We start from the raw sequence: 71,246 nt of genomic DNA, 5'->3' as shown, positions 1-71,246 counted from the left end.
AGGTGGTGGCATATCTGGTTAAGCACATATGTTATAATGTGCAAGGAACCAGGTTCAATTCCCCAGTCCCCACCTGCAGCAGGGGGAAAGCTTCACAAGTGGTAAAGCAGGGCTGCAGGTGTCTGTCTCTCTCTCTCTCTCTCTATCCCACCCTTCTCTCTCAATTTCTGGATGTCTCGATCCAATAAATAAAATATAATACAAATTTAAAAACAGCTAAGTGATGGAGTGAAAGTTTAGAAATGTTAAAAGAAATACTAACATAATTGGAATCCTAAATGTGACCACACACATTCTAGATAGCCATTAAGGTGAGACAAATTGATTGGAAGAGCTGAAGTCAAACGGAAAGTTTTCGTGTACTGGTTCCTTTACACTCAACCATCTGTTTCTGCCACGCTCAGTGATAGCTCAGTGTATACATGAAGTGTAATAGAATCTTCCGACTTATCTCAGATCATGGAGTATGTAATCAAAGACTTGGGTTGAATTCAGCTCTGCTGTCTCCTTTCCCTCTGGAAAGGAAACACTTGGGGGGGGGGGCTCCTTATTTGAGCTATAGCAGCAGCTGTGTGGTGGTTGATAGGGTTGGGCATGAAATGTCAGCTCTGCTGGAAATGTTATAAATGCACAACCGTTTAAACTTGGGAAGAAGTGTTTCAGCTCTCATGGTCTGGGAAAATGAGGATCAGAAAGGTTAGAAGCTTTAGAGATATTTTGAAAAATTCCTTGAATTCTGGTTTGTTCTTATAAAGTCTTATATAAAGTAAGTGGGCTTGTTTTAAATCACTTCTGGGAATGTCAACACTTTTTTCATCTGAAAAATGGGGATAATTCCTGTCTTTACAATGTGATGTGAGAATTGGATTTGTAATTGTCAATAGCTAGTGCTCTGTGTACGTTGACCATTTCCTAGGTCTTGAGCTAATTAATCTTGGAGGATAAACCATTTCTATAAATGCCAGGACTTCTGCTATATTTTGTAGTCCGTTTTTATGAATGACTCTAAAAGTATTAGGCTCAGCGAAGACTTAAGAAGGGCTCCTGTCGGGTGGAGAATGGGGATCCTTAGCTTCAGGTCACTTGGTGGAAGCTGGACTGCAGTGAAAATAAACTCAGGGTTAGAGATGAAATTTAGTTATGTATCACTTCCTTCCATTAAGCTATTTTAAAGATTTTATTTACTAATAAAGATAGGAGAGAAAAAGAACCAGACATCACTCTGGCACATGTGCTGCCGGGGAGCAAACTCAAAACCTCATGCTTGAGTCCAAAGCCTTATCACTGCGCCACCTCCCAGACCACAGAGCTGGGTTGTGTTCTTTTTTTTCCTCCAGGGTTATCAATGGGGCTTGGTGTCTGCACAGCGTATCCAGTGCTCCTGGAAGCCATTTTTCCCACTTTTTGTTGCCCTTGTTATTACTGTTATTGCTGTTGGATACGAGAGAAAATGAGAGAGGAGGGAAAGACGGGGGGGGGAGAGAAAAACATCTGCAAACCTGCTTCATTTGTGAAGCGACCCCCCTCCCCCTGCAGGTGGGGAGCTGGGGGCTTGAAACAGGATCTTTAAGCCAGTTCTTAATGCTTCACACCATATGTGCTTAACCCACTGCACTGCCACCCAGCCCCGAGATGTTTTTTCAGTCCACATGCTTTGAGTATTTCTCATGCCTGCTGAGCATACAGGTGAGTTTTTTTCCTAGAGCAATGAGTATTTCGGTATAAGCAAGTCAGCAGCATCTCTACTGTTAAGAAACACACTGTAAAAACACTTGCTGGATTTGGTCACTTGAAGACAACCCAATATCATTAGGATTTACTTGTTATACTTGTTACACAGAAAGCAGACTGAAAACAGACTGAGCAGAAATTATTACTGGGAGACAGGTCACCCTGTAGAGTGCATGGCTTACCATGCAGGGACATTGGACAGTTGGAGTGTCAGCACCACATGAGAGCACTGGGGAAGCTCCACAGATCCTGTGGTGTCTCCTTCTCTCTGTTCTCTATAATTTGAAGTGCAAAAGAATGAAAACATTCTGAGAGCAGTAGAATTACATGTGAAGTCTGGCCTCCAGTATTAAGCAATACTAAAAAAATTTCTACAGGGAGTAGGGTGGCAGCACAGCAGGTTAAGGGCACGTGGCACAAAGCACCAAGGACTGGCATAAGGATCCCAGTTCAAGTCCCCGGGCTCCCCACCTGCAGGGGAGTCATTTCACAAGCAGTGAAGCAGGTCTTTAGGTGTCTATCTTTCTCCTATCTTCCCCTCCTATTTCTCTGTGCTATCCAACAATAACAGTAACAATAACTACAACAATAAAACGGGCAACAAATGGGAATAAATCAAATATATTTTCTACAACCAAAACATTAGATCTAGAAAGCTTGTTTTGTATTTAGTTTTTAAAAGTCAGGTTATTTTGTTCTATCTTGTGTAAAATAGGATATAAATACAACCTAACTCATAAGATGTCTGGATACTTGTAAGAATGGCATAGTTGCAAAATAAGCATCAAATAATTCATAACTGGTGTAATTGTTTTTACTTCCTTTCCAGCTCAAATTTCCCTTAACCCATGAAAAAAAAAAAAAACTTCACCGTTAGAATTTAATTGTACATTCTTACCATTCCTTTGGAATTACAGAAGTTGGAAACCAGTGTCTTAACACTTCAGACTGCTTGCAATTCAGTTGGGTCCAGATGTCCGCCATATTTACATGCCTCAATGAATTCATGAGAGAATATAACTTGTCATCTGATCTTGGTTTCTGTCTTCAGGATTTGGAGAAGCCTTTCTCGGATCTGCTTAGTGCGAACAGCATAGACAATGGGATTGAGGATTGGAGGAATGAGGAGATAGAAATTGGCCAGCAAGGTATGAATTGGAGGAGGGACATGGTGACCAAATCGGTGAATAAGGGAAGAGACAGCAATAGGAACATAAAAGATCAAGATGGCACAGATGTGAGAACCACAGGTCCCCAGTGTCTTAAGCCTGGCCTCAGGGGTGGCCAAGCCCATCACTGCCTTGAAAATCATCACATAGGAGGCAGCTATACCCACTGAGTCAAGTATCAGCACCAGGAAGCCAATAGTCAGCCCGTACACATTGTTGACCCTGCTGTCACCGCACGCCAAGGTTACCACTGCCATGTGTTCACAGTAGGAGTGGGAAATGACCCTGGCTTTGTAAAGGGGTAGCCGCAGACGGATCATCAGGGGCAGGGGTCCAATGTAGACCGCACCCCGGAGGAGGGCAACCAGTCCCAGACGGCCCACCACAGCATTGGAGAGCACAGTCATATGACGGAGCGGGTCACAGATGGCCACGTAGCGGTCAAAGGCCATGGCAAGGAAGATGCCTGACTCAACAGTGGCAAAGCAGTGTACGAAGAACATTTGAACCAAGCAGGCATCCATGCCAATGTCACCAGCACCAAACCAGAAGATTCCCAGGAGCTTTGGCATAGTGGAAGTGGACAGAACTAGGTCAATGATAGCCAGCATGCACAGGAAGAAGTACATGGGTTGATGCAGGCTACGCTCCACCCTGACCACAGCCAGGATGGTGGCATTTCCCACCACAGCCACCAGGTACATGGAGCCAAAGGGGATTGAGAACCACATGTGCAGGGACTCCAGCCCAGGGATGCCAATGAGCCGGAAGGAGCTGGGTAATGTGCAGGCATTATGAAACTTGAGCATAATGATTCACCAACGAACCCAGGATATGGTAGAATCTTTCTCTAGGAATGAGATTCCTAGGTCCTATAATAAAAGGTTTCATTGATTAGCTAAAATGCTAGAAACCTAAAAGCTCCTGAGTGTCACAATTTCACGTCCTTGTTAATTGTATGGCTACAAGTATATGTACCAAACACAAACCAACTATTTCTGTATTAGCAATTTGACCTCAGTGAGTAATGTCATTCCCTAAATAAATGAAATCACTTATGGAAGAGATATCTCTGAGGGTGTGAGGATGGTGATATAGATTTTTTCCTTTTTATTTATAAAAGGAACTGATAAAACCATAAGAGGGGTACAACTTCACACAATTCCCACCACCAGAACTCTGTATCCCATCCCCTTCCCTGATAGCTTTTCCTATTCTTTGTCCCTCTAGGAGTATGGACCCAGGGTCATTATGGGGTACAGAACATATCTAAAATACTGTCTCACTTGTTTCCATCCTAAGATCTCTATTCTCACCTTTATTCCTACTCTTTGGTTCCTGTTTATTAATCATTTTGTCCTGCTTTATCTTACTGCCTTTCAGCCACCAAGTGGCAGATGCTATCATGACTCCATCCTGACTTCCCTGGGCAGATGAGATCTCACCAATGTATCTTGAAACCACAACCTCTCCAGAGCCCTGCCCCACTAGGGAAAGATAGAAACAAGCTGGGGGTAGGGTATGAATCAACCTGCCAATGCCTATGTCTAGTGAAGCAATTACAGAAGCCAGAACTCCCATCTTCTGCACCCCACAAAGAATTTTGATCCATACTTCCAGTGGGGGAGCAGGATGAGAGGGGAAAGATAACCAGAGGGCTCTGAACTCCAACTCCCCCATCAGGACACAGAAAAAAAATGACATTTAAAAGTAATATATATAGGTGTGATAGAGACATGGGACCATGGGGGAAAAAAGGGCAAATATATATTGAGTTATAGAAATAAGTCAACCCCTATCTGTGACCTTGGGAGCACTACTGTAGTTTCCAGTGGAGTGGAGATGCAGAACTGGTGGGACAGTGCGGATTTATACCTCTGTTAGCTTATAATTTTGTGGATCACTATTAAGAAGTCAAATTTCTAAAAATTAAGAGTGGTGAGGGGGTCAGGCAGTAGCACAGTGGATTAAGCGCACATGGCGCCAAGCACAAGGACCAGTGTAAGATCCCATTTTGAGCCCCCAGCTCCCCATCTGCGGGTGGAGTCGCTTTTCAAGCAGTGAAGCAGGTCTGCAGGTGTCCTTCTCTCCCCCTCTCTGTCCTAGCCAACATCAATGGCAACAAAATGGGAGAAAAATGGCCTCCAGGAATAGTGGATTCATAGTGTAGGCACCAAGCCCCAGCAATAACCCTGGAGGCAAAATATATATATATATGGTGAGAAGCATTCAATATAACATTGAGACTAATATGTACAATAAAAAATGCATTTAATATTCCACAATTCTTTTTGAAGTACGTCTCAAAGTCATGGAATGGGACAGATAAGCCATGTCAGCCTGGTATCTCTATCACTGCCACTGTAAACACGTTCCATTTGTAGAAAGGAAAGGAGTGTCCTTTTCAAGGGAATCCAGTCCATACTCTGAAACATCCAAATGTTCTGAGTTGCTTCATCATCGTTACCTTGGAGGTAAATAACCCATTAATTTTTTTGGGGGGGTAGGGGGGCTGTCTCCATAGTTGAAGTTCTGTTCAGGAGAAACAGATAAATTTGGTTCCTGATTATTAAACTATCTTTTCTGCTTTATATCTTAATGCTTTTCAGCAACCAAGTTGCAGATGCTTCCATGATGCCAGCCTGAATTCCCTGGGCAGACAACCTCACCCAATGTGTCCTGGAACCCTACCTCTCCAGAGCCCCACTTAGGGAAAGATACAAACAGGCTGAGTATGGATCGACCTGCCGATGTCCATGTACAGCAGAGAAGCAATTACAGAAGCCAGGCCTCCCACCTCCTGCACCCCACAAAGATCTTCGGTCCATAGTCCCAGAGGGAAAAGAATAGGGAACCTTTCAATGGAGGGAATGGAATATGGAACTCTGATGGGGAGGGAATTGTGTGGAAATGTACAGAATTATACCCCTCATATCCCCACAATCTTGATTTGTTAAATCACTAAAAAAAAAAAAAATGCACAGAAATCAGCCTGTGGTTGATGGGAACCAGGTGGGGTGAAGTCAGGGCATAGGTGAGGGACTGTCTTCACTTTCATATTCTGTCTGGGTTGTCATCTTTATACACAGGCTCTTGATTTGTTTCCTCCGTTCTGTCTCCCCAGATAGGAGTCTCTATGGGCTGCATCATTCACATTACCTCTTCTGGCTGAGTGGGCTCAGACAAGGTACTGATAGGAAACAAGAGGATAAGACTCGAGGATAAGACTACAGAGAAGGGATTGACTGACTCCTCAGTGTCTTCTATCAAGCTCACTTGGCCAGTGTTGGTTTTTCTCCTGAAGGTTACCACTCCAGAAAGGAAGCACTATTGTATTCTGGCAAATGCCCCCTTCCCTCATCTGACCAAGCCTGGGTTAGATAGCATTGTTCACTGCTGATCCCTCTGAATTCCTTAGCCCTTAACCCCTTGCAGATAGTTTCAAATTCCCCTTTGCCTGCGTCACTCATTTTCCATGCACGTGTCAGACGAGGTCCCTATAATATTATACAGTCCTCTGAGTTAGTCCTTTGAAAAAGCCACTTCAGTAGGACACATCTGAAAGATGGCAGCTCTCCCTGTGCTATATCTGAGGCATGAACACCACAGTCATAACAGTCAAAGGCTGGCCTTGCTGTGGTGTCCAGATTTATAGCAATGGGGGACTTGGCTATTTCATCACTCAACCTCTAACCACCTGGATTTCTCAACTTAATGTTAAGCAGAGATAGAAGAGAATAATCTTACTATGCTCTAGGAAGGAGTCCTTGAATGAAGAAAACAGGTAGGGGAGACAGCATAAGTCTGTGGATGAGAGTGTAATACCTGGTCTAAATGAATGAGAATAAAGCACTGTGCCTACCTAAAGCCACCCGGAGGTGTTTTGTGGACTCTTTATCAGATCGCAGGTGTATTGGCATTAGTGAATGCAGATCCTCCAGTCTTTGTCTCTCTGGATTCCTTCCCAGATCTCCTGCCAAGAGAATGTCTTCTCCTTGGCTTGTCTTGGAGTTCTATACAGAAACAGTATAAAGTGGGATGTTGAATGTCCTGATTCAAGTCATCTTTAAGGCTGGAAATCTTCTGATGGCTGTTCCTGTTCTATGTAGAACACCTCTTATAAGTCGCTCTTACCTGGGCTGGATAATGTCTGAGTGAGAGCCTGGGGCTCTGCAAATGCCTCTGAGGCTTGGTGCTTATAAGCATTCTGCTCAGGGATGGAAGGAGCCTCATGTGAACATTGTAACTTCCCACTTCCCTCTGTGGAAAAATTAATAGCTGGTTTTGTCCCAGAAGGATGGACACACTCTAAAAACAAGCAAATTTTATTCGAGGCATTTCAACCTTAGACCAGAAGGGTATATGGAGAAAACGCATCCTTCACAGATTGAATCCCTTGAGTTCAAGTCCTTCTTGGTGATTTGTTGCCTCCCAGTCATCGGAAGCTATTCTGAGGATACCAAGTAGAAATTAGACCTATTGTTAGAGGTGGGGTGAATTTTCCTCAGAGCAAGAACTCAAATATTAATTGTAAATCTTAAAGTTTGATATCCTTCAAGCACTGAGGCAATGAGAGAATGCTGAATGTTAAAGCAAATCAACTAAGACTGGACAATGTAAACTTCCCCACACATCCCCCACCCTGCCTCACCTGTGAGAAAGGACCCAGTGAACCTCCTGTACCTCCTCTGCCTTAGCTAACTCAATTCCAAAGAGAGAAGCCAAGCCAGAGAGAGGTCTGTTGTTGTGTATTCTAATGGAATGTTCATTTGGTTCGTAAAGCATCACAATTTAGGTTAATGTGAAAAGACATGATCTCTAAAACTCCTGAGACCTGAACTCACAAACTAGTGTGGTTGCATACCAGTTCCCGGAAGTTGTTACAATTGAGATGCCATACTGTCCAGGAATGGGGACTAGTAAGAAGACAAATGTCACTAGTCTGGGAGAAACATCCTTAATTAACTCCTTCAGGCTGAAACCAATAATCAAGGGCAAAGCAGTAGAATTATCACCAAAAATCTTTAGTTTTTGGAGGACACTACTTCTCTGGCACTTCAGGAGAAATAGAGATCTTCTAGAAATTTACTATTTCCAACATCAAACCATACCCTCTTCTAATCTTTTCAAATCTGATTTATTATTGGATAGAGACTGAGAAATTGAGAGGGGAGAGGAGAGATGGAGAGAAGAGACACCTACAGCCCTATTTCACACATAGATCTGCATAGTGACATTAGTCTTTACCTGATATATCCTTAACTAGCTTTTGAAACTTAGTCTCTATATAAGGATATTTCGAATTTATGTATCCATAAGTGAATTTTATAATGCCTTCTTTTCAGAAACACTTTTCTAGGTGATGGGAGACAGGGGGAGGGTGAAAGGCAAATGTTATGTGACATTTAAGTTTTCCCTTAGGATAGCATGATTATCCTGAAAATCCTCAAAAGCAGAAATGCTTGAGGACAAACTGTCCCTACTTATCCCAATACTGTCCAGGAGGGGGCATCTTCGCCCAAAGATGAGCCAATACCAATGACAGCCTGAGTCCATAGCCCACAGGGAAAAACATTTAGTGGGTGTCACTAAAACATCTTAACCTTTCATCCAATCAGATGTGTTTTTACTGATTCCGGTTTTAAAATTTCACAACTTTGTTTCCCCTATAGACCAAAGGTGCAAAACGTTGCTGGTCAGGGCAGCCTATAGTGCTAGAGACCCCAAACTTCTGTTGAAGTATCCTGAGATACTTGACATCTGCCGCTACAGATTACTGTATTCTAGTATTTTTAAACGTTGCCTATTCTGTGTGAAGGGAAAGTGAGAGATCCGTAGTTTTCTCAAAGAAATCAGGAGCCTACCAAGTGTCTAGTAGATCCTTAACTGGCAAGGAATTTGAAAGTTTCTCAGGACTTCCTCTAAAGTGGAACTTCAAGGCCTGCAACAAAAACCTCACCTGAATAGTGCACCTGCTTTTCCATGATGTGTGTGTGTCCTAGCGCAGCTCCGTCTGCAATGAAGGAAACATTGCTGCTGTGCTACACTGCCCTTTCTTTGGGTGTATGTTTCAAAAAGTGTGCCACAAAGTAAAGCCTCAATAAGAAATACAATTAAAAAATAGAGGAACGTGATGGCCAGGCGGTGGTGCACCTAGTTAAGTGCACATAGTACTAAGCGCAAGGACCCAGGGTCAAGCTCCTGCTCCCCACCTGTGGGAGGAGGGGATGCTTCACAAGCAGTGAAGCAGGTCTGCAAGTGTCTCTCTTTCTCTCTGTGACAGGCAGTAATAAGCTGTTACATTGAAACCCCCTTCTGAATTAGATTTTAAATTTCTTAAGTTTCTCCCTTTCAGTTTTAGGGTTTAAGTGTTAAGTTCTTTTTCTTTTCTAGAAGTTAAGTTGTTTGCTGAGTGGAGTGGGAAATTCCTTGCCCTTTCCCCCTTGAATAAACAGGCCCTAATCAGTGAAGGCCACCCATTGTTTTGTAAGTTGTTCGAAGGACCCTGCATGGGGACAAGCCTTATCAGGACCTTTGCACAGACTTTGTGATGTGCTGTCTACCGGATGGGTGGTCATAGCCGATGGCGGGAGGATGTGGCGACCCTGCCTGGTTGAATTCTATTGGTTGTGTGATCTTACTATATTTGAAACTAGCCCGCGCTTTGCTTTGAATGGATCATGCTTTTGCTAAGTTTGAAATGATTGGATTTTGTGTTTGCTATAGCCTGTTGTTGGATGTAGGTTGATAAGGTGATGTGTTCCCCCTCCCTGAGTGTAGTCTGAATTCCTATAAATTGTGTGGTTTGAGCCCTGTTCGGGGTCGAGCTTGGTAGACTAACACCAGTCACCATCTCGGCCCAGATTGCAATTCGTCAATAAACATCTTTGCTTCCTTTCAGTGGATGGTGGTTTGGTTTATGCTCGCTAACACTCTCCCCCTCTTTCAATATGTCTTATCCAATTAAACCAAAAAATGGCCTCCAGGAGAAGTGGATTCATAGTGCTGTCACTAAGCTCCAGCGATAGCCTTGAAGGCAAAATAAGGGGAAAGCAAATACTTAGTCAATACTTATTGACAACATGTAAAACTGGTTTTTTTTTGGTTTGAAACCAAACTCCACGTTCTTGGTGGAAGTGCCCAGAATTATGGGGTGTGTGTATTTTCAGCTGAAAACTGTACAGTGGCAATGAAATACAAGAATGGGGGATTAGTTGACTTTTTGACCTTTTGCTGTTGTGTGATCTCGGACAAGTTGGTTCTGTCCAAGACTTAAGGAAAAAAACAAAATACACACAGAAAGGTCTTATTTGGTCGTTGGGCAGTAATGCAGTGGGTTAAGCACAGGTGGCACGAAGCGTAAGGACCGGCAGAAGGATCCTGGTTCGAGCCCCCGGCTCCCCACCTTCAAGGGAAGTCACTTCACAAGCGGTGAAGTAGGTCTGCATGTGTCTTATCTTTATCTCCTCTTTGTTTTCCCCTCCTCTCTCTGCTTCTCTGTCCTATTTAACAACAATGATATCAATAGCAATAAAAAGCCAAGGCAACAAAAGGGAAAATAAATAAAATTTAAAAAGAAATCTTAACTCTACATCATTCTGTTAAGACATCTCAAACACAGCTCAAATTAACCTAACAATCTTCGGTAGATGCTGTTACTGATCTTCAGCAAATTAGAGTTGCCTTGCCTGCTGTCCCAGCTGCCACCACTTACTGGTTAGCTGACGGAGAAGCAAGTCAAGTTGGTTGCTACAGCTGAAGCTCCCAGCAGCCCCTAGCATCTGCCAGATGTGGCTGCTATGACGGCCTTGTTCAGTGCCCTGATGGGGATACATTAACGCGGTCGGTGCATCATGTCTGGCAGATTACAGAAACTGACTCTTGTTCCCACCACTGTGTTCGTGCATTGGAGGGCTGGTGTAGGAAATCCTGATAGAAAGATCTTTTGAGTTTTTGAGTCTGTGGTCCAGGGAGGTGGTGCAATGAATAAAGGCACTGGACTGTCAAGCATGAGGTCTTGAGTTCAATCCCTGGCAGCACATATACCAGAGTGATGTCTGGTTCTTTCTCTCTCCTTTCTCAATAAGTAAATAGAATCTTTAAAACAAAGATTTTTGAGTCTTTTGAATGGTTCAAATGGCTTGAGGGAAGGAGGAGAAGGTAAAGGCAGGTAAAAGGAGCGTGTCCCCAAAGTAACAGTCAAATTTAACTCCACTCCCCACTCCCACAACGTTCAGAGCTGCGACTTCCTGGCCTCCAGGAGCTCAGCTTGTCACTCAGTTCCAGAACCTCCGTCCTTGCTGCAGACTCCCCTCCAGATCCACCACCTAGGGTCTGCACCCAGCACTCTCCTCTCTAGCTCTTCAGTTTTACAGGGATCCTGGGTTTGACAAAGGCATCTACCTCTGTCTTTTGTAAGTCTCTGTTCTGTCTGCATAGTTGACTTGGTGGCCTAGGGAGGTGGGCCTAAACTATTTATCTGTACTTAGTTTACTAAGCTACTACAGGGATCTAGGGATAGTCAGGATTTTCCAAAAGCTTTGTTTATTGTGTCCTGGTGTTTGTTTTTACCCAGGTGGTCCCACTGGTTAGTGGGAATGGTTAACTCTAATGCCTTCTCATACTGAATCCATACACAGAAAAATCCTTCGCTGTCAAACTGAAGACACTAAGTTCTCTGACTGCCTATCATTGACATCCTATCACTCACTACTTGAAAGCTGGAGAGCACACGTGTAAAGTAGCCCATGTGACTCCACACCTGGCAGGGACTCACTGCACCAGCTGCTGGTGGGCTGTGGCCCATGAAATGTCTCTGGCAGAGACCTAATCTGAAAAGTTGCCAGTGACCTTAACTAGTAAGTGGAGTCTGTCTGCAGGGACTGTCTGGGGGGAGGGGTGGAGAATTGGATAGTGGAACTTTGGAGTTAAACTCCTTGGGTTAAATCCCAACCCCAACTTGGTGATTGTCAATTTTGTGTGGCTGCCATTGTCCCCAGTGAGTCAAATGCAGATTTTGTTGTCGTGTGGCTGTTTGGTAGCTGTGATTGAAGTTCAAAATCAGTTGACCTTTAGGGTGATTATTGCACATAATCTGGATGAGTTTTTCTTTAGCTGAAAGTCTTGAGAATGGACTGGAAGCACCTCCCTGATACTGAACCTGTGAGGAATAGCTCCTGTCCAAGAGTTCATACCTCTTAGTGGCTTACACTACAGATTTCCAACTCACCTTGTTAGTACCCACAATTGTTTATTACAAACTCCTTGCTTTAAATCTACTGGCTCTGGTTCTGGCTGAACACTGACTGGCATGCTGTGTGGTCTTGGACAAGTGCATAAATGTTCTTACAGGACTGTGGGAAACTGGTGTGTGTGAAAGTCACTTAGAATATGGCATGTCTTCGGCCTAAATAGCTCACCATACAGAGCGCACACTTTAACCAGGAAGTGGGAACTGGGCTTGAGTCTCTGGCACCACATGGGGACATGATCCATGGCACCAAGGGGAGTTTTCGGAAATGGAGTGGTGTTTTCTGAGTGAAGAAGGGATAGTCTGCTGGGAGCATGAGATTGCACTGGCACTAAGCCCCAACACTGAAGGAATATTTTAAAAATTATGGCCTACTGATAGACTGTTAAGAACTAAGTGTACGCGGTAAGTGTACCCACATATCATGGCAGGAATCATGGCAGGAAAGCCAAAATCTGCTCAAGAAAACCCTTACAAAGCTTTACCCCAGAGCATCCAGCTATACTGTAAGAATATATCTGGAAGACCAAATACCTAAATTTTGTCACCACCAGGCAGCTGCGAGAAAGGAAAACCAGTGTGCTTGCTTGTCCCTTGTTCTCTGGCATCTGTGTCTTGCCATGCTGGAAGTGAAAACCAAAGCCAGCCTGCCGCTCTGGGAGCGAAAAGACTAGGGCCATTTTGACCTGCAAATCTTTCTCAAAAGCCTGGGAGGTGAAGCTCAGGCAGATGTGATAAGCCAGAGGTGGAATTTTAGCTTATTTTCCTCTGGAAGTCATTCAGCACTCTTGAAGCCTGCAAGTAACTGGGAGAGACACCCAATTTCCTTTCCCATCTGGGATAGAGAAGAGAGGCCACTTTTAGTATTTTTGGTGTGAGCAGTGAAGGCAAAGTCTGAGAAGGCAGAATCTTTGGACTCCAGGTGACTCAGAACTGGGGACTGAAGGGGGAGGTTAGAGGCCTTACAGCCCTCAGCTAATAGGACTGGGGTGGGAGCAGAGAGAGACCACCAACTTTCATCCTTTCCCTCTTGGGCTTTGCTGTCCTCTGCGAACTCCTGACTTCCCCTGCCTGCCTTTGTATTCATGGGTTGACCAGAAGAACATGGACAAATGTCTTTGTATTACACTGAAAATTGAATCTTGGCTTCTTTACCCTAGAAAGTGTAGGTTAAAGTGGACAAGGAAATAGGTACACAGCTTGTGTTGATATTTGCCTGCAAATGTTTGTTTTAAGCAAGCATGAATGAAAAGTAACAGGAATAGGATAAAAATTAGGATGTTATAGTTAATACTTAGTTTTTGAAGCCAAATAGTGTTTTTAATATAAGCTATGGATTAATAAAAACCAAGTATTCATATTGACTGTACCAATACCTGATGGCTTTTTTCCCTTTTTATTCTCTGAACTCCTTTGGAGAGTTCACATACTTCTCACCCGGAGGGGAAGGATGTTGAGCACCTGGAAATACCCAAGGGCCCCAGCAGGAGAGTAGGAAGTAGTTCGTTCTAATCCTGGAAGGGTGTAGATTGGGCTGAGGAATGAAGAGTTTCTCCCAAGAGGGGAGTAATGAAGGCCACTGAGGAAATGCTGCAGGTTTCTCTGTGCCACCCTGAGGACATAGCTGGCTATTTTCAGTACCTGGATAAAGAGAGGACACAGGAGAAAACGGCTGAGAGACTCATGATTGAACAAAATCATTAGACTTTAGAAGAGGTAGCCACTACAAAGAATAGTCTAGAACTCTGAACAGCATGCCCCCCATGGTTGAGTACATTCCAGAGATATGGGGCGGGGGCGGGGGGGGGGGGGGAAGGCTCAGTCATAAGAAACAGACACCAAATTCTGGACGCTTTTTGTCTTTTGATCCAACCAGGATTTGTCTCTTCCAGGTGTTAAGTGAAAAGTAGAGTAAGTTGAGCTTAAACTGGGCTGGATCATGGTCCTGGATCATGAGCCAAAGAGGGGAAACTGGAGAGAATGCTGCCATGTATTGCCTGTTAGAACCTGAGGGGAAATACTGACTTCAGCCTGGTTAGGTTTTGCCTCTCCTCTGGCAAACTTTTCTCCTGACTTAATGATCCTGGCTCCTTCAGCAGGTCTCTTTGGATATTTGCAGGTGAATCCGTATAGTTGGGAGACACCGAGGTCATATGTAAGTAACCCTAGTGCTTGTGTTCCCTGGAAGAAGCCAAAGAACTGAGGGAAGGCTGGGCAGCGAAGAGACATATGGTGTCCATTGCAGAGGCCAGGCACATGGCTGTTTGACCATCTGTGGGCAGCGCACTTAACAGACAGTTCATTTAATCCATGAACATCAAAGTAGCTATTGCTCCCTTCATTCCATGACTGGGAAACAGAATAGAAAAAAATACTGCAATCCTTAAATCAGAGCTGGAAACGAGTTAGTATTTGAATCTGTCTGGCTTGGATCTAATCCATGTTTACCTCAACATAACAACCATTTTTCAGGAGCCTCAGCCCCATCACAATGCCTCTTTGAGGACTTGCAGGCTTGTCACCAATGTCTAGGTAAGGATGCCCTTAAGGGGGATGATACAATATTGCTCTGGAATGCTTTGGACATGGCAATAATTGAGAATACCACAATTTAGTGTGCAATTTACTTCAGATAGCAATTGTCACCTTGGTAGGTATATTACTTAGCCCACAGTCTTTGTCCCATCTTAAAATTTTACTAGTCTGATTGACTAAAGTAGGTGTGGTATAAATCAGAATTAGAAATCTGGGTTTCAGTCCACTGTATAGACAATGATGATTTTTGCGCTGACTGCTCATGCCTAAACTTAATCTGATGGTGCATAATTGAACTATATCCTGCTGTAGAATGGTCTATCAGTTTTTTAGAGAATTCTTGAGACATCCTAAAAGGATGTCAGATAAAGGAAACTAACAGCAAAAGGAAGAATTTTGGGGAAAGGAAGTTGCCATCCTGTACTGAATGCCTCACACTTTCCCCGTGTTTTTTTTCTCTACTTTTACCTATGCTCAATGATTTCCTCATTATCCATTAAAAAAAAAATGGAAGTGAAGAGGTTATTAACAACTTATCCAAACTAAGATGCAACTCGGGAAGGGAAATCTAGTTTGTTATGGCAAAGACTGTGCCCCGAGCTGATCATTGGAGTGTACTGACTCCCAGACCTTTCCATCTCTTCTATAGACCCACAGAAGCTTCCCCTCTATTCAACCCCTGAAGAAATTTCACATGCGCGTTATCGCTTATCAGCCTATTAACTCAATTAACAGAATTTTCCAAAGTGAGAATTTTTTTTTCATATAAAGCAACACTTGTAAGCCATTTTAAAGTTCACAAGACTCAATTTTTCCCAGCGCTCAATGACTGAGAAATAAGCAAGTATGTAAAAATAGCTGTGTGGACATGGATTAGGAATTATGACAGTTAGGGTAATTTCCTATGCTTGTTTTTGCTATTGAAACACTATTGAAACACAACTTTTTTTTTCTCCAGAGCTACTCAGCTCAGGTGGTGCTGGGGATTAAACCTGGGGCCACTAGTACCTGTTATGAAAGTGTTTTTGCATAACCATATGCTATCTCCCCAGTCCTTGTAATTTCTCTCTATATTTTAGGCAAGAATATTTGAACTGTCATTGCAGTTGGGGGGAGACCGTTTAAGCAGCTTAGTGACTGCTTTACTCTAGTAAGATGAAAGACTAAAAAAAAAAAACTTTGTAGAAGAGGGGTGATAGGGATAAGCTTTGAAGGATAGGGAAATTTCTCTGGGTAAAAACCAAGAATGGGGGTGGCTGGTTGGTGGCACACCCAGTTAAGTACACATATCACCATGCTCAGGGACCCGGGTTCAAGCCCCCACATCCCACTTGGTTCACTACTCATGAAATGTTCCCTCTGCAGATCTGCAGGTGTCTTTCTCTCTCCTTTATCTTCCCTCCCCTCAATTTCTGTCAAATAAAAATAGAAAGAAAAGAAGAAAAAATGACCACCAGGAGCAGTGGATTTGTAGTGCAGGCACTGAGCTCCAGCGATACCTCTGGAGGCAATAGGGGCGGAGGAAAGAGTGGGGATCTCAGTAAAACCATGACTGAAGTGTGAGTGTGGGGACTCTGAAATGTGCTGATTTCTACTGAGGATCTGATGGGGAAGATGAGGGCATGTCCAAGGCAAGACTTTATTTGCAGTTTCTGAACTCTAATTGGGAAGCAATAGAAACCATTGATAAGATTCTGAAAGTGTCTGAGGGACAGACGGGCAAGAAGTAGACAAGGTTATTACAAGCAGTGGCCAGTCTTCAGTGTGCTCATCTTTTCTCCTCAAAGAATAGACAAAGAAGGATGTGGTCCTTAAAAGGTGTTAGTAGGGCTGGGTGGCACACACATTACCATATGCAAGGACCTGGGCTCAAATCCCACCCGCCCCCCGCTTCCCTGGTTCCTACCTACAGGAGTTCAATCCCCATCTTTGAGTGATGAAGCAGGGCTTTTAAGTATCTTCCTCTCTTGTCTTCCCCTTCCCTCTCAGTTTGTTTCCATAAAAAGTCTGCGTAATCAATCTTTATGTGCAACCATTAAATGTTATTGAGATCTTCCAAGATTTCGTTTCCATATCCCATGTCAAATAATAGGCACCATCTAGAATCACCAAAAGTTTAATAGTCTATTCTTAGAATAAGCCTTACTCAAGGAACTTTGTCCATCTGATCTAAACCATGAATTCTGGGTAACCTTAAATAAGGATGAGTTTTCTTTGAAACTTATACTATGCCAGACATCTTTGAAGTCCATACGATTTGACAGTATCAGCAAGTTAATAATAGTAAACTGTACCCTTAATAGATTGGACTGTATCTAGATAACTAAGATTTTAAAATTTCTGGCCTTTTTTAAGACAATCTTTCTCATATATGAAAGGAAGAAACTGTAAATGATGTGCTTTTACATTGCAGGATTTCTATGTAGCACACATATGTTAGTAAAATTGCATTGGATAATTTATTTTCTGCTACCCCTTCACTGTAAAATGATATAAAGATGCCAAAGCCCAACTTGAGCTCATTAGATTACTAGAATTTAAAGAATGCTTTATCTTTTATATGCATACTGAGTTAGCTCTTCACTAGAATTTACAGTCAGCAGTTGTAAACTGTTAACTGTTAATGTTACTGTCAGGGGAAAAAGCAGATGCTGGCACAGATGTAGAACACACTATGTGACTTTACACTTAACTGCAGTACAGAAAACATTTAACTGCAGCACAGAAAACATTTGTTTTCCACTGGGAAATTTCTTCTCAAAGCAATATTATTGGGTCAACAAGGATGAACAATTGGGGTGGGGTGACTTCAACAGAGTGGGGCAAATTAGCAGTAGAAATAACAAGCATTCCTATTACTGCTTTTACCCCTATGTAATTTAATGTGTTGTTTTCTTTCATACAAGAAATATCAAGTAGAGTTGAAATTTTTCTCTATAGGTTACACCTCTTGCTTAAGATGGAAATAAGAATCCAATGGTTCTATTGATATAAACCGTGGACTAACAGCACTTAGAGGAGTCATCAACGACAAAAACCAGGAGTTCCTGTTTCCTGGACAACCCCCAGACTCTTGAACATAGTCATGTCTAACAATGCCTGCTTGGTTCCTACTTCCTTCTGGCTCACTGGCATCCCAGGCCTGGAACCCCTGCACGTCTGGCTCTCCATCCCCTTCAGCTCTATGTATCTAGTGGCTGTGGTGGGGAACGTGACCATCCTGGCTGTGGTAAAGATAGAGCGCAGCCTGCACCAGCCCATGTACTACTTCCTGTGCATGCTGGCTATCATTGACTTGATCCTGTCTACATCTACCATGCCCAAGCTGCTAGCCATCTTCTGGTTTGGGGCCCACAGCATAGGCTGGGAGGCCTGCTTGGCCCAGATGTTCTTCATCCACTGTTTCGCCACTGTTGAGTCAGGTATCTTTCTAGCCATGGCCTTTGATCGCTATGTGGCCATCTGTGACCCGCTGCACCATACCACAGTGCTGACCAATGGTGTGGTGAGTCATTTGGGCATGGCTGCCCTCCTGCGTGGAGTACTCTACATTGGGCCCCTGCCCCTCATGATTCGTCTGAGACTGCCCCTTTACCGGACCCAGATCATTTCGCACTCGTACTGTGAACACATGGCCGTGGTCACATTAGCATGTGGCGACACGGCTGTCAACAACTTGTATGGAATGGGGATTGGCTTCTTGGTTCTCATCCTTGATTCATTAGCCATCACTGCTTCCTATGTGATGATTCTCAGAGCTGTGATGGGCTTGGCTACCCCGGAGGCAAGGCTTAAAACCCTAGGGACGTGTGGGTCTCACATCTGCGCCATCCTTGTCTTCTACATTCCCATCGCTGTCTCCTCTCTCACGCACCGCTTTGGTCATCATGTGCCTCCCCATATCCATATCCTTCTGGCCAACTTTTACCTCCTCATTCCACCCATCCTCAACCCAGTCGTTTATGCTGTCCGCACCAAACAGATTAGAGAGAGGCTTCTTCACATTCTTAAGCCAGGGATCCAACCCAAGTGACTGTTCTGCATCTGTAAAACGTACAGACTTTCAGTAGTAGGAGAAAAAGGGCTGCGACTGGGGAAGCCAGTGTAAGACAATTGCATGGGTCCTGCTTGAGTTGTAGAGATAGTCTATAGAAAATGCTGAAGAATATTCTGACCATGAATATTCTGAAAACGGAAGCCAGGGTTGACTTCCATACAACCGAGATCTTTCTATTGGTCCCCATAAAACTTAAGCATACAGATCATAAATGGTTCCTGGCTTTTTGATAAAGGGTTTCTAGTTTTGCTTTAGAGTGTTGAGTTTCAAGAAGGTAAAATTATATTCTAACTTTTTGAAAAATGTTGACAAATTCCATATCTAAGTTTCTAAAAGATTTGTTTTTCCAGTCATTTAACTGCCCTATAAAAGTCTTTTGAGGATAGAGGAATTATAAATGAGAACTCTTAACCTAATGGGACTTGGAATGAAACCCCATCAGTCCTCAAATATGTCATTCCATGTTTAAATAGATAAAATCTGGTGTGAAATATCCTGTTTCTTTTCCTGATGGTAGTTAACTGAATGAGGTGGATGATTCAGAGAAAGATGTTAAGATAATCTGTAAAGAACAGCAGTCATATTAGAAAAATGATAGGAGGAAGACAATGAGATTCTTGACATTAAGTCCAGGTAAAGTTAAGGAGAATGTATAGAGGCCTCATGGTAGATTCAAACTTCCAAATTACTTTCTTAGTGCCATAATTCGATCCTGTTATAGTCAAGTCCTACTTACAGTTCTTATGGACCAGTTTCATAAGGGTGTAACTACTTCAGGTTAGAAATCTACAGACATTTTTTGGTAACGCATAAAGATAGAGTGAAGCAATCCCTCACAATCCTTCCCAGTATTCAAGTCCTGGTGTATGTACACATTAGTCCTAAAATCTTTTAGACTGTACAATCTCAATCTGCTATAAAAATCAAGATTAACATGGCTGACCTATGGTTAAAAATGGATCAGCATTTTGAAAGTATGATCTAAGGAAGCCAGTGACTAAGCCAGAGGTATAATTCAAATCTCTCACACACAGGAAGGGAAAAATCAGAATATCATCACAAACTGATTCCTGGAAGTTAGCTTAAACCTTGAGCTAGTTCCAAAATTCCTGTCTACTCAAGAATCCTGAGCCTAACCTTACAGATAGAGGAAAAACGGAAACTTTTCTCAGGTTTTAGGTAAAGCAACTCACTACCCTGTGTAATTTGAGTACATTGCCAAACCCAGAGGTCCTAGTGCCTAGAGACCAGTGCCAAACAGAAAACAGTTCATTGGGGAAAAGTTATGTTCTAGGAACATAGCTTCCTTGGCATGTGTGGGCTACCTACTTGTTCCTACTTAAGGGAAAAGAAACTACAGACCTTAAGACTATAAGTTTACTTACTGATCTATGTCCAGACCAGGTGTTCAACCACCCACTTTAAGAACACAGCCTTGTCCTTAGAAAACCCCTCACTGTGTTTGCTTTGCAGTGAGAAGTCCTACCAACAACCCAGTTTTCCTGTACATCCTTTTCACTTAGTCTTATGGTAGTAAACTATAAACACCTTTATAAAGATTTTCTTTTATTACATTTTACCTAAGTAAAATAGTCTGATGTAGCTATGCAAAGACAGGATTTACTTTAGATTTCCTTCATCAATCCTCTAGAATGTCACTTAGAGTAAAAACACAGAAACTGAATCACAGAAGATAGCACTTCCAGCTAAATGCCATTGACTTTAATAACATTTTCTTCACAATTTTTAATTCAGTCTGCTGCAGGTTAACAACCCTGCAGGAATTTCTCTTGCCTTCTTCCTTGTTCGTTGTAGTGGGTGTGGGTGGATTCTCCCAAGATGGGGGAAGATTCATGGGAGGAGCCACATGAGGGGGAGGCTCTCCCTGCTTCCTTGCTCTTAGGCTAAGCTTCTGAGCTCAGGTATATTCTGTGCATCCTCTTCACAGCCTGGCTTCCTAGAGAAACAGGTTTCACCCCGATGACTCTTGAGATGTAACCAGGGGGCAGATGTTATGGACTAAATCCAGTTCTTCCCTTTGCCATCCAAGCATTCTCTCTAGACAGATATACGGATCTCATTTTCTTGAATTTAAAAACCTGTGTGAGTCAAAGGAGTCATTTCTGCTTCATTTGGACGCACATGACCTTGGGCAAAGGTGAGAAGTGACGAGAAACAAGTTTATAGAGCTGCCATGTTCTTGGAAGAAGTAAATAATCAAGTATATCACTCCTGGGAATTAGAGCTGAAAAGGCTCCCGTTCAGTGTTCTTTTATAGTCAGAGTTAGAGAAAGAGTCCAGGCATCCTACAACAAATACAATCATTTGACTGGCTTATATAGGTATTTTTTTTTATATATAGAAGCAAGCCCAAAAAAATGAAAAAGCAGGAGGGTAAACTCAAGTTAACATGGTATGTAACAATAGGATTCTTTACATCTTTGAGGAATAACGACAAATAGAAATTGTATATATTTAAATCATGAGTGTTATTTTGACATGTATACATTTTGCAGTAACTGCCACAATCAAAATATTTAACATATGTATCACCTCGGGTTTTTTTTAAAAAATGGCATTTCTAAAATGTAATACTCCAGAGTTCAAGCCACTAAAATAAGCAAGGGGCTACTTCTAAATTAGAAAGGGCTTCCTCAAATAAAACTCAACCCTTACTGGCAATTCTACACACACCTGAATTCTTTGGGGGCTTCTCACAGCTGACTCCTATACCAGCTAAAACAGTTGACATGCAAAATAAAGAAGCAATGTGTTATACACGCATGTGCATTTTCAGTAACGCACACTTTGAAACTGTGTCTCATAAAGTTGAATAAATTAAATTAATGAGATTAAAAATAGTAACAACACAGATTTTACTTTGTTTGTTGCTTGAGCAGCAATAAAGAATAAAGGACTTTGTTAGGAGATAGAGCTATGTTCACACGTATCCATAAACTAGGGCAAAATATATACCTGAAGGCAAAAGTACACAATAGTCTGCAGTGAGTACCTCCCCCAACACTTCATCTGCACTATTCCAGCCTTTAGGTCCATAAATGTTTAACAATTTGTTTGGCTTTGTATGTTAACTCTTTTCAGCCACCAGGTTCCAGATGCCAGCATGATGCTGACCAGATTTCCTTGGACAGACGACCCCACCAATGTGTCCTGGAGCTCCGCTTCCCCAGAGCCCCACCCTATTGGGTAAAGACAAGAGGCAGACTGGGAGTATGGATCGACCAGTCAATGCCCATGTTCAGCGGGGAAGCAATTACAGAAACCAGACCTTCCACCTTCTGCAACCCACAATGACCTTGGGTCCATACTCACAGAGGGATAAAGAATGGGAAAGCTATCAGGGGAGGGGAGGGGATGGGATATAGAGATCTGGTGGTGGGAATTGTGTGGAGTTGTACCCCTCTTATCCTATGGTTTTGTTAATGTCTCCTTTTTTAAATAAAAATAAAGGAGCTGTGAGATTACTGGGCACACAACACCCTACATTCAATCATTATCATGCTACGCCATGGATGATATGCAACTATGGATCCTAATTTGGAGTGCTAAGAAGTCCAAGTGACTGATGGGAGCTGTTTAAAGGAGACTCAAATAACTGCACCAATCATTCCCTAAATCTATATTCCCTCTGTGAGGCAAAAATTTGTGCCTATTAGTTTCTCACGTTTCCCATTCATGCTTAGTTGGTGTCCAAACTCAAGTAAGCAAGCACAGAAGGTTAACTTTTTCCTTGTATATAATCCCTCCCTGTTATGATTTTAACTGTATTGCCTGGCTATTGAACCTTATACCTGGATTTACATGGGAAACAGACATTTCTTTTCCTTGTGGACAGGTACGGATCTGAAGACTGGCAGTCCTGTTATTTTAGTCGTTTTTACAATACACTGTGCTCTCCTGTGTTGCTAGTATTTAGTTGTTAACCTTTCCACCTATCTCAACTATCCTCAGTAGAAATAAGATTCTGACTACAAAGGAACTAGAGATAATATAATCTCATTTCTCATACATTCTGGTGTCAAGTATGAGAATAGAAATAGAACAGAGGTGCACATGTAAGTTTCTAGGCTTTTATTACTACCATTCCCTCTTGACAATTTCCCACTTTCTGTACCCCATTTCAGTGATGCTATTCTACACACATAATACATATAGTCAGAGACAAAAAGATACAATTTTTCAAACCGTAATCTCTGAGGAAATACGAGCCACCCAATGAAACCAGGGGGAAATAATCGTGAAGGGGAAAAAATGCATGAAGCAGCCTGGGAGGTCGTACAATGGATAGAGCCTTGGGCTCACAGGCATGAGGTGTCCTAAGTTTAATTCCTGGCATCACACATGCTGCCAGATAGATGCTCTGGTGTTCTCTCTCATGTTTAAAAATTAGCATGGGAGGACTTTTGTAACTACACAACTTCTAATTGTTAGTAATGATAAAGGGATTATTCAGTATATGCTGGCATGTGATGAAAAGAGAAACGTTAGTATTTCTACTTACCAGCTACTTTGCCTACTTCACATTTCTCCAACAAATCTGAGTATGAAGACTAGAAAATTCCTAAAACAATCTATTTTATTTAACATTTAATTCTGCATCAAAGGTCATAAATTCTACATTCCTATAACAATCTATGTATTCCCAATCTCTGGTATAGACTCGGCACAGACTTGAGTATCACAATTTTTTGGAAGAATGGATTCATAAAGAATTTACATTGCTGCTGGGAACAAAAACTATTAATGTGTAGAACAAGTTGATTAGAGGAAAATCAGGACATTGCCTTGGTGAAGTGCTTAACGGAAAGAATTAGTAATACAGGACAATAAAGGTCAGTAGAGGTAAGTAGAAGTAAAGGTACATACACTGAATCCATTTAAATCTTCACATGCAAAAAGATTGGGAGCTTGTTGCACTTGGAAAGTCATGGGCTCCCCCAAATTGGTTGTTTAGTTGGGCTGGATGTCAACTGTCAGACCAAAAATGTAGTCAGACCAAAAATGAAATCTTGGTTCTCTCCTAGATTCTGAGGAGCTAACTCAACAAATGTAAACAAATAAAAGCTAATTTTCACAGTATTCTCTTGAGTCAAATGTATGCGTTTGGATGTCACCAAAAGGTACTGGTTTCCTTCAAACAGTAGAGATACAGGTTAAGTCCATATGGCTCACACTCATGAGTTCTGGCCAGACTCACGACTCCCGAATTTCAGGGTAATGTTGAGTATTCATTTTATCAGGATACAGGATACCACTAAACAAGCAGGCTATGGAAGCTTCTGCTTCCTGCCATGGGCACACCCCCAACCCAGCATTCAACCTCTGTCCCTCACTTCCTCATTCCCAGTTTATACATCCTTCCTCAGAAAGAGTCCTAGAACTCGATCACGAATCTGCTTGGTCTTGACACCGTAGATAATGGGGTTGACCATGGGTGGGAAGAGCAGATAGAAAGTGGCCAGGAGAATGTGGACATGTGGGGCAGCCCAGCGAGCTATACGGTGCATGACTGAAGAGATCAATGCAGGTGTATAAAAGGCTAAGATGGCCCCTATGTGAGACACACAGGTCCCAAAAGCCTTGTAGCGGGCCTCTTGAGAGGCAAGCTGTAGAACTGCCTGAAGGATAAAGATGTAAGAGAGAACAACAAAGAGCAGGTCAAACGCCGCTATAAACATGGCCACAGCAATGCCATAGATGTTGTTGAAATGAGTGTCTCCACAGGCCAGTCTCACCACCGCCATGTGCTCACAGTAGCAGTGGGCAATCACTGGACCACGGCAGTAGTAGAAGCGTCTGAGCAGAAAGGGGAGTGGAGTCATCAGAGCCACAGCCCGAGTCACAGCAGCCACGCCGATCTTGGTGATGAGGGGCCCAGTCAGGACCGTGGTGTAGTGTAGTGGCTTGCAGATGGCCACATAGTGATCAAAGGCCATGGCCAGCAGCACCGCTGACTCCATGATAGAGAAAGAATGCAGAAAGAACATCTGGACCAGACAGGCATAGAAGTTGATCTCCCTGTCCTGGAACCAGAAAATGGCCAGCATCTTGGGCAATGTGGAAGAGGACAGAACCAGGTCAATTGTTGCCAGCATGGCTAGAAATACATACATAGGCTCATGGAGGGCTGTGTCAGCCTGGATGACGAAGAGCAGGGTGCAGTTGCCAAGCAGGGCCAGTGTATAGGCTGAGCAGAAGGGAATGGACATCCAGATATGCAGGTGTTCCAGGCCCGGGATCCCCATCAGCAGGAAGAATGAGGGGTGCATGGAAGTGAGATTGGAGGCTGCCATGGTCACTGCCTATCCACTTCCTTTGTCTGCTTCCACTAGCCCCTTCCAGAAAGTATCCAGTATCAACAGGGTTGCAACTCCTCAAGTTCAAATTCTGATTGTTCCTGTGAGGGAACTGGCCCTTGACCATATTTCTAGACCTTAAAAGAAATTAGAAAATAATCTGTATGTTATGAAACTTTATACCTATCCTCTGCCCATGATCTAAGTAATCTGGACATTAACTACCAACAGAGCAGTTGCCTACATAAAATAACTGAATGGAAGAACAGTTTGCTGCTATGGGTTATGTGGTCAAGGACAATTTAACTCAAATTTAAGGAATATTTTCTACATGTCTTACCCCAAAGCATTCACTGTCTCCAGCTCAAGCTACAGTCCTAATTAAGATAGGCATCTGTGCCCTACAATATCAAACTTGGAAGTACAGAAAATAATAATTTAGGGACAGCTATTGGGTGACTTCATATGTGGAATATAAAAAATTGAAACACATGAACTTGAAAAAAAAATGTAGTCAACCCATATTGATGACTTTAGAATTATGGTAGTTACCACTGGAAGGAAGGGACACAGACTTCTGAGTGGTGGGTGTGGTGAGGAATTATACCTCTGTTACCTTATAATCATTAAATCATTAATTATTCAATAGTAAACTATATCAAAATAAATAAATCACTTCCTTTCAAGTTCTATAGATATTTCTCTTGCAAGGTTTTTATAGGTCCTTAACTGAATAGTCAGAAATCTTAGCAATGAAGTCCTTCCAGCTTTCTTGAGTCAGACACAGATGTTCTCAACCTAACTTTCACTCCCATCTCTCTACCTTACACATCTGCCTCTATCCACTCTGCTCAAAGGTACTTCAGAAGAGAGATGATTCACCTTCACCCTTTTTGAAAGACTGGCTTCTGAACTTTACATAATACTTTTTTCCTTTTGAGAAAATATTTTCAAACTGCACAACAGATGACCTCACTGACACGTGGCATCTGAAAAATGAAATCCTAGGGATTTCAGAAACGCTTGAAAGTGGCCAGGAACTGGGCAACCTGTGAACCATTCTCTGAGCTGCTGTCAGATCATTTCCAACGGTAAGTTTATATCATGGCAAGTCTTGTCCAAGACTTTCTTTCAAGGACTTCTCTTTGCATTGAGAATAGACATGCACTCCTGACTCTGCTTCACAAGTAAGTCTTTGCATGGCCTGGCATCTGTCCACTTTATCTCCTCCACTTCACCTTTCTCTTCACTATGATCCATTCACACAACCTTCCGTCAAGTACTGGAACACCTACAGCTTTCTGTCAGTAATGATCCACTTATTCCTTCCCCCGAATGGTCTCTCACACAGCTCATCTCTCTATGGTCTTTGTATCTTCCCAGTTCACAATATCTTAGCTATGTCCCTGCAAAGACCCTCTTTCGTTTCCATCCTGCTCAGTCCATTCACTGCAATATAACAGACCTTTAATTTCCTACTGGAAATCATTTGAGATCTCCTTTTCTACTAGAAAAACAAGAGAACTCACTGGTCATTAGAAAAACCAAAAGTTCACTTACCATACTTATAAGATTGCCTGACTTAAGAAATAAACAAACAAGGGGTGGGTGGTCCAGGAGGTGGCGCAGTGATAAAGCTTTGAACTCTCAAGCATGAGGTCCTGAGTTCAATCCCCGGTAGCACATGTGCCACAGTGATGTCTGGTACTTTATCTCTCTCCTATCTTCCTCGTTAATCAATAAATAAAATCTTTGAAAAAAACAAAGAAAAAAGGGTGGTGGGGGCATAGCTCTCACCTTAGAGTTTGTGTCACATTGTTTGTGTCACATTCTTGTTTGTGTCACATTGACCTGTGCTTCCGAAACACTTTATCTGGAATGAAGACTCTGGCCTCTGCCAGTTTTCCCTGAGATGCTGCCTCGTTCAACTGATGCCTTCCCGTGTCTCACAGGCATCGCGTCTCCATGTTTTCAGTGTGAGCCTATTAATGAACTGAATGAACACGAGGAGAATGCAGTTAAGTACCCGTGCTTTTGAGTATAAGGACTAAGAATTGCTCGTTTCTTGTTGTTTTCGATGGGTTAGGTTGTTTTCGCTGGGTTAGCTTCACGGGCGGGTAACAGACGATCAGGGACTCATGGTTGAGCTGTAGCAGTATCTCTTTATTCATGCAGGACGCAGCACAATCTAAGATGAGCTAAGTTAAACTCAAAGTACAGTACTGTAAAACTCACAATGCTGTCTTTATATATACTTGCCAAGTAAGGTGGAAACAGGATGTGACATAGAGAGGGTGGAGAGAAAAGTGACTGGTGAAAATCAGAGTGTGACAAAGAGGGGGCAGATTAGGCGAGAATCCTATCACTGAACCACAAATGCCCTGGAGGGAGGGTGAAACTTGTTAACAGTGGTTATGTAAATAGAATGAAGTGGTTATGTAAATAGAATAGTGTTAAGCAGGGGGGATTTAAACCAAATGAAACAGAAGGGGTCTCATGCATACCAACAGTTTCTATCTTCAGACTCGGCTAAAAAAGGACTGGTTCTCAACAATTGCTGCTTAAGTGAATTTACAAATGACTCCATGGAGAAATTCTCAAGGCTGGGTGGTGGAGTACCCGGTTAAGTATACCTATCACCAAGCACAAGCCCCTGGTCCCCACCTACAGGGAGGTTGCTTCCATGACCAGGGAAGCAGGTCAGCAGGTATCTTATCTTTCTCTCCCCCCTATCCTCTCAATTTCTCTGTCCTGTCAAAAATAGAAAAAGTGGCCCGGTGGTTGGTGCACCTGGTTGAGCACACACATTACAATGTGCAAAGACTGGGGTTCAGGACCCCAATCCCCATCTGCAGGGGGAAAGCTTTGTGAGTAGTGCTGCAGGTCTATTTCTCTCTCTCTATCACCCACTTCCCTCTCGATTTCTGGCTGTCTCTATTCAATAAAGATCATTTAAAATGTTTGTTGAAGCAGATTGGTTATATCACATGGCAGTGCTGAGGCTGTGACATGGGGTGTGAGCTTCTAGCTACCCTTACAATCCAACTTTTACCCTGTCTCCTCCTGGATAAAACTCCTCCTGAAACCCACTTAGCAATGAGGGCTTTATCAGAGACCTAACTATATTTTTCCGTCTCCAGTCAGCACATCAAGTGAAACAAGAAGGCAGCTTGTACAGAATTTATTCACCCACAAATATCCATGTGGTCCATCCTATGGAGTGGGGTACATCTTGATCCTGAAACGGCATCCTCAGTAGTCTCCAAATGTTTGTAGAGAACTTAGTTGGGCTATCTAGAACTAAATTCCCATATAATTGGGCTTATAGATCAGATTATTTATATAAAGCCATACTATAAATATATAGCTAGTGTTTTTTCCTCAACCTTTCAACATACAAGTAAGTCTGACAAGTGTTTACCTTCTTCGTTTAAGTTTCCTTTTATTTCTCACATAGAGAAATGAAGTGTGACAGAGGTTGGGGTGAGACTGGAATAGGAGGGAAACCCTGAGAGCTGGAGCTCACCTAGTCTGGACTAACTATGGTATTCTGGATGGCTAGTTAACCTACAGTACAGAGGGGCACGGGTTTGACAGGAAAGAGTTCTAATAGTGGGGGTGGGGAGATTTAGAAGAAGTATTGGAGGAGGACAGAATGGTCTCCTGCAGTGAACATGCAGGGATGAGTGAGAGGAAAGCAAATGTGTAGCAGAGGTGAGCTGCCAGGAGGAGGATGACAGGAAAGCAAATGTGTAGCAGAGGTGAGCTGCCAGGAAGAGGATGGATAATCTGTGTGGTGTGAGAGGTGACGAGAGATGATCTCTGCTGCGCCCTCTCCAGGCACCACACTAATTTTTGCCTGAGTCTGATGGCTAACATGCAGGCAGACTGAGAGTATTGTCTGGGAAGAGGGTGTCAGAATTGAGAACGGGACTAGAAAGCTGGATTAAGGCAGAGAGGAGAGTAGCTCCCAACTATGAGGAAAGTATATAAAATACCATGTCTACTCTGTCTTTCAATATTTCCCATTATGCTAGTCTTCCAGTTTCTCAGGTAGGAGCCTTTTTGCAACTAATCATATTCTCATAAATCCATATTTCATCAATTCACCAACACAATGCATATGGGCCTTCTAATCCTATCCCATATGCTACTTCTTTTCTCTACTGCTGCCACCCTGTTTCCAATCACCATTATTTTATTGTGCTGTCTATAAAAATCTCCCCTTTTGCCTTCCTGTATAGAAGTCATGGTAGACCTTTTGCCTTTATTGAGGTAATACTGGTGTACAAGACTGAAGACATTTTAGGTAAAGTCTCACACATTCCAAGTTGTGTGTTGCCCCACCAGTTTGACCACCAATATATCAGTCACCTGCCCTAAAGGCCTTACAAGCCTAGGACCCTCCTCCCTTCGCCCTCTTAATTCAGAGTAGAACAGAATTCTGTCTAAAATCTTCCAGTAGTTTTTTTGTTTTTTTAACCATACGTCAAGCATAAGCCACTTGCCAACATGACTTGCAAAACTCTTATCTGAACCTTGGCTACCTCTCAAACCTTTAACCCTAAGATTTATCAGGAATGGGCACGGGCTAGTGAAGCATGCAATTGAACCACACCACAACCATCTGTGTTCTCAGCCCTGACAACACACTTGGTGTTGACTTGATACCAAATGAGTTTGTATAAATGGATTAGTAAATTAAGAAATTTACATTCTGAGAACATAAGTCCTATCTATGTGTATAGGACACAGGTAGAGTTACAAAAACGTATCAGCACATTGTCTTAAGTGTTCAATAGGAAAGACTAGTAAGGATGGATGAAGAATTCATCAGAAGTCAAAAGGAACATAGACTGAGATGAAATCTTCACAAGCAAAGTTGTCTTGATTTGGAACCTGTTGCATTTTAAGATCATGAGCTCCCCCAGATTGTCTGGTCAGACTAGATGCCAACCATCAGACCAAAAATATTTTAATATTTTATTGAATAGATACAGAAAATTGAGAAGAGAGGGGAGATAAGGATAGAGAGAGACACCTTCAGCCCTCCTTCACCTCTTTAACACCCTGCAGGGAGAGACCAGGGGCTTGAACCTCGGTCTTTGTGCACTGTAATGTGAGTGCTTAATGAGGTGTGCCACTGCCTGGCCTTGCCAAAATAAATTTCTTCTTTAGGTGAAAACTTAGTTCTCACCTAGATACTGAGAGGCTAATTCATCAAGTCTAAACAGCTGAGAATAGAAACTCACACTCTCTTAAACATAAATGTTTTTTTGTGTTTGGAATATGTTGCCCAAAAGTACTGGTTTCCTTGAGGAGTGATGCAGGTGGAGTCTATATTGCTCACTCATGAGTTCTGACCAGACTGGTGACTCCGAGTTTCAGGGCAACGTTGAGTGTGTTCATGTGATCGAGATACTACTATCATAACAAGGGTATTACAACAAGCAGGCTATGGAAGCTTCTGCTTCCTGCCATGGGCACACCCACAACCCAGCATTCAACCTCTGTCCCTCACTTCTTCATTCCCAGTTTATACATCCTTCCTCAGAAAGAGTCCTAGAACTCGATCACGAATCTGCTTGGTCTTGACACCATAGATAATGGGGTTGACCATGGGTGGGAAGAGCAGATAGAAAGTGGCCAGGAGAATGTGGACATGTGGGGCAGCCCGGCGAGCTATACGGTGCATGACTGAAGAGATCAATGCAGGTGTATAAAAGGCTAAGATGGCCCCTATGTGAGACACACAGGTCCCAAAAGCCTTGTAGCGGGCCTCCTGAGAGGCAAGCTGTAGAACTGCCCGAAGGATAAAGATGTAAGAGAGAACAACAAAGAGCAGGTCAAACGCCGCTATAAACATGGCCACAGCAATGCCATAGATGTTGTTGAAATGAGTGTCTCCACAGGCCAGTCTCACCACCGCCATGTGCTCACAGTAGCAGTGGGCAATCACTGGACCACGGCAGTAGTAGAAGCGTCTGAGCAGAAAGGGGAGTGGAGTCATCAGAGCCACGGCCCGAGTCACAGCAGCCACGCCGATCTTGGTGATGAGGGGCCCAGTCAGGACCGTGGTGTAGTGTAGTGGCTTGCAGATGGCCACATAGCGATCAAAGGCCATGGCCAGCAGCACCGCTGACTCCATGATAGAGAAAGAATGCAGAAAGAACATCTGGACCAGACAGGCATAGAAGTTGATCTCCCTGTCCTGGAACCAGAAAATGGCCAGCATCTTGGGCAATGTGGAAGAGGACAGAACCAGGTCAATTGTTGCCAGCATGGCTAGAAATACATACATAGGCTCATGGAGGGCTGTGTCAGCCTGGATGACGAAGAGCAGGGTGCAGTTGCCAAGCAGGGCCAGTGTATAGGCTGAGCAGAAGGGAATGGACATCCAGATATGCAGGTGTTCCAGGCCCGGGATCCCCATCAGCAGGAAGAATGAGGGGTGCATGGAAGTGAGATTGGAGGCTGCCATGGTCACTGCCTATCCACTTCCTTTGTCTGCTTCCACTAGCCCCTTCCAGAAAGTATCCAGTATCAACAGGGTTGCAACTCCTCAAGTTCAAATTCTGATTGTTCCTGTGAGGGAACTGGCCCTTGACCATATTTCTAGACCTTAAAAGAAATTAGAAAATAATCTGTATGTTATGAAACTTTATACCTATCCTCTGCCCATGATCTAAGTAATCTGGACATTAACTACCAACAGAGCAGTTGCCTACATAAAATAACTGAATGGAAGAACAGTTTGCTGCTATGGGTTATGTGGTCAAGGACAATTTAACGCAAATTTAAAGAATATTTTCTACTTGTCTTACCCCAAAGCATTCACTGTCTCCAGCTCAAGCTACAGTCCTAATTAAGATAGGCATCTGTGCCCTACAATATCAAACTTGGAAGTATAGAAAATAATAATTTAGGGACAGCTATTGGGTGACTTCATTCATATGTGGAATATAGAAAATTGAAACACATAACTTGAAAAAAAAATGTAGTCAACCCATATTGATGACTTTAGAATTATGGCAGTTACCACTGGAAGGAAGGGACACAGACTTCTGAGTGGTGGGTGTGGTGAGGAATTATACCTCTGTTACCTTATAATCGTTAAATCATTAATAACTCAATAGTAAACTATATCAAAATAAATAAATCGCTTCCTTTCAAGTTCTATAGATTTTTCTCTTGCAAGGTTTTTTTATTTTATTTTTTATTTATTTATTTATTCCCTTTTGTTGCCCTTGTTTTTTATTGTTGTAGTTATTGATGTCGTCGTTGTTGGATAGGACAGAGAGAAATGGAGAGAGGAGGGGAAGACAGAGTGGGGGAGAGAGAGATAGACACTTGCAGACCTGCTTCACCACCTGTGAAGCGACTCCCCTGCAGGTTGGGAGCCAGGGCTTGAACCGGGATCCTTACGCCAGTCCTTGTGCTTTGTGCCACCTGCACTTAACCCGCTGAGCTACAGCCCGACTCCCTCTTGCAAGGTTTTTATAGGTCCTTAACTGAATAGTCAGAAATCTTAGCAATGAAGTCCTTCCAGCTTTCTTGAGTCAGACACAGATGTTCTCAACCTAACTTTCACTCCCATCTCTCTACCTTACACATCTGCCTCTATCCACTCTGCTCAAAGGTACTTCAGAAGAGAGATGATTCACCTTCACCCTTTTTGAAAGACTGGCTTCTGAACTTTACATAATACTTTTTTCCTTTTGAGAAAATATTTTCAAACTGCACAACAGATGACCTCACTGACACGTGGCATCTGAAAAATGAAATCCTAGGGATTTCAGAAACGCTTGAAAGTGGCCAGGAACTGGGCAACCTGTGAACCATTCTCTGAGCTGCTGTCAGATCATTTCCAACGGTAAGTTTATATCATGGCAAGTCTTGTCCAAGACTTTCTTTCAAGGACTTCTCTTTGCATTGAGAATAGACATGCACTCCTGACTCTGCTTCACAAGTAAGTCTCTGCATGGCCTGGCATCTGTCCACTTTATCTCCTCCACTTCACCTTTCTCTTCACTATGATCCATTCACACAACCTTCCGTCAAGTACTGGAACACCTACAGCTTTCTGTCAGTAATGATCCACTTATTCCTTCCCCCGAATGGTCTCTCACACAGCTCATCTCTCTATGATCTTTGTATCTTCCCAGTTCACAATATCTTAGCTATGTCCCTGCAAAGACCCTCTTTCATTTCCATCCTGCTCAGTCCATTCACTGCAATATAACAGACCTTTAATTTCCTACTGGAAATCATTTGAGATCTCCTTTTCTACTAGAAAAACAAGAGAACTCACTGGTCATTAGAAAAACCAAAAGTTCACTTACCATACTTATAAGATTGCCTGACTTAAGAAATAAACAAACAAGGGGTGGGTGGTCCAGGAGGTGGCGCAGTGATAAAGCTTTGAACTCTCAAGCATGAGGTCCTGAGTTTGATCCCCGGTAGCATATGTGCCACAGTAATGATGTCTGGTACTTTATCTCTCTCCTATCTTCCTCATTAATCAATAAATAAAATCTTTGAAAAAAACAAAGAAAAAAGGGTGGTGGGGGCATAGCTCTCACCTTAGTGTTTTTCTAAATATTCTTCTTTGTGTCACATTGACCTGTGCTTCCGAAACACTTTATCTGGAATGAAGACTCTGGCCTCTGCCAGTTTTCCCTGAGAACTGATGCCTTCCCGTGTCTCACAGGCATCGCGTCTCCATGTTTTCAGTGTGAGCCTATTAATGAACTGAATGAGCACGAGGAGAATGCAGTTAAGTACCCGTGCTTTTGAGTATAAGGACTAAGAATTGCTCCTTTCTATCTTCAGACTCGGCTAAAAAAGGACTGGTTCTCAACACTTGCTGCTTAAGTGAATTTACAAATGACTCCATGGAGAAATTCTCTAGGCTGGGTGGTGGAGTACCCGGTTAAGTATCACCAAGCACAAGCCCCTGAATCCCCACCTACAGGGAGGTTGCTTCCATGACCAGGGAAGCAGGTCAGCAGGTATCTTATCTTTCTCTCCCCCTCTCTCCTCTATTTCTGTCCTTTCAAAAATAGAGAAAGTGGTCCGGTGGTTGGTGCACCTGGTTGAGCACACACGTTACAATGTGCAAAGACTGGGGTTCAGGACCCCAGTCCCCATCTGCAGGGGGAAAGCTTCGTGAGTGGTGAAGTAGTGCTGCAGGTGTCTGTTTCTCTCCCTCTCTATCACCCTTCCCTCTTGATTTCTGGCTGTCTCCATCCAATAAAGATCATTTAAAATGTTTTTTTAATAAAAAAAAAAAAATGGCCACCAGGAGCAGTGGATTTTTAGTGCCAACACTGAACCCCAGTGACAACTCAGTGGTAAAAATAAAAATAAAATATCATCTGCTGTTCCCAACTGGGACTTAATTATATCTCTAATTTTAAGTGCGTCAGCAAATGAAAATGTCACGAACCATTCAGTCAGCTTGTTACAATCCATAGATCAGAACAAAAGCCCAAAAATACCAAGTGTCCTTTCTCTGGAACTTAACAGTGGGCTAAATAGCAAAGAAACTCTGTCAGTAAGAGGTTGCTCAGTGGGTAATGCACTGGGCTCTCAAGCGCAGAGTCCTGAGTTTGATCCTGGTGACCACAGGTGCCAGAATGATCCTCTTCTCTCTTGACTCTCCCTAGTTGATAAAACATATCTTTCAAAACTTTTTTCAGAGGAATTTCATGGCTTCAGGGTTTTAGGTATTGCTGCCAGTTTGTCCATAGTCTCTTTGTAGGAACCTACTAAATATTGGCTGAATCTCCTCACATGTATGTTAGTACCTGTTAAGTACTGGATGAATCTTCTCACATGTATGTTAGTACCTGTTAAGTACTGGATGAATCTCTTCACATGTATGTTAGTACTCTTGTCCAACATGAGTGTCTCCAATCTTACAAGTTCCAATTTTCCCCCATTTTTTTTTTAAGGAATATTTTCTTTAATTTTCAGATTTTATTTTATTGGACAAAGAGAGTGAGAGGGAAAGGGGGAAGCAGATAGGGAGGGATACCTGCAGCACTGCTTTACCACTTGTGAAGCTTCTCACATGCAGGTGGGGACCAGGGGCTTGAACCCATATCCTTCTGCACTATTAATGTTGGTGCTTAACTGGTGTACCACCACCCGCTCCCTCACTTCTTTTCTGTATGCCCTGCCTCCTTCACTTCCTCTCTATTTTCAAGCATCACTGGTCCTGCAGTTTGTCCATACATCTCAGACAGCTGGCCTTCTGTTTAAAATATCTAATCCATCAACCTTTCCCAAGATTCCACTTGCTTTTTTTTTCTCTCATCACCAGGGCATCAGTTTTCTAGGCCAACTCTCAGACAAAGACAGAGACATGACAGCTACTAATCATCCTCTAATGAAGTGTGAGGGCTGGACTCAAAGGAGAGGCACACATCAGGCCAAGAAAATGCTCTCTCCAGGTGAGAAACTTTGCTGACCCTCCTAGTCACACTTCTTTAATGTTTGTTGAAGCAGATTGGTTATATCACACGGCAGTGCTGAGGTGTGACATGGGGTGTGAGCTTCTAGCTACCCTTACAATCCAACTTTTACCCTGTCTTCTCCTGGATAAAACTCCTCCTGAAACCCACTTAGCAATGAGGGCTTTATCAGAGACCTAACTATATTTTTCTGTCTCCAGCCAGCACATTAAGTGAAACAAGAAGGCAGCTTGTACAGAATTTAATTGCCCGCAAATATCCATGTGGTCCATCCTAGGGAGTGGGGTACATCTTGTTCCTGAAACGGCCACCTCAATATTCTCCAAATATTTGTTAGAGAAGTTAGTTGGGCTATCTAGAACTAAATTCCCATATAATTGGGCTTATAGATCAGTTTCTTTATATAAAGCCATACTATAAATATCTAGCTAGTTTTCTTTCCCTAAACCCTCCAACATACAAGTAAGTCTGACAAGTGTTTGCCTTATTAGTTTAAGCTTCCTTTTATTTCTTGCATAGAGAAATGAGGTGACAGAGGTTGGGGTGAGACTGGAATAGGAGGGAAGCCCTGAGAGCTGGAGCTCACCTAGTCTGGACTAACTATGGTATTCTGGATGGCTAGTTAGCCTACAGTACAGAAAGGGGCATGGGTTTGATAGGAAAGAGCTCTAATAGTGTCAGCGGAGAGATTTAGGAGAGGAAGTATTGGAGGAGGACAGAATGGTCTCCTGCAGTGAACATGCAGGGATGAGTGACAGGAAAGCAAATGTGTAGCAGAGGTGAGCTGCCAGGAAGAGGATGGATAATCTGTGTGGTGTGAGAGGTGACGAGAGATGATCTCTGCTGTGCCCTCTCCAGGCTCCACACCCCTGTCAGTACTGAGTTTCCCCAACACACTGATCTCCGTTCTGCTCCTGGGTCTCCACTCAGCTTTGGGGCCTCCAGTCTGATGATGGCTGCTCTCAGACTGCTCTCTGCCCCTCTCCTGGGGATTCTGGTTTGCTCTGCCTGCCAGCTATATGTGGCCTCTTCTCTTCACCTCTGTCCACTTGGTACCCGCTCCAGCCCTCTAGCAGCCAGCTGATCTCAGCACAAGCATCCTCCCTGGTCTGCTCTCCCCTCTTGCCTTTTATACCACTTCTCCTCCCCATCTTCCTCCTCCTCTGTCCTCCAGTCTCCCTGCTGGCCCCATGTCTCTCACCCCTCAGCTGGAGGAAGCTCAGTCCATCCTGTGGGCTTCCACAGAAACAGATGCAGACGCTGCTTCTATGCTTCCTCTTAGGAGAGAAAGCTAGGAGAGAGGGAGTTGCAGAAGGGAGGCCTGGCTATGTCCTCATAATCGGTTCCTCCTCTTGTCCCAAAGGAGAAAAGAGAGCAGCAGGCTCTGTCCCTGAGGAGCCTTCTTACAAAGATGCCAGGTGGAGCTGGTGTCCTCTCAGCGGGTGACTCTGGGGGCCTCCTGTGTCCCTGTCTCCAGTCTTCTGGGGTTTTCTAGGCCTGATTCCTCTACAAGGCCTGCTCCCTCAGCACTCTGCACCATCACCCATGGCTCCCTCAAGGCAGAGTATGATCAGGATTCAGTCATGAAGGGTCTCCTCCTCTCCCACAGTGCTCCTAGAATAAGCAAACTGCTGGCTCCTATTTACTAGTGATTTAACAATGATTAACAATATAGTAAGATAACAGGTACAATTCCACACAGTCCCTACCACCAGAGTTCCTTGCCCTATCCGCTCCACTGGAATCTTCCTGCTTCTATATTGGCCATGATGTTGGCAAGTCTATCAAGACTGTCAGCCTACTTCTGTCTTTCCCTAGTGGGGTAGAACTATGGAGAAGTAAAGTTCTGAAACACATTGAGGTCGTCTTCCCAGGGAGGGGAGGATGGCATCATGATAACCTCTGAAATTTGGTGGCTGTAGGTCGTAAGATAAAAAACAAATTGATCAATAAAACAGGGAACCCAAAGGTAGGAATAGACCAGATGAGCCTGGGGGTAGGGGGTTCGTGTGGGAAGAAACTAAAATGTCTTTTAGGTGTGTTCCATGTGGCCCATGACTTTACTAATTTTTGCCTGAGTCTGATGGCTAACATGCAGGCAGACTGAGAGTATTGTCTGGGAAGAGGGTGTCAGAATTGAGAACGGGACTAGAAAGCTGGATTAAGGCAGAGAGGAGAGTAGCTCCCAACTATGAGGAAAGTCTATAAAATACCATTAACTGTAAACCCCGTCAATCTGGCCTAGGGCCCAGGTCTATGCATATTAGCACAGGAGCCTATATAACTTCTGCATCCCTGCTGGTCTGAGCTCGCATTCGATGGTCATAGCTAGAGACATTCTAGGCTGCGCCCATTTCAGGACCAGTCTTCCCCTGGTGGCGGATAGGCTGACCCACACCCATTGTAATGGGTCTGAAATGGCAGCGCGCCGTGTCTTGACGTCTTTTTCCCCAATTCTAGTGATGGATTCTTCTCTGCTATTTAGTAGCCATGTATATGTCATCTTTGGGGAGTGATCCAAATCCTTTGTTCATCCTTGAATTCCGTGATTGCTGCTGTTGCTGAGATGAAGGGAGTTCTTTATATATCTCTTATAGTTACTCTATTCAGACCTCTATCTCACTCTTTCCTGTAGGTTTCCTTTTCTATGTCTTATCACAGTGTTCTTTGCACAAAAGTTAACTTCCATGTTTTTTATGTGCATTTGGTGTCATAACAATGATAACACAGCCAAATCCAATGTCATGAATGTTTCCTATGCTTTATATTTTTAAATCTTGTGTTTAGGTATTTACTGTTTGACTGTTTGCATGTGGTATGTATGCACTCATTTACACATGGATGTGATGGATGGGTTTTTTTTTCCCAATTTTCCCAGCTCCATTTATTGAAAATATCACAAAGAATTGGGCTGGGTGGCAGCGCAATGGGTTAAGTGCACAAGCGCAAAGCGCAAGGGCCAGCATAAGGATCCTGGTTCAAGCCCCTGGCTCCCCACCTGCAGGGGGTCTCTCCCCCTCTCTGTATTCCTGTCCTCTCTCAATTTCTGTCTACCAACAACAACAACAGTGATAAACAACAAGGACAACTAAAGGGAAAAATATCCTCCAGGAGCAGTGAATTTGTAGTGCAGGCACGGAGCCCCAGCAATAACTCTGGAGACAAAAAAAAGAAAAAAATATATATCACAAATAATTTTTTACATCTTGAGATAATTTTAGGTGTATAAATTAACATGTGTATGCACTGTGAAGTCATCACTGACTAGATAACATAGCCCTCAGCTTACATAATGACCTTTTTATTTTCCTTTTTCTGTATGTGAGAACCTTTAAGATCTACCATCATAGTAAATATCAAGTATATGACCCAGCAATGTTGAGTATCGATAACCAGTTCTCAAATCTCCTCTGACTCCCCCACCTACTAGCTTTCTAAATATACATTCGGGGTTTCTTCTTACTCTCCTGAGTACTATTTCATCCTTCTCCTTCCAGCAGCTGGTGCCAAAGACTCTCTCTCCCTGTACCATTTAGGTGATGCAGTCATTTCTCACCTGTATACATTGTCAACTAAGATACCACCCTTGAACACGGTCATGTTGGTCAATATAACCTGTTCACTTGGCATCCACTCTTGAGTGTCTACTCTGTCTTTCAATATTTCCCATTATGCTAGTCTTCCAGTTTCTCAGGTAGGAGCCTTTTTGCAACTAATCATATTCTCATAAATCCATATTTCATCAATTCACCAACACAATGCATATGGGCCTTCTAATCCTATCCCATATGCTACTTCTTTTCTCTACTGCTGCCACCCTGTTTCCAATCACCATTATTTTATTGTGCTGTCTATAAAAATCTCCCCTTTTGCCTTCCTGTATAGAAGTCATGGTAGACCTTTTGCCTTTATTGAGGTAATACTGGTGTACAAGACTGAAGACATTTTAGGTAAAGTCTCACACATTCCAAGTTGTGTGTTGCCCCACCAGTTTGACCACCAATATATCAGTCACCTGCCCTAAAGGCCTTACAAGCCTAGGACCCTCCTCCCTTCGCCCTCTTAATTCAGAGTATAACAGAATTTTGTCTAAAATCTTCCAGTAGTTTTTTTGTTTTTTTAACCATACGTCAAGCATAAGCCACTTGCCAACATGACTTGCAAAACTCTTATCTGAACCTTGGCTACCTCTCAAACCTTTAACCCTAAGATTTATCAGGAATGGGCATGGGCTAGTGAAGCATGCAATTGAACCACACCACAACCATCTGTGTTCTCAGCCCTGACAACACACTTGGTGTTGACTTGATACCAAATGAGTTTGTATAAATGGATTAGTAAATTAAGAAATTTACATTCTGAGAACATAAGTCCTATCTATGTGTATAGGACACAGGTAGAGTTACAAAAACGTATCAGCACATTGTCTTAAGTGTTCAATAGGAAAGACTAGTAAGGATGGATGAAGAATTCATCAGAAGTCAAAAGGAACATAGACTGAGATGAAATCTTCACAAACAAAGTTGTCTTGATTTGGAACCTGTTGCATTTTAAGATCATGAGCTCCCCCAGATTGTCTGGTCAGACTAGATGCCAACCATCAGACCAAAAATATTTTAATATTTTATTGAATAGATACAGAAAATTGAGAAGAGAGGGGAGATAAGGATAGAGAGAGACACCTTCAGCCCTCCTTCACCTCTTTAACACCCTGCAGGGAGAGACCAGGGGCTTGAACCTCGGTCTTTGTGCACTGTAATGTGAGTGCTTAATGAGGTGTGCCACTGCCTGGCCTTGCCAAAATAAATTTCTTCTTTAGGTGAAAACTTAGTTCTCACCTAGATACTGAGAGGCTAATTCATCAAGTCTAAACAGCTGAGAATAGAAACTCACACTCTCTTAAACATAAATGTTTTTTTGTGTTTGGAATATGTTGCCCAAAAGTACTGGTTTCCTTGAGGAGTGATGCAGGTGGAGTCTATATTGCTCACTCATGAGTTCTGACCAGACTGGTGACTCCGAGTTTCAGGGCAACGTTGAGTGTGTTCATGTGATCGAGATACTACTATCATAACAAGGGTATTACAACAAGCAGGCTATGGAAGCTTCTGCTTCCTGCCATGGGCACACCCACAACCCAGCATTCAACCTCTGTCCCTCACTTCTTCATTCCCAGTTTATACATCCTTCCTCAGAAAGAGTCCTAGAACTCGATCACGAATCTGCTTGGTCTTGACACCATAGATAATGGGGTTGACCATGGGTGGGAAGAGCAGATAGAAAGTGGCCAGGAGAATGTGGACATGTGGGGCAGCCCGGCGAGCTATACGGTGCATGACTGAAGAGATCAATGCAGGTGTATAAAAGGCTAAGATGGCCCCTATGTGAGACACACAGGTCCCAAAAGCCTTGTAGCGGGCCTCCTGAGAGGCAAGCTGTAGAACTGCCCGAAGGATAAAGATGTAAGAGAGAACAACAAAGAGCAGGTCAAACGCCGCTATAAACATGGCCACAGCAATGCCATAGATGTTGTTGAAATGAGTGTCTCCACAGGCCAGTCTCACCACCGCCATGTGCTCACAGTAGCAGTGGGCAATCACTGGACCACGGCAGTAGTAGAAGCGTCTGAGCAGAAAGGGGAGTGGAGTCATCAGAGCCACGGCCCGAGTCACAGCAGCCACGCCGATCTTGGTGATGAGGGGCCCAGTCAGGACCGTGGTGTAGTGTAGTGGCTTGCAGATGGCCACATAGCGATCAAAGGCCATGGCCAGCAGCACCGCTGACTCCATGATAGAGAAAGAATGCAGAAAGAACATCTGGACCAGACAGGCATAGAAGTTGATCTCCCTGTCCTGGAACCAGAAAATGGCCAGCATCTTGGGCAATGTGGAAGAGGACAGAACCAGGTCAATTGTTGCCAGCATGGCTAGAAATACATACATAGGCTCATGGAGGGCTGTGTCAGCCTGGATGACGAAGAGCAGGGTGCAGTTGCCAAGCAGGGCCAGTGTATAGGCTGAGCAGAAGGGAATGGACATCCAGATATGCAGGTGTTCCAGGCCCGGGATCCCCATCAGCAGGAAGAATGAGGGGTGCATGGAAGTGAGATTGGAGGCTGCCATGGTCACTGCCTATCCACTTCCTTTGTCTGCTTCCACTAGCCCCTTCCAGAAAGTATCCAGTATCAACAGGGTTGCAACTCCTCAAGTTCAAATTCTGATTGTTCCTGTGAGGGAATTGGCCCTTGACCATATTTCTAGACCTTAAAAGAAATTAGAAAATAATCTGTATGTTTTAAAACTTTATACCTGCCCTCTCCAAGATCTGTATAGCATGGATATTAAGTGCAAGCAGAGCAATATCACAAGCAACCTTATTAAAAGGACTGAATGGAAGAAGAGCTATGGTTTATGTAGGGCCAAGGGCAATTTAACACATTTTTAAGAATTATTGCTACTTCTAGTCTTGCTCCAATGCATTCATTGTTTTCCTGTTATCTGCAACGCAAGCTATAGTTCTGAGTATAATAGGAGTAGCTCTGCCTTAGATTCTCATGCTCAAGTGCATGGAAATTAACAATTCACTTTCCTCCAAGTTCTATAGGTTTTTTTTTCTCTAGCAAGAGATTCAACAGGTTAATTGGACATCCAGAAATCTCAGCAATGACATCCTCCTTCCAGTTACCTTAAGAATGACTCTCATGCCTGTGGTTCCAAAGTCTCTGGTTCTGTCCCCCACAACACCATAAGCTGGATTTCTAAGTGGTATCTCTGAATCTCTCAATAAAATAAAACATAATTAAGTGGGAGAGATAGCATAATGGTTATGCAAAAGACTCTCAAGCCTGAGACTTCAAAGTCCCAGGTTCAATCCTCCACAACCACCATCAGCTAGAACTTGACCTAGTGCTCTGGTTTTTTTTTTAAAAATGCTATTCTGGAGATGGGTGGTGACACACCTGGTTGAGTGCATACATTACAGTGCACAGGGACCCAAGTTCAAGCCCCCCCATCCCCACCTGCAAAGAAGCTTCCTGAGCAGTGAAGCAATGCTACAGATGTCATTCTACCTTCCCCCTCAATTCTGTCCTATCAAATAAAACTAAGTTATATAAAATTCACCACAAAGGAGCTACAAAGATGATGTGTGTGTGTGTGTGTGTGTGTGTGTGTGTGTGTGTGTGTGTGTGAATCCCAAATACTCCTTTACCTAACTTTTTTTTTTAGGTTGTATTTCATTTTATTTATAAAAAGGAAACACGGACAAAAGCATAGGATAAGAGGGGTTATAAATTTAGATTTAAAATTTTTATTTATGTATTTTAATAGGTTAGTAGGAATATAGATTAATATTGCTTGTGCCACAATAGATCTATGTCCCTACACCCACCTTCTCCCTACAAATGAGTTTAGAATATACCCAGTTTTTTACTTTTTTTATTATTTAAGAAGGTATTAATTAACAAAACCATAGGGTAGGAGGGGTACAATTCCACACAATTCCCACCACCCATTCTCCATATCCCACCCCCTCCCCTGATAGCTTTCCCATTCTCTATCCCTCTGGGAGCATGGACCCAGGGTCATTGTGGGTTGCAGAAGGTAGAAGGTCTGGCTTCTGTAATTGCTTCCCTGCTGAACATGGGCGTTGACTGGTCGGTCCATACTCCCAGTCTGCCTCTCTCTTTCCCTAGTAGGGTGGGTCTCTGGGGAAGCTGAGCTCCAGGACACATTGGTGGGGTCTTCGGTCCAGGGAAGCCTGGCCGGCATCCTGATGACATCTGGAACCTGGTCCTTCACCTAACTTTTACTTCCATATCTCTCTATCTGAATCTGCCTTTGCTCACTTTCTCAAAGTACATTCAGAAGACATGATCCACTCTCACCATTTTGCAGGATGGCTCTGAACCTCACATGTCAGTCTTTTTTGTGAAAGTATTTTCAGTCACTTAGAACAGATGACTTCATTTTATTTTTAATTGTTTATTATCTTTATCTATTGAATAGAGACAGCCAAGAGATTGAAAGGTAAGGGGATGATAGAGAAGTGGAGAGAAAGAGAGACACCTGCAGCACTGCTTCACTATTCATGAAGCTTTCCCTCTCTAGGTGGGGACCCAGGGGCTCAAACCTGCGTCCTGGCACATTGTAACATGTGTGCTCAACCAGGTGCGCCACCGCCCAGCCCCCCAGGTGACTAAATGTACATGTAGAATCTGGAAAAAAAAATCGTAGAAATAGAACAAACTGAAAGTTGCCAAAGACAGGGCGATATCTAAGCCATTCTTCCTGGTGCTTGTCAAATTATTTCCAAATGCAAATTTATACCCTGGCAAGTCTTCTCCCAGACCTTCAAGGACTTTCTTCTGCATTGAGAATAGAAACATACTCCTGCCCCTGGCTTACAAGTCCTGCCTGGCCTGGCCCCTGTCCACTTCGTCTCCTCCTCGTGACTATTCTCTTCATTATGGTCTGGTCATAAGACCTCCTGCCAGATTCGAGAGTCCCTACAGCTTCTTTCTCAGTCAGTAATGTCACTTATTCGCACCACAGACAGGCTCTCACACAGTTCATCTCACCTCTCCATTCCCTTTACATCTTCCCACATTGACAGTATTTCTTGCCTGTGCCACTGAAATGACCCCCGTTAGTTTCCATCCTGCTCAATCCATCCACAACAACATGGCAGATGCTGTTGTTTTCCTACATGGGAGATCTTTCCCATTTGAGATCTCATTTACTAATAGAGAAACCAAATATCTCAATTACTTTTTAGAAAAATCAAAATGTGAAGGGGGGAGGGAGTGATAGCATAATAGTTATGCCAGGGGCCGGGAGGTAGATCACAGGGTTAAGCACACTAGTACGGAAGTACAGGGATTGGGGCAAGTATTCCAGTTCGAGCCCCCAGCTCCCCACCTTCAGGGAATCGCCTCACAGGTGGTGAAGCAGGTCTGCAGATGTCTATCTTTCTCTCTCCCTCTATCTTCCTCTCCTCTCTCAATTTCTCTGTCCTATCCAACAACAACAACAAAAAAAAAAAAAAAAACGGGAAAAAAATGGCCTCCAGGAGCAGTGAATATGTAATGCAGACACTGAGCCCTAGCAATAACCCTGGAAGCAAAAAAACAAACCAAAAACAAAAACCTAATACCTGAAGCTTCAAAGTCCCAGGTTCAATCCCTCACACCAACATAAGACAGAGCTGAGCCAGTGCTCTGGTCTTATCTCTGTGTCTCTTCTCTATCTCTTGCTCATTAATATAAATTTTTAAAAATCAAACTATTTATGAACTGGTAAACACTGTCCTCATCTATCAGTATTTCTCTATTCATCTAATGGTTTCTCTAAACACTCTTCTAGGTTCAGTCATCTGAAATGATCTGTGCTTCCTGAGCATTTTATCTGGAATGTTTTCTCTACCTTCTTCCAAGCTTCTCCCCCAAATCCTACCTTTCTAGTCTAACGATGTCTCTCAGTCTCCCACAGGCGTCTATCCTCAGTGTTGTCACTGATGACCACTAGTGCACTGAATGAACACAGGCGGTTACAGTAAGTGAAGCCAGAGCACATTCACCGGACCATTAGTCCTTTGAGCATAAGGACAGAGAGTGACTGTCTTCAGACTCTGCTGAGCATGTCTGGGTCTCCGTACTGGCTTCTAAAGTGAATCTACAAATGGCTCTCCTACAGAGCCAGACTGAGACATAGCTCTAAGCACCTCCACAAATGAAAACTTCATGAAATATTCCATCAGTTTTTGTAATTTGATCAACGTAAGAACCCTTACTAAAAATATTTTCAAGTGTATGTTCTCTGGGACTTAGCACAGAAATACCATGGCAGAAACCCTGGAGGTAGCTCAGTGGTAAAGCTTTGGACTCCTCAAGTACAAGGTTCCAAGTTCGATCCCTGCACCACATATGCCAGTGTAATGTTTAGTCTCTCTCTATCTCTTTCATTAATAAATAAATCTTTAAAAATTTTAAGAGTTGGATGGTGGTACACCAGGTTGAGCATAGATGTTACAATGTGCAAGAACCTGGGTTCAAGCTCCCCAGTCCCTACCTGCTGGGGGAAAACTTAGTGATTGGTGAAGCAATGCTACAGGTGTCTCTCTCTCTCTCTCCCTCTCTACCTCCCCATCTCTACCTCCCGCTTCCCTCTCGATTTCCACGACTTTCTAGCCAGTAAAAAATGACAATTTTTTTTAAAAAAAAATTAAAGGAAAAGCAATTTCAAGGACATCTGAGCCTCCAGGGTTGTATTCTCGGTGTTTGCTGCCAGTGTATCCGTGGTCTCTATATAGGAAATTGATAAGTAGCAGATGAATGAATATCCTGGTGTTAACACTCATCCTAAATCAGTGTCTCCAATCTCAAGTAGGTCTCCCCTACGCCCTATCCACCATGTCCCCTGTGTTTCTTGTATGTTACCAAGAATCACTGGTTCTCCAGTCTGCCTACGCATCTCAATCTCACAGCTGGGCTTTTCTGTTTAAAATATCTAACCCATCAATATTTTCCTGGATTCATTATTTTTTTTATCACCAGGACTTCAAAATTCTGGTATGATTTTTTTTTTCTTCAGAGACCGAGGGAAGAGTGCACCATGGCACTGAAGCCCCCTAGGGCCTGGGCTTATACCAGAGCGGCATATAAGCCAAAGCTGGCACACTACCCAGGCTTTGCTGACCCTTCTAGTGACATTTTTAAGATGTGTTTATTTTGTGAGCTCTGTTTGGCTCTGGCATATGGTAGTGGCTGGGGCTGGGGCCTGAGCCTTGAGCCTCTGTTCACAGAATCCAAGCCCTTGTTCCAGTCTCCTCCTGGATCAGCACCCTGAAACCTACTTAGCATGAGCGTTTGGTCACTGTCCTATGTGTTTGCTGCTCCATAGTCAGTATGCATGCGACTAAAAACTCTTGTCGTTATAATCCCCCAGCCCAAATATGCACGTGTTCCATACCTGGGGAGTACTCAACCTATTTATTTGGTAGGGTGCACCACTAGCCTAAGACGGCCACCTAAAGAACCTCCAAATGTTCCTAGAGAAACTAAGTGGACAATCCAGAACTAAATTCCAACAGGATTTGTGTACAGATCAAGTTCTTCCTATAAGACCGTACTATAAGACAGTTCTTCTGCTAAAGCCTCTAATGTGCAAGTAAAGCTGAGTCTCTTCTGCCTTCTTAGTTTTATTATTTATTTATTTGAGAGAGATGCAGAAAGAGAAACACCAGAGCACTGCCCAGCTCTGGCTTATGGTGGCACGGGGGCTTGAACCTGGGACTTCAGAGCCTCAGGCATGAGTCTCTTTGCATAACCATTATGCTATCTACCCCCACCTGCCTTTTTAGTTTAAGCTTCCCTTTTTTCTCAGAGAAATGAGGTGACAGAGGTTGGGGTAGAGACTGTGGAATAAGAGGGAATTTGTGAGAGCTGGACCTCACCTAGTCTGGACTTTGGTTTTCTGGATGGTATACTTAGCCTACAGTACAGAAAAGGGCACGGTTTGACAGGAAAGAGCTCTAATAGTGGGGGCAGGGAGATTTAGGAGAGGAAGTATTGGAGGAGGACAGAATGGTCTCCTGCACTGAACATGCAGGGATGAGTGACAGGAAAGCAAATGTGTAGCAGAGGTGAGCTGCCAGGAAGAGGATGGATAATCTGTGTGGTGTGAGAGGTGACGAGAGATGATCTCTGCTGCGCCCTCTCCAGGCACCACACCCCTGTCAGTACTGAGTTTCCACAACACACAGATCTCCGTTCTGCTCCTGGGTCTCCACTCAGCTTTGGGCCTCCAGTCTGATGATGGCTGCTCTCAGACTGCTCTCTGCCCCTCTCCTGGGGATTCTGGTTTGCTCTGCCTGCCAGCTATATGTGGCCTCTTCTCTTCACCTCTGTCCACTTGGTACCCGCTCCAGCCCTCTAGCAGCCAGCTGATCTCAGCACAAGCATCCTCCCTGGTCTGCTCTCCCATCATGCCTTTATGCCACTTCTCCTCCCCATCTTCCTCCTCCTCTGTCCTCCCCTCTCCCTGCTGACCCCATGTCTCTCACCCCTCAGCTGGAGGAAGCTCAGTCCATCCTGTGGGCTTCCACAGAAACAGATGCAGACGCTGCTTCCATGCTTCCTCTTAGGAGAGAAAGCTAGGAGAGGGAGTTGCAGAAGGGAGGCCTGGCTATGTCCTCATAATCGGTTCCTCCTCTTGTCCCAAAGGAGAAAAGAGAGCAGCAGGCTCTGTCCCTGAGGAGCCTTCTTACAAAGATGCCAGGTGGAGCTGGTGTCCTCTCAGTGGGTGACTCTGGGGGCCTCCTGTGTCCCTGTCTCCAGTCTTCTGGGGTTTTCTAGGCCTGATTCCTCTACAAGGCCTGCTCCCTCAGCACTCTGCAGCATCACCCATGGCTCCCTGGAGGCAGTATCATCTGGTTTCAATCATCATGGGTCTCTCTCCTCCTCCCCCACAGTGCCTCCTAGAACAAACAAACTGCTGGCTCCTCTTCTTAATGTAGCTTAGAAAGTCCCATCATCACAAGGCCCAGGATCTCTGGTTGGTGTGTCAGGTTTAGTTTGCCTATTGGGTACTTGTTTTGTGGACAGAGTAGCAGGTCAAGCTTATGAGTGGAGGTTTAGGTCTGAGGTGTACTGTCTTGTAACCTCAGTGAGGCATCTAAGCTTTCTGGCCTCCAGATTTCTTATCTCACAAGAGAGGACAATGGCATCAGCTTTGCCTAATACTTCACAATCTTGGAAGGATCTTATGCAAAAATGGAGGGATAATAGTCAATGTTACCATCACTCAGTTATTAACTATGGGACCTGCCAAAGTGTGTGTCTTCTTCTCTGACATTTCTCTGCATCTGCCTCTGAAGAGGAGGTTGTGTCCTTCAACCTGTGCCCTCTGAGGACTCCTGTCCTATAATCTGAGCTAATTCTCCCAGTGAGGCCACATGCTGGTAGCTGCTCCCTTTCCACAGATGCATCCAGATGCTACTGTAGATGACCTAGCACTGTCCTTAGGGACAAGGACTCGCCTCCCCCACCCCAGCCCCAGAGTGTGCAAAACACATTATATTGAAGGCCTTAGTGCTGACTCAAGGCCTGTGTTAGTCTGAAGGGGGCAGCTTACGTGGAGGTGGCGAGTCTGATCTGGCATTGGGGTTCACCAGGAGATGTTTGGGAGCAGTCAGGGAGGAAGATGCCAGACTGGGTTAGAAGAAAGTCAGGGTGATTTTCCAGGATTTGTTTTTTATGAAACTAATACCATTTGCCAAAGTGCTTGCCCTATTCCTGCTAATGTGCAGAGTTCCTGTGTCATTACATTTCATGTACACTGCTTTTCATGTTTATTAAAAGGTCTTAGGATGTTTGAAATGGTAGCTCACTGTGTTTTGATTTGTTTTTCTCTAGTAGTTCTGGATTTCTTCTCTGCTACTTAATAGTATATATATATATATATATATATATATATATATATATATATATTATTTGAGAGATACTTATTCAAATCCTTTATTCATCCTTGAATTTTATTATTGCTGCTACAGAGTTGAGATGTTTGAATGAATGTGTGTGGTGTCTGTGCAATCCTTCACATATGGATACAATTTTTTTTAATTTTCCCAAAACCATTTATTACAAATACCATTAATCACTTTTCCATCTTTATTGAGATAGAAATTTTTTATACATTTTCTGTATATGATGTGATGTGTCTATACTGTGAAACCATCACCACTAACTATAATAGTTAATATGGCCTTACCATACACAGTGACCATTTTGTTACCTTTCTCTTTATATGGGGAAAACACTCACATCTTAGTCAATGTCTAGTATATGATCTAGTATTGGTGACTATCAATAATCAGTTTCTCAAATCCCCCTGAAATTTTATTCAGCCCCCTGGCTTCACTGGGCAGACACTAACACCCCCTACCAACTAGTCTTCTAAATATACACTGAAAGGTTTCGTCTAGTGTCCTCTTCTGAGTAATCTTACTATCTAACCCTTCCCTCTATAGCTGATGTCAGAACGTTGTCTCTGTGCTCTCCAGGTGATGTAGTCATTTCTCATCTGAGTGTTGGAAAATAACTTAAAACAAAGGTTTGGGGGTTGGGGCTACTGCTTGGGGCGTAGAAGGATTCATAGCGGGGAGCTGGGAACCGGTTTAAACAATACAAGGTTTATTAGGGTGAAACAGGTAAAAGGCAAAATAAGCACTTATCATCAAGGGTTTAGTGTACACTAGGTCTATAAAGTCTGAATATGGTTATCAAAGTTTAGTTCCATAAGATAAACAATTATAAACTCTGGTAAAGTTTGCTCATGGCTGTAGAGGGGTCTGAAAGTTTACTGGCTAGCAGTCACACGTGTTCAGTTCCCAGGAGAAGTAGCCGTGGCGGATGGATGCCTGGAGCACCACCGCCAAGATGCTTCTGACCAGGAGAAGCCGCAGGCAAAGAGTCACGTGCTCAAAGTCCCATGCTTTTATACAGTCCCTTCTCTGAAGCACCTCCCCAGGGTGATGTCATTTGTATGCTAATAGTCCCAAACTCCTGCTAGGGTCACCACATCTGATCTTTCTTTTGAACTTACTATCTCATAAACCCATATTTAATTAATTCACCAACACAATGCATGTGGGCTTCCAAATCCTATCCCAAATACTGTTTTCTCACTGCTGCCATCCTGTTTCAAATCACTATCAGTTTGTTCCTTGTCTGTAACAAAAACATTTCCTTGCATCTGTATCCAACAGGCTCAATTCCTAACACATTTGAAAACATGCAAATCTGACCTCTTTGTCTCAATGAAACAGATGTTTAAATATCACTGGTTGGAAAAGGGAATAAATACATAAATATTTTTTAAAAGGGAGTTGGGCAGTAGCACAGCTGGTTAAGTGCACATGGCACCAAGCACAAGGATTCCGGCTTAAGGATTCCGGTCCGTGCCGGGGAGTCGCTTCACAGGTGGTGAAGCAGGTCTGCAGGTGTCTATATCTTTCTCTTTCCCTCCTCTCTCCATTTCTCTGTCCTATCCAACATCAATAACAATAACTACAACAATAAAAGAAGGGCAACAAAAGGGAATAAATACATAAATAAATATTTAAAATAAATGATATCACTGGTTGGATGGAGAACTGTTGTTAAAATTCGGTGGCTCTAGCTGGCCGGGCTAGCTTCACGGGCGGGTAACAGAGACAACCAGAGACATACGGCTGGGCAGGGAAGCTGTATTTCTTTATTCAGGAATAACGATTCATAAACTAAACCAAACTAATCACCAAACAGAACTCTGCTGCCTTTTTGTCCCGCGACGGTGCCAAGCACTCTCTAACTCTGCAACTCTCCAACTCTCAAACTCTGGAACTCTGGAACCCTCTCGGGGTTCCTTGGGGCGGGGCCAAGCGGGCCCGCGAAATTAGCAGGACTGATCCAATTTTCTTAGCGGGGGAGTGCTAGAACAAACCAATGTAAAGCATACAACAATTCCCCCTTTTCTTTTTAACTAAATGACTACAGTATCAAGGGTGTGGGGTGAACAGAAACCTATATCATACAGGCATTTTTAAAAAAGGAAACTGGCACAAACATAGAGAAACATGTAAGCAAGTAACAAGAACCAGTGTGCTGCCAAGGGAAGGCCTGAGGGGGCCATATCTGCCTCTGTGGGCTAAACTTTATCAGCTTAACAAAAAACATTTCTTGCCTCTGGGGGGCGTACTTGCCCCGACAGGCATTTGCATGGGGGTGGGGAACGGCCTAGAGTCCCAAAGGCAGCTGGCTGTAATTACTTACTATGAAACAAAACTTGTTATTAGCATAACCAAAGCACAATCTAACGTTTCTAATAGAGAAGGAATTTGAGACTTTTACATATCAACAACGTCTTTTAACCTTTTGTTACACCCATTCAAGATGGAGTCACACCCTAGGTGTGGGCCAGAGAGGAAACCTCAGGCATGAGAATAATTAGCATAGCCATTGTGCAATCTACCATTTCTAATAGAGAAGGTAATGGAGAGTTTTACATATCAACAAGTCTATTCAACCTTTTGTTTAGACCAACTTAGTTAAAATATATTGATTGTTAACTAATTTTTACCTCAGACTTTAAATGTAAGTTAATTTTATCTTTATGAGAATTACGTTGAAAACCTTTTTCATTTAACTTTGACTAGTAAGAATTTAGCCTTAAAGTTACTGTTTACCAAACTTTACACATACACATAAACATGGTCATTAATACACAAAGAGAGAAACCTTTGTTACGAAGACATGTCATTTCAAACACGAATTTAGATATGTACTGTCTTAGTTGTTGGGGGGGGGGGTTCACCATCCGGAGGTGGCTTCCCGCGCAGCTCCACTTCAAGGAATTGCAGGTTGCGATCTCTGCACAAATCTCTGCGTACTCCAGCTTGTCTGCCTTCAGACCGGACCAGCAGCTGGAGATCTCGTGTGCCTAGTTTCGGCAGGGAGCCCGGGGGTCTGGGAGGTCCGGGATCGTTCCAGAATTCATAGCACAAGGGTGGGCGGGCCAGCCTTGTAGAAGGCGTGGGCCTAGGTGCCCAGGGGTGGTGGCCATGATAGGCCGCCGCGGCCCTGCCCCATGGCCCTGTCATGTCTGCTGCCCTGTTCGCAGTGGCCGAGCAGCGTGGAGGGATCACACATCCAGTGCCCTGCGCCACGCGGTGGAGAGCCGGCTCCTGTGGGCTGGCCTGCGTGCTGGCATCGGGCTCCTGCCTGCTGGCATCGGGCTCCTGCCTGCTGGCATCGGGCTCCTGCGTAGTGGCATCAGCCTCCTGTGGGTTGCAGGGCTGCGGGGCTGTGGGCGCGGTGCGTGGGGTTGTCTGGGCACAACCAGCTGGCTGGCTTTTTAACCAGGTGGAAACAGCAGCTCCGCGCCTCGCCTCCCGCCCGCTGGCTATTCCCGCTGGCTGTTTCGAGTTCGCCCAAGCGAGTGGAAACCACAGAGTGGTCAAGAGATAAATGTTCCAGAAACAGCAAAACAGTCTCGTGAAGAAAGAGCAGAGGCCTTTGGAGATCTCTTCACAAGCAGAAGAGAAGGCCATAGTGCATAGGTAGCCAAATTGTCTTCACTTATCTGAGAGATGCACAGGTCAGGTCCACCTGGGCGCCATTTGTTGTTAAAATTCGGTGGCTCTAGCTGGTCGGGCTAGCTTCACAGGCGGGTAACAGAGACGACCAGAGACATACGGCTGGGCGGGGAAGCTGTATTTCTTTATTCAGGAACAACGATTCGTAAACTAAACCAAACTAATCACCAAACAGAACTCTGCTGCCTCTTTGTCCCGCGACGGCGCCAAGCACTCTCTAACTCTGCAACTCTCCAACTCTCAAACTCTGGAACTCTGGAACCCTCTCGGGGTTCCTTGGGGCGGGGCCAAGCGGGCCCGCAAAATTAGCAGGACTGATCCAATTTTCTTGGCGGGGGAGTGCTAGAACAAACCAATGTGAAGCATACAACAGAGAACTAGCTACTCAGTCACATCCCAAGTTAACAAAGAGTAGCCATGTCTACCCCTAAGCCCACCAAGACTATGAAGGTCTGAAGAGTAGTTCTGAGCACTGTACTGTCAGAAAATGTAAGAGTCATCTGATTCATCTATAACTGATTATTTGCCCTCTTAGAATCAGCTGTGTTTCTGTAAGAACTAAGTGAGGAAATAATCAATACTCCAGATCTCTGAAACTTAACCCTTGGCGTGTCAGTCCTCTAAAAGCCACCTCCGTGTGCTCAGAGCAAGGCCTATACTTTGTCTTCTGGCATGTGGACCATGCCATGCTCCACTAGCTCTTCTCTCTACTATCTGTGTTTAAAATTCTACAGCAATTATCTAAACTATGTTTATGGGGAGAGCACAGTTTTGGCAGATGGGTTCGATTTCTCATCTCACCGAGATAGGTGTCTGCGAAAACACTCACTCCCAAATTTAAGTCCATTTTAGCTACCCCTAAGTCAGCAATGTTTATTTGACTGTGGCCATGCTTCAAGTCTGATTTTATTTATCTGCTATTCCATAGCCTTCTCTGAACACTTAGCACTGTCATCTCAGATAAATCCACTCTATTGCTTCCCCAAATCACTTTGCAGAAAGATGAAAGATAACACAATGTGTCACAGTATTGAGGACTTGTGTTCCAGGAACTAAGTCATTGTATGGGATGCATTGGATCGACCTTCTCATGGTGCATCCTGTGAGTACCCATTTATTGGGGAAACTGACGATCCTTCCTAGCCGACTGAATCCACATGGATCCCAGTCACTTTCAAAGCCAGCAACAAGCAGCTCCTGACAGCTTTCAACCTGACCTGTTGACTGGCTACGGAAGAAGGGCAAACGCTAGAAGAAGAAGTCATTGTATGTGTAACATCTCTTGACAACTCTCATTGATAGCTGTGGAAAACAGTAGAATAAGAGCTGTTACTTATCTACATTCACACCAAAAGAAATCAATTGAGGGTCAGAAATAGTCCACCAGGGTAGGGGAGGAGAGCTGATTCCACCACAGAGCAAGGGGCCCAGAGCCCTGCCCACCAGGACACCAAGGGAGCAGCCAAGATCCAGCCCAGGGCTGAGGGGGTCGTCCCCCGCCCCCCACCTCCCGTGCTGCGGAGCTCGCTGTGGAGAATGAGCGCCCCCGCGAGGCTGCGCTAGGAAGGGCAAGGAGGCCTCTAGATGGGGGGTGCTGGGGGGTGCTGGAGATGGGTAACTGCTCAAGCACCAGCAGGTCCAGGATCTTAAACCCAACTTCGTGCTGGGTGGGCTCCTGGACCTCACAGCCTGTGGCGTCCTGGGCTCCAAATTATTACTAAATTTTTCTGTCTGCCCACTCTCCAAATGGCTGGTCTCCTTGCTCATCAAGACATGCTCCTTCAACTCTAGGCCTGAGCGTTTAGCTTCACACAGCCAGTGACCACTGAGTGTGGTTTGTCTAGGCCAGGCAAGGTGAAATGACATGCACACATCCTCACTTGGCAGTCATGAGAACTAACACCCAGAAAAGGTGAGCAGCTTGCCTAAAAGAAACAGAAGCAATATTTAGGGGAAAAATGAAAAAAGAGATTTTTTTTTAATTAGTAAAATACACTAAAATGTGTCTCTGTGGAAAAGCCTTTAGTATAATTTGTGCTTAGGGACTTGTCCACCTGCCTCGTCCCCTAACCACCTGGGAGTCTCAGAGGTATCCCTGCTCTGCTAGTCAGTCCTTTCTGCCCCCTGCGAGACTCAGACTCCCCAGCCTCCCTTTCTGCCTCTCTGGCATCCCACAGACCTCTGTAGTGCCTCCATCCCCAGGGAACTTTTATTCTCATGTAGGGTTGTGATGACATGATAAATGTTCAAGTTCTCGTGCTCCCTGCACTCTGGTCTCTGCAGGTCTGTAACTATACCACCAAAACCCTGGCCCTGACCTGGTAAGTCTCAGTCCACCTGCTCAACTCCATAACACTCACACCACTAATCATGCCAAAGATGTAACAGATGCTAAGAATTTCCTCACTCATCTGGCCACACTTCCAAAAATAAAAAGGGCAACTACAGAAGGAAAGAAGCAGGTTGATGGAGGTTGAGCCATGTATCTGAGACCACACAGTGGGTAAGTTAGAGCTGGAATTAGGATGGGCTGGATGGTGGTACACCAAGGAGAGCATACGTTACAATATGCAAGGAGGGCCTGGGTTCAAGTCCCCAGACTCAACCTGCAGGATGGAAGCTTCAAAAGTGGTGAAGCAGTGCTGCATGCCTCTCCCTATCTCCCTTCCCCTCTTGATTTGCTCTATCCAATTAATGTGATGTGATGTGATGTAATGTAATGTGAATTGGGCTGTCCTAGGCCTTCCTTCCCCTGATGAAAGCTGACTTCTTGGCAACGAGCTCACGACTCTCGTGAGCACCTTCGGGGATGAGCTCCGCTCTCCTTTCCTCATGGTGCAGCCTTGCTTCTGGAACTTGACTCCTACTCCTACATATATTAGGTAAGGTCCTCCCAATTTTTTAACATGCAAATCACTTTATTTTGGAATTGACGGTGAGTACATTTTCTTAGCTTTTCAAAATGGATGTTCACAACACCACTCCCACCACCAAATGAAATCAGCTGCACCATCCTGCTGGGGGATCCTGGTGCCCATCCAGTCCTCTCCTGCTCCCCCCCCCCCCAGAGTCCTTCGTGTGCTGCAACAGATCACATCTAGTCTGTCACTCTGATGGTCCTTTTGTTGATTCCTAAGGTTCACCTATGAGTGAGATTAACTAGCATTCCTGATAGGGCCTTTCTAATATCAAATGATAAAGACATCAAGAATGAGAGAGCTAAGGGGCCACAGGACTGGTGAGACAGCTCACTTGGATGGTGTGTTGCTTTGCCATATGTGTCACCCAGATTTGAACCTGGACTCCCACTGCACCAAAGGAATCTTCAGTGAGTGTTGTGGTCTTTTTCACTGAGTCTCTGCCTCCCTCTCTTTGAAAGAAAGGAAATGGAAAGAAACAGAAGAGAAAGAAAGATGAAAGGAAGAAAGACAAATGAAAGAAAGATAGATGGAAGGGAAGGAAGGAAGGAAGGAAGGAAAAAAGAAACAAAGGGAGATAGATGAATGAAAGAAAGATAGATGAAAGAAAGAGGGTAAGGGTCACAAAGTCCTTAATTCAGGAACCACTCTGGTGCACCTGGGTAAACATACATGTTACCATGTGCAAGGACCCAGATTTGAGCTCCCACTCCCCACCTCCAGGGGAGATGATTCACGAACGGTGAAGCAGATCTGTAGTTGTCTGTCTCTCTCCCTCTCTATTGCCCCTTCCCTTCTTACTTCGTGCTTTTCTATCAAATAAAAGGGGGGGAGAGTTCCACCAGGAGCAGTAGATATGTCATGTAGGCTTTGAGCTCCAGCAATAATCCTGGAGGCAATAAAAAAATGTTTAAATATAGTTAGTGGATGAACTGTCTGAAAGAGACTAAGAAGAAGAACTTATCCCTAGATAGAGATCAGAAGAAATCAGCTGTAAAATCTAGGCAAGTGGAGGCTCACAGACAGACGAAAACTGAGTCTCTAATCCCTTATCTTCATGGTAGAGTGAATTCTACGTCCTGTCTCCTCCCAGCCCCCAGCCTAGACGTCATTATTCCAGACATAAGTACAAAGCAGTTTCTTTGCTGCCTATAACACTGGTCCCACCTTGCAGTATTCCCAGGTGCTCTACAATCTTCTCCTGCTGGAAGGTGTTATGAAATCCAACTCTGATGTTGGCCACTGCCATTTCAATGTCAGCCACACCAAAAAGAGGAATCTAAGTTGCTTCCTTCCTAGGCCTCAGAGCAAGGAGGTAAGCTCTGCACAGAGCCCCATCTTGCCTCGACCATGCAGTTCATCAACTATAGCCACCAGAACCCAGCTTCCTTTCTGCTCATAGGAATCCCCAGCCTGGAGGCCTCGCACTTCTGGATTGCCTTCCCCTTCTGCTCTATGTATGCCCTAGCAGTTCTCGGCAACATGGCGGTGTTCCTGGTGGTGCAGGCAGACCCTGCGCTGCACCAGCCCATGTACCTGTTCCTGTACATACTGTCCACGATCGACCTGCTACTCTGTACCTCCACCGGGCCTAAGCTGCTGGCAGTCTTCTGGGCCAACGCTGCCGAGATCACCTTCGAGGCCTGTGCCACCCAGATGTTCTTTATCCACGGCTTTTCGGCTGTGGAGTCTGGGATCCTGCTGGCAATGGCTTTCGACCGTTACCTGGCCATCTGCTGGCCTCTGCACTACGGGTCTCTGCTGCCCCCAGAGGCAGTGGGCAAGCTGGGGGCTGCCGCCGTGTTCCGTGGCCTGGGGCTCATGACCCCACTCACCTGCCTGCTGGCCAGGCTGAGTTACTGCAGTGGGGTGGTGGCTCACTCCTACTGCGAGCACATGGCTGTGGTGAAGCTAGCCTGTGGGGGCACACGGCCCAACAACATCGACAGCATCACGGCCGCCACACTGGTGGTGGGCACTGACTCCATCTGCATCGCCATCTCCTACACCTTCATCCTCCGGGCCGTGTTGGGGCTGTCCTCCAAGGAGGCCCGTGCCAAGACCTTTTGCACCTGTGGCTCCCACCTGGGGTCATCCTGCTCTTCTACACGCCCGGACTTTTCTCCTTCTACACGCAGCGCTTCGGCCAGCACGTGCCCCGGCACATCCACATCCTCCTGGCTGACCTCTGCCTTGTGGTGCCCCCCATGCTCAACCCCATCATCTACGGCATGAAAACCAAGCAGATCAGGGACGGGGCCCTCCGGCTGCTGAAGAGGGGCGCCGTGCAATTCTAAGCTCTTCCACGTCCACCCCAGGACACTGCTTTACTCCTCTCGGTCACTGGGCAACTGGCAGGACCCCTGGGGCTCCCCAGCCTGGTGGGGAGGCAGAAACCCACACTTGGTGTAGTGTCCTTACTTTGCTAAGGAGGCTTAGCACAAGTTGGATGGAAGGATGGTCAGTTTGCTACCTGAGATGTCTGTATGGTTACAGATATTGGGGGGGGGGGGTGCTGTCTAGCATGGTTATTAAATTGATGGTGGCTTCCCAGGAAGGCTTATTCCACTGTCAGACGTGACCCCCCACCTTCCAGGAGCTCCCTGATGGCAAGGAGGAACTGTGACCACCACACCACACCCACAGTCAGGGCTCCCTGCAGACAGGGAAGGAAAAGCTGCTCCCCCAGTGAGCTGTAAGTCTGAGAGGAGAAACACCTAGAGCATAAAAACTGTATTTGTGCTATGGAATAAGCAAAGAACAAAAGTCTAGGGACAGGGGCTTGAACCCAGGTCCTTTTACATTGTTATGTGTACTTCTTCTTCATCTAGCGTTTGCCCTTCTTCCGTAGCCAGTCAACAGCGTCAGGTTGAGCCTGATGTAAAGTTTCGAGACCTCCTTTGAATCTGGAGAGGTGGCAGTCGTTGACTATGTGGGTCATAGTCTGTGTGGAGCCGCAGGGGCAGTCCGGGTCATCTCTGGCTCCCCAGCGAAGGAACATAGCGGTGCACCGGCCATGGCCTGTTCGATAGCGATTGAGGAGGGCCCAATCATAACGTGCTAGGTCAAAGCCGGGTTGCCGCTTGCAGGGGTCTGTGATGAGGTGTTTGTTCTTTACCTCAGCTGACTGCCAACTCTGTTTCCAAGAGTCTGGAACAGAGAAGTCCGGTCGAGCGTAGACGTGGGAAATGAACTTAGATGATGCCGCATCACAACGAATATCTGGCGGGGCGATGTTGCTAAGAACTGGCAGCCATGGAACCGGGGTGGAATGGATGGTTCCAGAAATTATCCTCGTGGAGGAATATAATTTGGAATCGACCAAGTGGACATGGGGGCTACGGAACCATACTGGGGCACAGTATTCTGCAGTGGAATAGCATAATGCCAGAGATGATGATTGTAGTGTGGAAGCGCTCACGCCCCATGAGGAGCTGGCCAGTCTTGCAATGATGTTATTCCTCGCACCCACCTTTGCTGCAGTTTTTATGAGATGTTTGTGAAATGACAGAGTGCGATCAAGAGTAACGCCAAGATAGACTGGCTTGGCTTCATGCCGGATTCTCGTATCGCCAAGCTGCACATTAAGCTCACGTGAGGCCGAGGCATGGTGTAGATGGAAAACAGATGATACCGTTTTTCAGTGCTAGGGATTAGTCGCCATTTTTTACAGTAATCAGATATCAGAGACATGTCTTTCGTGAGTGTTTCCTCGAGGATGTCAAACTTGGATGCCTGAGTTGCACAGCAGATGTCATCGGCGTAGATGAACTTCCTTGAAGAAGTTTCTGGGAGAGGCTTGGCTGTTGGCTGTGCTAATCCAGCACAGGTCAGGCGACGAGTCTTTATTCCATCTAGCACTGTGAAAAGAGCCTGGCTGTTTGAGATCGTATTGATGTAAATATTAAATAGCATAGGAGCCAGAACAGAGCCCTGGGGGAGGCCACTTGAGACAAGTCTCTATCTGCTAGACTTGTCACCCAGATGCACCCAGAATCTTCTGTTTTGGAGAAGAAACGATATAGTGTTGGCCACCCATGGAGGAAGGCATCTTGAGATCTTGACTAGGAGACCACGGTGCCAGACCGTGTCATAGGCTGCTGTGAGATCAACAAAGACAGCACCCGTCTTTAAATTCTTCTGGAATCCATTTTCAATGTAAGTTGAGAGGGCCAGGGCTTGTTCGCAGGTAGATCTTCCTGGGCGGAAACCAGCTTGGGCGGGTAATAGGAATTTCTCTGTAAGAGGAGAAATTCGTGACAGAAGCAGCCTCTCAAGGAGTTTGTAACACACGGAGAGGAGAGAAATTGGTCTATAGCTGGCGGCCAGTGTTGGGTCTTTCTTTGGTTTCAAAACTGCAATTATCTTTGCACAACGCCAAATTTTGGGCATAGATTCAGATTCCAAGATGTGGGACAGAAATGAAGTGAGCCACTTCTTTGCCGCGGGGTTAAGAATGAGTTCTGGGGTGATGTTATCATAGCCAGCAGCCGTTCCCGGTTTAACCCTCTTCAAAGCATCTTCCAGTTCAGACAGTGTAAAGGGAGAGAGTTTTGGAGATGTACAAGATAAACGGACGTGGGATGACCACTCATGGGAAATTTCTCTTTTCCAGACTGGGTCGATCTTAGCACGTCCAACTTGAGTTAGGTGACTGGCCACTGAGTTTGGAGATACGGGAGGATGGGAGACGGGAGGGGGTTGGCTACCGGCACCCAGACTATGAAGAAGCTTCCAGGCCTTCCTACTTGAGTGGGTGAAGTTCAGACTTTCCATGAGTTGTTGCCAGCGGACTTGGCGTGCTGCATCCAGGGAGGCAATGAGATGGTCAGCCATATCTGGGTCGCCCGACTCATCATACTGCTTTAGTAGTTGCTTGCATTCAGCATCAAGACAGGGCGTATAGTTAGCACATCCCCCACGAGGAATGGCTTGGGAAGCTGCTTTGAAGATAGCTTGGCAGAGCGCCTGTAGGAATCTTCAGAGGGGATAGAGTTAATTGGAATTGCAGGAATAGATATGTTGGTGAGATCACTGAACAGATGCCAGTTTGCTTTCCGAAAGTTCCATCTTAGTTTCTCCGAGCACAGAATCAGTGGGAGCTGGAGACCAATGTGGATGATAGCTGGGCGGTGATGACTGTGCGGGAAGATCTTGAGAACGTGTCTCGTAGCGGGAAAGGCTTGGCTGTTGGCTGTGCTAATCCAGCACAGGTCGGGCGACGAGTCTTTATTCCATCTAGCACTGTGAAAAGAGCCTGGCTGTTTGGGATCGTATAATAGGAAGAGGTCATTCGCTGAAGCCCAGTCAGCTAAGATAGAGCCGTCAGCACGAGTGGAGGAATATCCCCAGTCTTGGTAATGACTATTAAAGTCTCCAACGTAAACGGCTGGGTGATTCGGGCTAGGCAGGACCTCGTTATCCCATGAGGCACTGGGAGGCTTATATACGTTGACGAGCTGAATAGTTCCAATAGTAATGGAGTCATAGAAGGTCGAAGAGGCCGTATGGTAAACATCTGCAAGACACGATTTGGCGTAGATGGCTCGGCCGTGTTTAGGATGGAGATTATAGCATATTAAATCTAATCCACTGATGGTGAATCGAGCAGCTTCATCGACTGCTATATGTGTTTCTTGTAGGCAAATAACATCTGCCTGAAGCTGTATCGCCAATTGACCAATAAGAACGCGTTTGGCAAAGGACAGCCCCTCAACATTAAGTTGGAGGACTCAAAGAGCAGGGCCAACAGCTTGAAAGCTGTCAGGAGCTGCTTGTTGCTGGCTTTGAAAGTGACTGGGATCCATGTGGATTCAGTTGGCTAGGAAGGATCGTCAGTTTCTCCAATGAATGGGTACTCACGAGATGCACCACGGGAAGGTCAATCCAATGCAACCCGTTATGTGTACTCAAGCAGATAGTCACCAGGCCCTACCAATACATTTTCTTAACTTTTTAATAAGTCTTAAAATGAAAAAATAAGTTCTCCCACACCATACTTCCACAGTGGTTCTAGCTGTCTGTTTTTTTATTCTAAAATAGCATGTGTAGATGAACGCAATTTAATCTCTACAAAAATTATTGCCAACACTTGTGACTATAGTTTCTTTGATTTTTATGGGACTGGTTAGTGACCTCCAGCACAACATTTCTGCTCTTAGGAAGAAAATTTGCAATGTTTTAGGATACCCCTCACCAATTACTGCATGTTTTATCCAAATGGTGTTAAGCTTGGTCAAATTTAATATATCCTTATTATCTTGGATAATCTACTTTTTTGAGGTAGGGACCTAGATGGGTTTTTTTTTTTTTTTAGTTTGGATTGTTTCACAGTTGACAGTAAATACAGTAGTTTGTAAATGCACATTCCTTGTTTTCCATGTAACAATACGATCCCTACTATCTGCCATCCTGTTCCAGAATCTACTTCTAGGTTGATTTTGGTCTTATATTGCCCCGACCAGCAGGGCGGTGAACAGGGGCTAGGAACCTAAAAGATCTGGAATGACAGGGACAAGAGACACGAAAGAACGACAGCAAGACAAGTTTCTGATCAAGCTGCAAAATTTTATTGTGTTCACAGGCATTTTAAGGCTTTGGGGAAGGGGGAGCATAGGGGGAAGGGGGAGGCAGAGATGCTGGAGGGTCCCTTGCAACTATTTCTGTTAAACTATAACTATATGGTATGTCACTATAACTATATGGTATGTCACTTAGTTTCTGGCAAACATCCTTCCTACGGAAATTAGAAACTTATCTCAAGGGCTTCTGTTGTTTCAAGGATTAGCTTCTATCAAGCAGAGAAATGGCTCCTGGCATTATATTATAACTATGACCAATGTTCTGCTTAAACTGCACAATCTATTTTCTTATTTGAGACAGAGAAACTAAGAAGGGAGGGGAAAGAGAAGAGACAGACACCTGCAGCCCTGCTTCACCACTTGCAAAGCTTTCCTCCTGCACATAGGCACCAAGAGGGCTTGAACCTGGGTCTTTGCACACTATAATGTGTGCACTTAACCAGGTGTGCCACCGCCTGGTCCCCTAAGATATATTAATTTCTTTTAAATTTTTTAATATTTATTTATTCCTTTTGTTACCCTTGTTTTATTGTTGTAGTTATTATTACTGTTATTGATATCTTCGTTGTTGGATAGGACAGGGAGAAATGGAAAGGAGGGAAAGACGGGGGAGAGAGAAAGATAAACACCTGCAGACCTGTTTCACTGCTTGTGAAGTGACTCCCTTACAGGTAGGGAGCTGGGGACTTGAACCGGGATCCTTATGCTGGTCCTTGTGCTTTGTGCCATTTGCACTTAACCCACTGTGCTACTGCCCAACTCCCCTTTTTTTATTTTTATTTTTGCCTCCGGGCTTCTGGAGGCCAATTTCCCATTTTGTTGCCCTTATTGTTGCCCTAGTTGTTATTGTTGTTGCCATTGTTGGTGGTGTTGGGTAGGACTGAGAAATCAACAGAAGAGAAAGACACCTGCAGACCTGCTCCACCATTTCTGAAGTGACTCCCCTGCAGGTGGGGAGCTGGGAGCTTGAACCAGGATACTTATGCTGGTCCTTGTGCTTTGTGCCATGTGTGCTTAACCCAGTGTGCTACCATCCAGTCCCCGATATATTTTTTTATTCCTCTGAGTTTATATTGAGTTAACTGTAGGCAGTAAGGAGTGGGACCTCACTTCTATATCTAATCTGAAATCCTGTTTATCAATGAAATATCTAAGTCATTTACATTGAACATGATTATATTCATAGGTTTAATTCCACCTTGCTATTCTGTATTTGCCCCTGGTTTTTGTGTGTATCAGTCAATTGAACATATAGTGAAATACCATTCTAAACTTGTCCTCTAGTTATAATTCATTGTCAGTTTTGTATAGGTCACTATAGTATTTACCCATAAATTCTCAAAACACATGACCACCTGAGAATTAATGTCTTAACCCTTTCATATAAAACTTAAGGCTTGGCAAGTTTGACTTGATAAATTAGCCATCCTTTGTGTTCATGTTCTACATAAAGCATATATGTATTTCATATATAATAAACAAAGTCATTTTAAACTAATTCAATAAAAAGAAAATATTTTATACATATATTTACTATTTTCTGTTTTTTTTTCTTCACATGGATAAATTTTTATTTTTTAACTTTATTGGGGGATTAATGTTTTACAGTTGACAGTAAATACAATAGTTTGTACATGCATAACATTTATTTTTCCACAATACAATGCCCACTGGGTCCTCTGCCAGGCTTGGACCTGAACTCTCCCCACCCACCCACACCAGAGTCCTTTACTTTGATGCAATACACCAACTCCCCACACCACAATAAGCCAGAGCTGAACAGTGCTCTGGTAACAAAACAAAACAAAAATTAGAATTTTCATGTAATTTTCAGCATGAAAATTTTCCTTTTGATATTCTTGTATAGATTGGTTGGAAAGAAATTTACCTCTTAAAAATTATATTTTTGCTTTGTCTATGAGACTCTAGGTTAACGAGTTTTTTTATCTCTAGCACTTTTAATCTCCTTTTGTTACTTTTTTATTTTCCCCTTTCGTTTTCATTAGGATGGTTGATAATGCCAGTGTACCAATTCCTTGTATTTTCTTGGGGCTGAATGAATTTCCAGTTAACTTTGTAATTTTATAATGACAATATGTCCCCTTGAGAATAGGCTCTCCAAAATAAGTCAACTTTCTTAGCCTGGGTTCTCTGTATGTGTGACTGTCTCCTAAGTGCTTTGGAGGCTGTGATAACATTCTGTTGGAGAATGTCAGATATTGCCAGGAGTGGAGAAAAGAAACCAAGAAGGTGTGGCTCCTGAGCTGTGACAAATTGTGACAAATTGCAGATTGCTCAGCAGGACAGAGGACCCTATTGAACAAATCCATATCAACACAGGACACTGCAGAGGGGTAATTTATTTTCCATTGACGGAAAGTCTATGATGGGAGCTGGGCAGGGGTGTACCCAGGTGAATGTACATGTCACCAAGCTTGAACCCAGGTTCAAGCGCCCAGTCCCCACCAGCAGGAGAAAAGCTTTGTGAGTGGTGAAATAGTGTTTGCAAGTGTCTCTGTCTCTCTCTCCCTCTGTCTCCTTCTACCCTCTATATTTCTGGCTTCATGAGTGGTGAAGCAGTGTTACAGGTATCTCTCTCCCTCTATATCCCCTTCCTATCTCAATTTTGTCTCTATCCAAAATTAATAGAAGGGGGCTGGATGGTAGTGCACCACGTTAAGTGCACATGGGGTGAAGCACAAGGACCGGTGTAAGGATCCCAGTTCGAGCCCCCAGCTCCCCACCTGGAGGGGAGTCGCTTCACAGGCAATGAAGCAGGTCTGCAGGTGTCTGTCTTTCTCTCCCCCTCTCTGTCTTCCCCTCCTCTCTCAATTTATCTGTCCTATCCAACAACAGCAATTACAAGGGCAACAAAAATGGTGAAAATGCCCTCCAGGAGCAGTGAATTCATAGTGCAGGTACTGAGTCCCAGTGATAATCCAGGAGGCAAAAAAATAAAAAAATAAGTCTTAAAGTCCATGACAAGCTAACTTTCCCTGTGTTTGTAGATTGCAAAGGAGTTGGTGGCCAAACAGATGCCAGGCTATTCACTCCTCAGAGCAAGAGGGGCATCCCCGCAAGAAGCAAGTTGAGCAGCAGTGCCCGCTAAAGTATGAGGTTGTGATCCGGGAGTCTCAACAGTTTGGAGACTGGACCGGCTCTGTCAGCAGGCTGTGCAGCCTGGGGCCAAGGAATATAACCTCGAGAGACCACGAGAAGTTCCCGGAACCTCTGAAGACCAGAGAGCCCTCAGGGCAAGAGTACACAAACTGAGTTGGTGCAATAAGGAGGGAGTAAACCGCATTGTTAATGAGAATTTACACAAAAAAGCTTAAAGTAGGGAAAAGCTTTTCATAAAAGTGCTGGGATAGCCTGAGGGTACTTCTTCCCGAGCTAGTGCTCTCTGGGTTGGAGAGAACTCAACTGGAGCTGATCTAGGCTGCTGTGTGGGAGAGGGATCAGGAACTCGTGCTGCACCAACTTCTGCAGGAGATACACTCTGGAACTCTTGGAGCCAGAAAGCAATTTCCAAGTGTCTTTAATCAGAAGAGCAGCTGTTTTTATACTCTCCAAGTAGGGTGGAAACAGGATGTGATATAGAGAGGGTGGAGAGAAAAGTGACTGGTGAAAATCAGAGTGTGACAAGGAGGGGGCGGAACAGGCGAGAATCCTATCACTAAACCACCAATGCCCTGGAGTGCTTTATGTAAAAGTGATTTATGTAAATAGACCAAAGCTTTGGATCAGTAAATCCCTATATAGGCATATGGTTAAGCAGAAGCCAGGGGGAGGTGGCATACTACCCAACATAAAAGTGTAGCAGGACCTGGAGAGGGCATATTGGCTATGTAAAAAAAAAAAAAAACATTCATGCCTGAGGCTTTGAGTGGAGCAGTATGGGAGGCAATTCCCACCTCTTTTAGAAAAGTCACTTAGGGAGTACTTGGGAGATAGCATAATGGTTATGCAAAAGACCTGTGTGTCAGTCCCCAGCACCTCTATAATCCAGAGCTAAACTGACCTGTGCTCTGGTTTTAAAAAAAATCATTTGCATTTCTTCCTTTGATAAAGAATATTAGTATTGGTTTCTGAAGGCATGCAATAATCAAATGTGATTTTTGCAAAATACTAAGAAATATAGGTTGGGGTGGGTGAATTAGCTCACAGGACTTTGCCCATGCACATGACCCAGGTTCAAGCCTGCCCCACTACACTGAAGGAAGCCTCAGTGATATGATCTCCTTTTCTCTCTCTCTCTGCCTCTGCCTCTAGCTAAAAATAATAATAACGTAAGTTAGAACATAATTGCATTTAGTTGAATTGTGAAGTTATCTGTCTAGATTTGGGTGCTGGAACATCTGACAACTCACACCTATATTTGAAGACAGGAGACAGGTCCTGAGTTTCCTGAATTTTTTATTGACTAAGACAAAAGCGTCTGTTCTACGTGACTGTCTTCGATGTCTGGGACCCAGGAGGCATTTCTTTATTTTATTTTATTTATAAAAAGGAAACACTGACAAAACCATAGGATAAGAAGGGTATAACTCCACACAATTCCCACCACCAGAACTCCATATCCCACCACCAGAACTCCATATCCCATCCCCTCCACTGATAGCTTTCCTATTCTTTATCCCTCGGGGAGCATGGACCCAGGGTCATTGTAGGGTGCAGAAGGTGAAAGGTCTGGCTTCTGTAACTGCTTCCCCGTTGAACATGGGCGCTGACAGGTCAATCCATACTCCCAGCCAGAAGGCATTTATTTCTATGGATAACAGTTGGACATGCACACCGTGTTTTCTTGTCTTAGTGTCCTATATATATTTCCCCCATTGAACCCTCATGACAGTTTTGTGTGGCAGAGGTTATTTCCATTTCAGAGACAGGGAACTGAGCCCCAGGGGGAGGAAGATAGAGAAGTAGCTGGCAGTAGAGCCAGAATTCAGAAGCTAGGCTACATTTCAGATGCCTGCCTCTTTGGCATCACTACAAAAACAAAAGTAAAACACAAACTAGCACCATTTCTTAATAGCAGAAGAAAAAGCAAGATGACACCCCACTAAGGCCTACAGCATGGCAGTAAGACCTAGAGGCAGGCAGTAGTGTCATCTCTCTAGCCTTGTCCCCATTCATGCTTTCACCTCTCACACATGCAGCTGACCTGCAGTCCTCACATCTCCCTCAAATTAGGCTCCTTCTCTCTCCTTCACCCTGGCTCCCTACCCGCAGGAGGTCTGCTTCCTCCTCTCTCTCTTTCTCTCTCTCTCTCCCCCATCTTCCCTTCCCCTCTCAATTTATCTCTGTCCTATCTAATAAAATGGGGAAAAATGGCCTCTGGGAGCAGCGGATTCATAATGCAGGCACCAAGCCCCAACAACAACCCTGGAGGCAGAAAGGAAGGAAGGAAGGAAGGAAGGAAGGAAGGAAGGAAGGAAGGAAGGAAGGAAGGAAGGAAGGGAAAGAGTTGCTGCTGTACTGAGTGCTTTATAGAGCTGAATCCTTACACCATCTCTGAGCTATGACCTCCACTTCGTAATGAGGAAATAGATCAGAGATGAACTGTGTGTGTGTGTGTATGTGTGTTATTTTTTTCCTTCCATTGTGCTTTCTGCACATGTGGGTGGCAGCCTGATTAACATTAGGGGCCACAGCTGAAACTTAAGATCCACAAATCAGTCTGTTTTTATTTCATGAATTTATTTGAGCAGAGACCCTCTGGAAGTGAGGGTCAGATGTGCTCCACCAACAGGAGCTCGGGGAGAGAACTTCACAGAGAAAAAAGGGGGAGTGGAGCAAAGAAGCAGTGGATGGACTACAACTTCAGGCCTCGTCGGCTGAGGCTTATCATCTTTGGGTCTCAATTGTATAGATCTGAGGCACTGAGGGGGGGTTAGATTCTACTTTAAGTCAGTTGCCACAGCCATTAGAACCGCCATGGTCTGAGGGTCCCATGCTGAGTGACTTCCACAGTAGGCACTGGATACTTAGAAGTATTTTCAACAAAGTATTTAGACACAGAAGTGCAAGGCTCCTTACAGGAAAAATATGCATTTTCCCTCTGACCACAGGCTTCTGCATTCCCACTTCCCTCTTTTTCTTTTATCTAAGCATTTATTCAGCAGGTTTCATTTCCTAAGTGTTTCTTTTATACTCTGCACTGCCACCAACCTTTTATTTTCCTAGTTTACATTCACTGTCTACCTACCTCATCCACTGGAATATATATATATATATTTTTTTTTTTTAAAAAAGGCACATCAAATAGTCAGTGTAGATCCTATCCTTGTCATCTCTTAGCCAGGAGAGTGAGCAGCAAAGCTTTCTGGAGTGTAGCTAGTACCCCCTCACTCCATGTCAAGCTCAGTACTTCGGTCGTTTCTGGGTCCATGGAACAGAGGAAGGCACTGTAGGATATGCTAAGATGTCATCAGGTGGTAGCACAGCAGGTTAAACGCACATGGTGCAAAGTGCAAGGCCCGGCGTAAGGATACCAGTTTGAGCCCCCGGCTCCTCACCTGCAGGGGTGTCACTTCACAGGCAGTGAAGCAGGTCTGCAGGTGTCTTTCTCTCCCCCTCTCTGTCTTCCCCTTCTCTCTCCATTTCTCTCTGTCCTATCCAACAACGAATGACATCAACAACAACAATAATAACCACAACAAGGCTATAACAAGGGCAACAAAAGGGAAATATATATATTAAAACACGTGCATGCGTGCACACACACACAAGTAAAACAAAAAAAAATTTAAATATGTCATCCTAGAGGTGAAGCGGTAGACATGAACACCAGACCCACCCAGTTCTTGCCATCAGAGCAGCCTGAAATGACGAGTGATAAAAATGACCATGCTATGGTGGCAGGGATTGTGGGTGAAGATGGGAGAAAGCTTCAGATTCAGACCTAGACAGGTCACAAATTGGTTAGTAGCCAAATTCTTTCTGCTAACTCCCTAAATAAGTGTTTTGCACCCTTGGGGCTCTGTATAGATCCTGTCTTATGGCCCAAGCCTCCTTGTTTTCCTGAAATACTTCTCCTTGAGTTTAGCATTTTGCTCTATTTTCATCTGTAGAGCCCTTAGGGAAGTGCACGTGCTGCGATCGGTGTGGGGCCTTGATAACACAGTTGCTTGTTCACTCCAAGATTTGTGTTCCCAACAGATACTTATTCCGTAGTAAACGATTTTTTTTTTTTTGGTATGATGATCCCTTCGCAAATGGGACCACACTGAGTTTACTGAAGTCTGTAATTCCCTGCTATTGGACTTAGCATTCTAAAAAGGGAGCTCCAATGTCATGATTTGTGCGTTGCTTCTTAGGCTTTGATGGAGCAGATCTGTCATCAGCAGTCACACAAAGTTGACAATGGCCAGCTAGCTACTGATAAACACATTTCTCAGCTTCTGGGAACCCACATCTCATTCCAAACTAATGTGAACACAGTCATCTAAGTATAATATTAGGGAGTCCCAGCTAAACGGCAAGCCCAGGGTTGGCAGCAGCTCCCCATTTTTGCCTTCTTAGTTTCTCATTCCCTCTGGCCCTGATTCATAATAATGTTACACAGAAATGACCGCATCCATCAAACTTCCAGTTTTCCGAATTGCCATAGAGGCTGGGAACTTTCTAATGCTTTGTCTATAAATGTGAATCATAGAAAATTTCTCATTTGTTTTCAACCAGAAGCATTTCTATTCTTCAAGACATCAGTGGATGCTTAGGACTTTGAGAAGTCCAAGGGCAGTGCTAAGGATAAAGAATTCTTCAGTTTCGAGGGGGAAAAATCCCACTAAGTGTCTGGAAACAGCTCCACAAACACTTAGATCTAATTCACAGGGGCGTGGTATCACACACACCTTGTCCCCACGGCGAGGCCTCTGACATCCATCCTCAGCTCAGTCCAGGTGACTTCAGCCGCTGCTAGCTGCCCCAACAGGCGCTAGGTGTTCACATCTCCCATTCTTCTCCCTTCCTGGGCACCTGCTGTATCAATAACCTATTGCTCCTAATCTCCCCCACTCATGTATTCAGCAGTATACACTGAGGACCTAGAGGTGGCCGTCACTGTTGTTGGAGGGGAAATATCTGAGTGAATAGAACAGTCCATGAGTCCCTGACTTACATCCTAGCAGATCACTGGTAGTGGGAGTGAGTGGTTATTTCACCTTTATTACCATTGACATTTTATCACTATCTGGAAGCTCCCGTGAGCAACATCCCCTGATGTGGCAATGCTAGACTTTTCTTCTAACTCAAGAGGGAGGTGCACATAAAAAGAACCAAGAGAAAACTACCATGCCCTCGGCTACAAAAAGGGCCGGGCAAACCCTGCTTGTGCAGTGTTGTCCTAAATGACGTTCCCCACCCTTCACCCACCTGCCGCCTCCACCCCCTTTTCTGTGTCTTGGTCTGTGCACTGTTTAGTGTTGGGTTTGGGAACAGCAGGCCAGTATTCAAGTAAATCCAACTTGTTTAGGTCGAATATTACTGACCTATAGTAGGAGGAAAAAGTTCTTCCTTAGCCTTAGAAATGAAATGGAAGTAGGGATGTCCAATAGGTGAACAGTCTGCACCCAGAGACGTACACCCCCCCCCATCAGTTACTGTGATGAACCCCGCCCCATATAAACAGAGGTCACTCATGGTGGCTCTAACACATAGGGCAACAAGGATTTGCCAAGGGAAAATTGTATCTGCTGCTCAAGGTCTCAGTCCCACATATTAAAAATATAGAGATTGATAGTTCCCCCACCCACCCCTACATACACACACACACAACACAACACATACAACACACACACAACGTAATACACAAAGGGCTCAACCTTAAGAGCTAAGTGATTCAGAAGCCCCAAGAAATCAGTTTTCCACCCCAAATCCAGGTTGCCTCCTAACTGACCCTCTAGCGGCTCTAGGACGTATCTACCCTCTTCTGCTGGAAGCGCTTGAGCAGCCCCTGGCGGATCTGCTTCGACCTGACGCAGTAGACGATGGGGTTCATGAAGGGCGGGACCAGAAAGTGCAGGTTGGCCATGAGCACGGCCAGAGCGGGGTAGCCCTGCTTCTCCACCCGGTGCAGC

General features: G+C 44.3%; 6 protein-coding genes and 1 pseudogene across 6 annotated transcripts in view; 2 read left to right on the top strand and 5 right to left on the bottom strand.

Moving 5' to 3' along the window:
* Positions 1 to 2,624: 2,624 nt before the first annotated feature.
* LOC103117461 (olfactory receptor 52M1) lies at positions 2,625 to 3,709 on the bottom strand. Its single transcript, XM_007527518.2, has one exon. The coding sequence runs from the start codon at positions 3,707 to 3,709 to the stop codon at positions 2,756 to 2,758; it is 954 nt and encodes a 317-aa protein (XP_007527580.1). The 3' UTR covers positions 2,625 to 2,755.
* Positions 3,710 to 17,767: 14,058 nt separating this feature from the next.
* Positions 17,768 to 18,718, top strand: LOC103117492 (olfactory receptor 52M1-like). The gene has a single exon (XM_007527552.2). It carries the CDS (start codon positions 17,771 to 17,773, stop codon positions 18,716 to 18,718), a length of 948 nt encoding a protein of 315 aa, XP_007527614.1. The 5' UTR covers positions 17,768 to 17,770.
* Positions 18,719 to 24,111: 5,393 nt separating this feature from the next.
* LOC103117460 (olfactory receptor 52K1-like) lies at positions 24,112 to 25,056 on the bottom strand. Its single transcript, XM_007527517.2, has one exon. The coding sequence runs from the start codon at positions 25,054 to 25,056 to the stop codon at positions 24,112 to 24,114; it is 945 nt and encodes a 314-aa protein (XP_007527579.2).
* Positions 25,057 to 30,595: 5,539 nt separating this feature from the next.
* LOC103117459 (olfactory receptor 52K1) lies at positions 30,596 to 31,540 on the bottom strand. Its single transcript, XM_007527516.2, has one exon. It carries the CDS (start codon positions 31,538 to 31,540, stop codon positions 30,596 to 30,598), a length of 945 nt encoding a protein of 314 aa, XP_007527578.2.
* A 9,174-nt stretch (positions 31,541 to 40,714) lies between these two features.
* Positions 40,715 to 41,780, bottom strand: LOC132534074 (olfactory receptor 52K1). Its single transcript, XM_060177495.1, has one exon. It carries the CDS (start codon positions 41,657 to 41,659, stop codon positions 40,715 to 40,717), a length of 945 nt encoding a protein of 314 aa, XP_060033478.1. The 5' UTR covers positions 41,660 to 41,780.
* A 15,155-nt stretch (positions 41,781 to 56,935) lies between these two features.
* On the top strand, positions 56,936 to 57,882 carry LOC103117491 (olfactory receptor 52P1-like; annotated as a pseudogene).
* Positions 57,883 to 71,047: 13,165 nt separating this feature from the next.
* Positions 71,048 to 71,246, bottom strand: part of LOC103117490 (olfactory receptor 51G2-like) — a 984-nt gene continuing 785 nt past the window's right edge. Inside the window, exon 1 of the mRNA XM_007527550.2 lies at positions 71,048 to 71,246. This exon is cut by the window's right edge and continues 785 nt beyond it. Within this exon, the coding sequence (XP_007527612.1) occupies positions 71,078 to 71,246 (169 nt within the window). The 3' untranslated portion in view covers positions 71,048 to 71,077.

This window comes from Erinaceus europaeus, chromosome 17 (genome assembly GCF_950295315.1).
Source record: "Erinaceus europaeus chromosome 17, mEriEur2.1, whole genome shotgun sequence".
Classification (NCBI taxonomy): domain Eukaryota; kingdom Metazoa; phylum Chordata; class Mammalia; order Eulipotyphla; family Erinaceidae; genus Erinaceus; species Erinaceus europaeus.
This window is presented reverse-complemented; position numbering and strand designations above follow the sequence as displayed.

What these genes read in the sequence shown, in the direction of transcription:
- LOC132534074 (XM_060177495.1), bottom strand. Translation starts at nt 41,659, where the DNA reads ATGGCAGCCTCCAATCTCACTTCCATGCACCCCTCATTCTTCCTGCTG.
- LOC103117461 (XM_007527518.2), bottom strand. Translation starts at nt 3,709, where the DNA reads ATGCTCAAGTTTCATAATGCCTGCACATTACCCAGCTCCTTCCGGCTC.
- LOC103117460 (XM_007527517.2), bottom strand. Translation starts at nt 25,056, where the DNA reads ATGGCAGCCTCCAATCTCACTTCCATGCACCCCTCATTCTTCCTGCTG.
- LOC103117459 (XM_007527516.2), bottom strand. Translation starts at nt 31,540, where the DNA reads ATGGCAGCCTCCAATCTCACTTCCATGCACCCCTCATTCTTCCTGCTG.
- LOC103117492 (XM_007527552.2), top strand. Translation starts at nt 17,771, where the DNA reads ATGTCTAACAATGCCTGCTTGGTTCCTACTTCCTTCTGGCTCACTGGC.